Below are 72,089 nucleotides of genomic sequence, written 5' to 3'. Positions count from 1 at the left end.
TAGGTACCTCATCTACCCTTTTTTTAAGCACATTGAGGGACAGTGACTCACCCCCCTCCCTGGGCAGCCTGTTCCAGGCCCTGACAACTCTTTCAGTAAATTTTTTTTCTCTAATATCTAATCTGACCCTGCCCTGGCACAGCTTAGTGCCATTCTCCCTTGTCCCATCTCCTGTCACCTGGCTGAAGAGACCATCACCCACCTCTCTACAACCTCCCTTCAGATAGTTGTAGGTGGTGATAAAGTCTCCCTTATCACCAAGCACAACTCCTGGAGCCAGACTCCAACTCTCTCCTCAGAGAACGACTCAGCATCAAGTTTTTCACTGAGAGCAGAAAGGAATGCTTGAGATAGCCCTGAGACAGAGAGGCCTCAGGGGCACAAGCATCCCTGGGGCTGTGCTGATGATTAAAGGACCACACACACTTGTGTATGTGGCTGGACTGCACATCTCTCTTGCTGTCCACTCTAACTGTGGATGATTTGAAGTCCAGTGGGGTGGCAAGCAGCTCACAGATAAAGGCTGTTAGCAAGTGGGAAAGTCTTTCTTCTTTTTCTGGATCATTTCCATGAGTGCCTAAGATTATTGCAACCTATTGCATCAACACTGAGTCACTCAGTCTTCGCATATGTAAGTGCAACCCAGCCCCTTTGCAAAATTTTGTCATGCCACTGAATCAAATAAATGTACAAAGGAGAGGGGGAAAAAAAAAAAAGCACCCAACAATCTTACTTCCAGCTTCTCCAGTAACTTAGGGCTCAACTTGAATTTCAGCTACACAATCAGGCAGCAGCACTAGAAGTTACACCAGGGGTTTGGAAGCAAAGGGAAAGGAGACAGTAAAGCAAGCCCAGGAGACAGCCAAGAGGAAAACATCTTTAAAGCTCCCCTGAATCAGTGACACTTACCTGTTTGTTCTGTTTTATGCCGCTGGGTTTCTCTGAAATAGAGAAGAGTAATTATGAAGTGACCCACTTTCCTCCTGTTTAGCGTAAGGAGGAAACAGAGGGAAGGGGAAGAAGAGGAGGAGAGCAAGAGTTGCATCAGGATGATATCAAAGGGGAGAAATAAGGGGGGAAAAATCTACAACAAAACTTACAGAAGGTAGGAGGGCAAATTGTGATGACACAGTTTAAAGGAAGAGCAGGAACTAGACCTACTAGCAGTCAACACCTTCCCACACGCTCCAAGGAAAGGAAACAGCAAAGGAACAAACTCAGCACTCAGAGCACTTTGTTATGCTACAAACTCCTTCCTCCAGGACAAAGTCTGGGAAAAAGAAGCCCCAGAGCAAAAGAGGAGAACCTCTCCCATCAGCCCTTTTATCTGTATGAGGGAGGGACGGAGCAGCAGAAGGCATCCTGGTTGAATAGAGCAAATCAGGGCCAGGTGCTAAAAATTAAGGTCAAAAGATCTCAGCCAGTTTGCATTAGCTGAGGCTCCCTCACAGGTGAGGGGTGGGAGCCATCCTCAAAACCCAGGGAAACGGCCTCTCATTTATCCTTGTAAGACACAACAAGTGGCATCATATGTGCTGGTATTAGGGGAAATCACTTGACCTGCTGGCAACATCTGACAGGGCAGCTCTAGCCTTCATACTGGTCTGGGACAGCATCTTCAGAAGATCTTTGTCTGTTGCGGCTTTTGCCATTTGCTGTGACAGCTGATGGCCCTGAACTGATAACTCTGATAGGGAGCCAAAGAGCCATCTGTCTTCTAAATAGAAACTGCTGCCTGGGAAGAGAAGGGGTGTTCTGGTTTGCTTTGCATTTTTCTCTTTTTCTTCAGGATTGGTGAGGTTCCTGTTTCCCTCCTTAAGTCGTATTTCCTTCAATCCAGTACAACTTAAATACAGTTAGTGTTCCCACACCACCTCACACCCTTCAAAAATGGTGACACAAGTGGTGTAATAAATACGTGTATCATGTGTATTAATTATACCCATAAAGGAAGTGCTTACCCATTCCCTCATCTCCAGGCAGATGATGTCAAATCACAAGCCAGTTTGTTGAACTCATCAGAGCTCCATTGATTGTTTTCAAAGCCTGCCAACAGAGAGAATTGAACTTCTCAGCTCCCAAAGTCTGCTCACAGTTTTACATAGTCCATGCTTCCCATAAACCAGCAAGATCCCCCAAAAGCATAACCTCATTCTAATCATGGCTTAAACCAGCACATTAATTTGCACTCAGTTGAAGAGTGAGTATATAGAGTATATGGCCAAAATTCTATGGGGAACTGCAAATATATTACTTTGTGTGTTAATATATTAGTGTGTGTGCCACTGTATTTTGATGCTCACCGAAAAGTTAGGCAACAAAACCAGAGACTGCAGCACCAAACAAGGGTGGATTTTACAGTGCACTGTAAAAATTAACTGATTGGACATGAAAGAAGCTTTAAAAGGACAAATTTGAAGATGAATTTTTCAATCTGTTATCCCACATCTTTGTTGTTGCTGTTTCTACAGGCAGAAAATGCCTGCAATGCTCCTTCATGGAGCACAAGGCACCGACTGACTGCAGCTGGAAGCAGCTCAGAGGTCCCTGCTCCAGTCTCCTGCTCAGCCGCAATCAAAGCTCGGTCCTAGCTGAGTTTTGAGAGTCTGGCTCTGCAGCCTGAGGCAGTCTGAGCTGGGCTCCAAGGGCCTGTCTTCTCCCTCCTTTTCCCAGGCTTGAACCTAACTCCTGCTTGGCAACAGCTTTACCCAAACAGGCCTTACCCAGCCAGTGCCAGTAGTGCCTAGAAATGCAACCAAAGCAGCATTAGGTGCAGAAATGCCTGGTACCTTTAGCTCTGTTTAAGTTTGCCCAGCAGCCAGGAGGGGTTTTACTCATGGCTTGATATTCACAATTCCCTGTTCAGCCTGGACCCTGTTTCATGGGACTTCTGCCCCTTCTTCAACTCAGCTTTTAGACAAGCTTTTGAAATGGTTCCCAAGTTAAGGGCACATGCACAGGAGGAGAATTTAAATCTGATGATGGTTTATTTTACTAAAGCTGAGATTTTTTTTTTCAATAAAAATGGAGTTTAACCCTTCTCTGCTGTCTCTGTCACAGGCAGACAGACATACCTGTTTCTATATCCCCTCCCCCCCCTAAAATATAGACCAAATAGTACTATTCTTCCTTCCTTTGTGTCCTGTTCCTTTGTGACTTTCCCTGTGCCTAGAGGGTCTTGTGCAGAGCCTTCTTCTCATGGCCTAGAACTTGCATTGGCAAGGCTCCTGGAGCCCTCAGACCAGTCCCACCTCCATGCCAGATTGTAATAGCTAGGGATTTATGCTGTGACTACTTCTCCTTGGGTAATAGATGTTAAAATCTGGCTTTGCTGGAAATGACACAGTCAAACAGGACTGTGTAACCATGGGAAGGCACCCAGCCAAGGCAGGGGACGTGGGGTCAGCAGTGGAGACCCAGATTCACTGAATATTTCAGTCCTAGATGCTCTTTAAACAGCGGGAATCAGGTACCAAAACACCTTTGGGGCTCTGTCTCTGCGCATCTAGGAGAGCAATCAGGAAATCAGCAGGGACTCACCTCTGACAGTTTTAGTTAAAATTATATTTCAAATATCTCTATTTTTGAATGTAAGGCTCAGAGGAATCTTGGCTTGAATTGGCGTACCCTATCGTAGACAGGTCCTTAAAAACTGTATATCTAGAGATCCTGGGAATGCAGAGGAAAACAAACAAAAATAAAAGAAACTTGGGCCTATCTATTCTCTCCAATTTAATCAGAAGCAGCCTGGGGTGCAGAGATGCAAGTGCTGCTGATGGTCAAAACTCAGCAGTTACATAAACAGCGGTGAACGACACCAAATAATCAGGAGTTCAGCATAAAGGGCTCAATCCCCAAATTGTTCTGATTGCACAGCCCTTAACAGACTGGGGCATCCCATGGCTTCTAAGCCTGGGGAACCACAGAAATCAGAGGGGCTGCAAGATGCTCAGTGCCAAAGCAGATAGATTGTTTTTTTTTTCCCCTTTCTCAATTTTTGCTCTCTCTGCCCTAGTTCAATTTACTTCCCAGCCACACACTCGAGGCATAGATGAGCAGCACTTGGATAAACAAGGCATTCCCCTTCCTACTGGAAATAAGTAGATAAATGGATGGAAATAAATAAGCTGGAAATAAGTAAGTAAATAAATAAATAAATTCCCTCACCTATCTGAGGAAGGTGGAGGGAATTGAGGCAGTCTCTGTGTTACAACCAGCTCCAGGAAAGCCCAGGCATTAACATCCAGGACCTGGTGGCACTGCTCAGCATTTTGATGTTTGGTTCTCTTAGCTGCTTGTCAGCCCAGCTTTGCAGTGTGCAGGCGCCCGTGCTGGAGGCTGAAGGTGATTCTGTGAGCTGCCAGAAAGCTTCCACTGCCTGTGACCAGACCTCAAATCGTGGACAAAACGAGGGCTGTCGTTTCCTCCCTGCTTAACCTGCCGCAGGCTCTGCCTGCTCTGCCCTTCGCTGGCTCCTGTCCAGCAATGTGGGAACCCACATCATGCCCCTCACATAGAGGAAAGCATGTTCCCTGTCTCATTATTCATGGGCTGTGCCCACAGGTACTGGTTGTTCAGCTTGCTGAATATTTGCCTGAATAATTAGGAGGAAGCTGAATCATTCTTAGACCAAATTCCAGTTTTCTCTCTCCACCTACTTCATTTTTAGGCTTCGCTTCTCACAGCTCTCCTGTACACAGTGTGAAATGAGTGTTTAAATACTATCAGATAGAGTCAATAAACTCCCCATGTGTTGGTTTTTTTTTTTTTTTTCTATTTTTTTGGTGTTAAGCATCCTTAAATGAGGTTAGAGAATCAGCTAAAATTGCTTAGTGGCACTTATTGCGACAGAAATCCTAGTGCTGCGGTGCAAAAGGCTGCCCCCCTCTGCATCTCCCGGGAGAGAGGCATCCCTGTTCCTATACCATATCAAATATATCCTCTCCTTTATTCATTTGGAGAATAACTGTAGGAGAGGTGTCCCTACTAAGCTTAATGGGCAATGCTCATGATCTATTTAATGATCCCGCCCTATGTTGTTTTATTAAAATACATGATTTCTGCTGCAGCAGAGCTTGAAAATGAATCTTAAATTGAACCCAGTTTTCTTGCTGGCAACCTGCCTCTCATCCTCCTCCCACTCCCTCCTTCCTCTCTCTTCCCTTATCCCTCTTTCCCTAAGTTATGCTGCATTTTACTTTGCCTTCACTGCATTTTCCTCCCTGGCTTTTGATACAAGGAGCCAAATTCATCCCTGCTGGTATCCAATGGGCTGAAATTCTCCACAGAGGCGTTATTGGGCTGCATCCAAACCCAGCCAGCATTTTGCAGTGCCGGTGGCTTAGTCAAAACAACAGTTTAGAATTCCTCTTTTTGCTTCCCTTATCTACCGTTAATATGAATTATTAATAAGTACTAGTACTGCTCTCTTGCAAACCATGCTTCATTTCAAAACCACCTATCAGACAAGCTGTCTGAGTGGAAATTTGGTTTTAACTTTCCGTGCGTGCTGGGAACTTGCAGAGCTCAGTGCGTGCGCAGGGACAGCCTGGATTTCAGACCCAGGCTCACTCTGGGATCCTCTTGCCATCTGCAGTGCATACCGAACTGAAGCGCTGCCTGCGATTAACCCATCCATGAGCTGGCCAGGAAAGGTTTGTGTTTTTCCAGACTGCTGTTTCTGACACTAAATCTGCTTCCTCATCAGGCTGCCCATCCAGATCCCTCACCTGAAGGAAGAGGGGAGGGGGAGCTGGGGGGAACAACGATGGGTGTCTGCACAGTGTCAATCACAGTTAGGCTGTACTTAGAGCCCTTAAATCTGGCAGGTTCTCTCCTTCCCCATGGTTTTGGTGTGCACAGCTCATTAGACACTCTAATGCAGCAGGGAGCCCCTCTTGCCTGAGAATTCCTTTGTTGTATATTTAGAAAACTTTTGACTGCTTCCTTCCAAACGAGACTGAAGGACATATTTTCGTAGGAGAGGGTGAGAATCACAAAGCACGATCCACAGTCACGTTTTTCTGTGGGGAACTACAGAGCAGGGGAGGAGGAATCACCCGCAGTTCTCTCTCCCTCTCCCCCGCGCCTTCCCTCCCCTCTCTTTCCCTCCCCCACCCCCATACAATCATAACAGGAGATGAACGTGCTCCAAAATACAGCTGCATAGAGTCTTCCCTCTCTTCCGGTTTTCCCTTGCTGTGGCAAAAGGGGGAAAAGACTATGATGAGGATAGAATTAGCGCTAATGTGGGACTGATGTTTTGACTCTATGTCATCCACAGACTATTTAGAAGAGCCCGTACGCGTGGTGTCAGAGTTAAACATAGCCAGTGCTCGGTTAACTGCTGGCAGGAGAGGCTCAGACAGGGAAGAGGGAGGCATCGCAGCTCGTCTGTAGGTCTGGATGGTTCCATAAACGAAGGCATGAAGGCTTGCGGAATGAAAAGGAAGGGATGGCTGAGGTTATGAAAGAGAGCGTCTCACTTCAGATGCAACCCCCACCCTCCACGAAAGTCCCCGTTAAGAGATGCCTTTTACAAAAATACAACATTTTGTATGTACTGGAAGGATTTCACAGTAGAGACAGCTGCGTTTGCTCCAGCTTAGGTATGCTCTGAATGAGTATTTTAATTAATAAATAAGACAGACTCTTTCCTGGAACAGAGCTGCCGTTTTCCTACTCAGCAGCAGCGGGATGCGCTCACTGCTGTGAACACGCACGTACGTGCCCGGGCTTCTGTTTGCTTTTAATTTCTCTCTCTCTTTTCTGAACTCTGATCATCAGTCACAACACATGTCCTTAACCATGGTTTTCCTTGTGTTTGGCTGCCCTTAGTTGGGGGGAGGAGGGGGAGGGGAGGCGGGGAGGAGAAGGGGAGCAATCAGATTAACACACCCAGACCCCTGGCAGGATGTTCTGAAAAATAAAAAGAGGGAGAGAAGGAAGAATTCACGCATAAAAATAGAAGCCCACGTAGATTGGCCATATATGGAGTACCGGGGACTTCAGAGGGATACCCTCTTCGGACCACCCCTTTGGCGGAGGAAATCGCTCCCGCGGAGGCCCCTTCCCCCCTCCCCAGGCAGTTCACCCGCAGTCACGCTCAGCCCCCGGCCCCGGTCCGCCGGTTCTGCTCCCCACCGCCCGCTCCGCCCAGCGCCGAAGGAGGCCGCGGAGGAGCGGGTGCGGACCGGCGGCGGAGCCGCCTCGCCGGCGCTGCGCGATGCGCGGAACGGTGCAGCGGCGGCGGCGATGACTCAAACCCGCCCGGCCCGCTCTGCCCCCCGCCCGCTCCCGCCTCTCTCCCCCCCCCCCCCCCCCCCCGCCGGGGAGGGCTATTAAAAGCTGCTGACGTAGGAGCGGACGGCCATCTTTGATGAGGGCACGGCTCCCGGTCCATTGAAGAAGGAGACCCGGGGAGGTCAGCAGCGGCTGTCCTTGCCTCCCAGCTGCGGCACCGACCCACCGGCCCGGCGTAGCGCTCCATAAGCCCAGGTAAGGGTGGGAGACCACCGGGGAGACCGGCTGCGCAGGCTGGAGGGGGTGGTCTTAATGGGAAAAAAAGGATATATTTAAAAAGGGACCTGCTCGGCTTTTTGTCTCCAGCCTCGGGGCTGCTACAGGGATGGAGGAAGGCAGGGAGCGGGTGTCAGTTCTCCACCAGCCTCGTCGCCGGCTGGAGCCCGGGGAGGGATGTGGGCTCTGTCTCCCAGGCTCGCTTGCGGGTGGCAGGAGGCCGGAGGAGAAGGGGAACCAGCGCCATTCCCCCTCGGAGCGGGAAGAAGCGTTTTGCGGGAGCTCTGCCCTGCTCGGCCGGACCGGGGTGCTGCCGCCCGGGGCACTGCAGCGCTCTTCCCGCACCGCGCCGCGCCGCGCCGGGCTGCAGCGGCGCTTCAGCACCGCGGACAGTGCGTGTGTCAGCACCGCGGACAGCGGCCGGGCCCCTCCGTTCCGCGGGCAGCGCTCGGCAGCTCCGCGCGGCGGAGAGCCGGGGGTGGTGGTGGTGGTGGGTGTGTGTGGGGATGTCAACACCGCCTCGGTGTCCCCTGCGCGTCCGCGGATGCCGGCAGCGCGCAGGGCTGGCCGCGCCGCGGAGGCGGGCGTGCTGCAGCGCCCTGCGGCTCCGCGCCTCCCCCCGCTCCCCGGGCTGCCCTCCCCGGTGAGACCCCGCCATGGCTCACGGGAAGCGCCGTCCCTGATTGGAAAGCGGCGGTGCTCGTTCGCTGCAGGACAGGACCGCAGGCAGAAACAGTTGTGGTTGTACGGGGTCCCCCCGCCGCTCCGAATGCCAGGAGGGAGGAAATAAACCCCCCAAAACAACCCCCGCAAAACGCAAATAGCTTCAGCTCCTGGAATTAGTCGGCGTGTGTAGCACTTCGGCTCGCTCCCTGCCCTTCCGCGGGCGGAGGGGTGTTTGTGTAAGGGAAGCGGGGGGTTACGTAACGTCCAGCCCACGGGGTCCCTCCGGGGCGCGGCACTGCCAGCAGGAGACCCCCGGGGACCAGAAGTAAACCCCCGCGCTCGGCCCTCGGCGCCCACCCCTTCGCGCCGAGCAGCTCCACTGCCCCTCCGGCTCCGCGGGCTCCGGTGTGCCCGCGGGCTCCCCGTGCCCTCCGATGTGAGGGTTGAGCTCCATCCCGTACCCCGTCCGTCCCATCCCATCCCAACCCCCCCCCCCCCACACACACACACACCCCGCGGCCGCGCTGCGGAGCGGTGCGGAGTCCGCTGCCTTATGTAACGCGCCGCCCGGCCTGCCCCATCACGGCCGGGTTGGTGCGGGCGGCGGCAAAGCCGCACCGCACTGCCCGCCCCAGCTCCCCGGTCCTTCCCTGCGGCCCTCACCCCGTTATCCTTTCTCTGCCCGGCACCCGCGTCTCCCCAACCCCCCGGGTGCGGCTCTTTGCTGGACAAGTTGGTAACTTCGCTACTTTCTGCGGGGCAAATAAACAAGGGGAGGAGGGGGGAGGGGGAGGGGGGGGGGGGATCGTGCTGCGCGTCCAGACACTGCGCTGCGTAGCTGCGTCAAAAGGAGGGCCGCGGGATCTGCCAGATTTACGTGCTTGGCTTGAATAATTGCTGCTGGTTTCGTTCCCAGCTGAAAAAAGGGGGGGAGAAGGCGGGGGGGGGGGGGGGGGACACTGGTCTGCGGCGCAGCCAGGGGGTGGTGGAGCAGCCTCAACAACCCGTACCTGGCTGCTGCCAGCTCTGGACGCAGCATCCGCAAGGACGTGCCTGTCCCACAGCTCCAGCCCCGTCCTAGCTCTGGGCACAGAGCACCTCTCCCACCGACCATGGAAACACAAGGATGGTGTGGGGCAGCCAAGGGAAGGGACATGAGTGCTTTGGGGGAGTGCTTTCCTGGGCCCCCCCATCTCCCTGCACGTCCCTGCATTGTGAGCAAAGACTCCAGAGTAGGAACCAGCAGCAGTGGTTTTCCGTTGCTTCTGCGTAGCGCAGAAGGTGTCAGCCAGGAGGTGACTACTGAAGAGTTTGATCCCTAGGATGAGTGCCAAAAAGACAGCGGAAGTGACCAAACCAAAGGTGCAAGCAGGCCTGATTTGCAAAAAGAAGAGCTTGGGGGTGCCCCTGAAGTCAGGAGGAGTTGCGGAAACTCATCATGTTATGAAACAGAATGCAGCTAGAGAGCAACGCCCAAATAAACACAGACTAACTTTCTTTCTACAACTGATTAGAAAAGGAGGGTGGCATTGCCAAAGGCACTCAAGACCAGGCTCTGTGTCAGGGGGGCAAAGAAGGAAAGAACAGCCCCAGGCAGTACCGAACCCCCAAAGTGCATCTAACGTAACACAGCTCCAATTTGGAGACGTATTGCGCTGGAGGCGGGAGATGCTTTTCTGGTCAATGGACCAGACTCATTTCCCTCTGTATGCTTTTGGTACGTCGGGAAACAGCAAGATTAAGGCACATAAAGAGACCTAATGCTTGTACTACTTTAACTGAGCAAGTTAACAAAACAAAATACTTTCCTGTCAGTGTGAACACCTTGAGCAGTTTTTATGCCGGTGTGTGGTGAGGTTACAGCTTCTGTGTACGTAGCAACCCATGGGGAAAACGGGAGGGATATGGCACAGTGTAGGGTGCCCTGTGGTAATGATTCTTTTTCTCTCAGGAAGGCAGGGAAGCCAGGGAAGAGGAGAAACTGATTTACCTTTGCCTTGGCTTGTCACACAAGGATTTTTTTCCCTGAATGTCTGCTCATAATATAAGCACAATACTTTCATCTGTACATATTTATATGCACACACACAAGTATTCATTTCAGAGATTTCTAGGTAAAAGCACAACAAATGGAGACTGACTTTGCAGCCTTCCTTAGGATTTTTCTGCCTTTTTCTATCTGGAAGTTTAATCCTCCACTGCCATCGCAGTCACCTTTGGGCTGGGAGAGTGCCAAGCAATCTGTAACAATAGACTTGCTCAAGTGTTTTAGAGCGTCTAACAGAGAGAAGAATAATGCATTGCATGAGAGCTGCAGCGGGATGCAGATCTCAGGCAGATCACAATTACCTCTAGGAAGCTGGACTTTGGAGCGGGCTCCAGGGCTCACGTATCTGCTCTTGGGAGTGCTGGATATAGCTTGTCAAGGCCATCAGTTGTCAAAAGAATAGTTTATTTCTTTTTAGTTCATTATTTTTGAGCTGATATCTTTGCCCTTAGCTTCAATGAAACTCCAGACTTCCCTACTGACCTTGCAGATTTAGCTTGCTGCATCATATTGCAATGAGCGCTTCTCCAAAACAAGTTATGATCCTAGTCCTTGTCTATCACCCCACAAATACTTAGATGCACATTCCTAACAGCAAAACCTGCCTCTCATCAGATGGTAATTTCCAGTGTGCTGTCCCACATCCCACTAAATTTTCTAGGACTTTCCACCAAGCATGAAAATCAACTTCATAGGCTCAAAACTGTTTTTCTCCTGCTTTATGATGGCCCTATGGCTGATACTGTGAGACTCAAAAGTGGATTTGAATGGCCCAGAGAAAGTGTTTGGACTGCTTGCTCTGTTATTTTAGAAGGAAATGTAGCTTTGCCTTTACATCTCTGATTGAGTTGACTTGCTGTTTCCTCATCACTTGCCTCATCTTCACATGCACCTACAATCCTGATACTGCTAAAGAGCACCGTGATGAAAGAAACACAAACTTGGGCAAAGCATTAGGACCCTGAAGTGAAGGGAAATAAGACTTCTAGGTTTTGATTATTCCAAAGAGCCTAATCCAAAGTCAGTTGAAATCAAGGAATATGTAAAGATTGCCATTCCCAACAATGGGTGTGTATTGATCCACCCCACAGCCCGAGGGGAGACCCTGCACATCATTCAAAGAGAAAACTGAACAGGTTAGCTTTTTCAGAGGGAAGCAAGTGCTGCATATGTGTCCCCTCTGAATAATCCTGGAACCAGTCATCGAATTATAACCTTTTCCTTTCCTTTTTTTACTTTTTTAAATAATGAGACATATGGCATCTTATCTCACCCGCTGGAGAAAACCGAATTCTAATACAAGCCCAAGGAGGAAAAGAAGGAAATACCAAGTAATTTATCACAGCTTTTTCTGGCCTTTGAAAGCTGGAAGTGAATGCTGCGCAGCCTGTGTTCTGTCTGGCTAGTTAAAAGCGTTTTCTTAATTATTTTTTTTTAATGCTAATGATGCTCTGTTTTGCTTTAAAAATGGGATTTAACTTATTATCGGGCCATATCGTCAAACAGTGTGAATTAGGGTAGCTGAGTGCTGTGCTACACTACGGGCTAGTGAGCTCCTGAGCTCACCACTCATCTTTTAAAACACAAATGGGTATATTTGCTGAAGGAGCAGGGTTGGGGTTTTTTTTATACACAGAAGTAACATGAAATGCCACCCTCCCCAAGCCTTTTTTTTTTTTACCAGCCTGGTTTCATTGTCACTGATTCTCACAGACACGGTTCACCCAGTCAGCCTGCCTCAGAAATGGTGACAGCAAGCAATGATGAAGCAGCGGAGGAGGAATACTGCACAGTTATGGCTGTATTTCAGGTTGGGATTTGCTGCACTCTGCTGGTACATAACACCAGCAGAACTTTTTATACGGTGTAAACCCAGGAACACAGCGGAGTTTTTCCTAGAGGCACATGGGTGTGTGCCTAAAACACCAGGACTGTATAAATGGACGTGGGACAACATGAAACCCACGTTTCCCTGCAGCAGTCATTAGTTTTTCTTCCAGACTGGGAAGTAGCTGGAAGTTTTCCTGCATCTCAATAAATGCACTGGAAAACTATGCTTCTACCACCGAGTTTTTGAAGGCAATATTTTTAATATTTCATTACTCAGCCATACTACTGAGTAGAAATCTAAAAAGAAGGCAAAGTCAAGTCTCACCATAAACATACAACGAAGTCAAGTCTCACCATACACATTTCTAAAATGGCAAGAGGAGAATTGTTCTCAGGCGTTTTTTCTCTAATTACACTTTTCCTCATGCTTTTAATATGACAAAGTTATTGCACCAGAGTTTACAGATCGAATCCATGAGGAAAATGTGATTGTTATCACAGCCCGTGTCAGTGCTCACCATTAAAATGTATATCCCAGACATTACAGAAGGATGGTTCCTGTAGGTAACTTTTGAAATTAATGCAAGATTTGGTATTTCTTACTCAAAACCTAGCAATTAACAGGGAAGTGCACACACAAAGGCACCACAGAGCTCTTGGTGGGGCACGTTTGTAATTTTATATTGATCGCTTCCATCTCCCACATTTTCTCAGTAGCACATCCTTACTCAAAATCCCAGGCAGCAGATTTCCAAAGGCTTTCACAGTTGTTAGCCTGTCAGAGGGACTACAAGACAAGCATGGTGTGGGTTGAAAACTAAAGGCTCCTATCGCATCACAGCTACGGTGTTTATCATGATGCATTTATTATAATTACTCTCCACCAGAAGGAGAGGAATTCTGTTTCTGGGTTGCAATACCATTGTACTAGAGGAAGTAATTCAATTTTTAATTGGGTTTTTTTTTTTTTTTTCATATAAACCGGTTATTTGGAAGATGTGCCAACTCTTCCTTTGATTCCTTCCCCTCTCCTGGCAATTATAGCTTAGAGTGGAACAGTGCAGATGCCAGTTCATTGATCTGCCCTACAGAGGTAAATATATTTCCTCCAGCTACTCTAAAAAACGTCACAGAACAAAAGTGTACTTCTTCAGAAGAACCAATCTGTCAAAATAGTGTTACCATTCACTGATTACTTTTTTTTTAAAACAGGAACAGAAGTCTTCTGTGCATATTTAAGCCTCTTTTAAAAGATAAAAGGACTAAAATTAGCTTCACTGTGCTTTATATGCGAAGTTTCCTTTCTCCCTAACCAGGTTAGTATTTTTTGGCTCACATCCTTAGCCAGCTCACCGTTGCCCTCAGAAGGATGGAGACATTTAATTTCTGCAGACATCAGGGAATTGCTGGTTCATTCAGCCCAGCGCTGCTCCTGCCTAATACGCCTCTGCACCACGTATGCAGACACGGCCACACAGCTCCCCGAGCTTGGGGTTGCTTGTGCTGAGCAGCGCTGACCCCGTAGGTGACTGACATTGTTAGGAGAGAAATTTCTGCTCTCCGTTTTTTAGGCACAGACATCTCTTAGGAGTAATTTGTTCTCACAGAAAGCTGTAAGAAAGCTATTGCAATTTATTGGACTGGAGTTGTTCAGTAACAGTCAGTTTAGCTTCGGATATTGTGGTTTAGTGATTAAAGTACAGAGGCTGAGCCCAAAATATTTGGATTCAGGTGCAAGTATCACACACTAAATAAATGTAATCTCTGTCAAGTGCCTCAATTACCTCCATCTATAGAAGAAAGAATTGAGATGAAAACCACTTTTATTCTGCCTTCCTCTGCTTCAGATGCAAGACAAGCATCCCACAATTTTGGAAAGATATCTGAATGTTTATTATGGCATAGCAATCCTCACTGCCTGGGGTTGGTGGCCTAAAAATTGACACCCCTGAAATGTAACATCCTCCTGACATAGGTAATCATCATTTACTTAGCATTCAAGGGAGCTAAGTAAATGATGGTCCCTGTGCAACACAGGGGGAAATGGCCAGCCTCTTCTCAGTGGTCCGTCGGGACAGGACAAGGGGCAATGGGCTCAAGTTGGAGCACAGGAAGTTCCACACCAATATGCTGAAGAACTATTTCACAGTGACGGTGACAGAGCCCTGGGACAGGCTGCCCAGGGGGGTGTGGAGTCTCCTTCTCTGGAGATGCTCAAGACCCATTTGGATGCCTCCTTGTGTGACCTGTCCTAGGGAACCTGCTTTGGCAGGGGGGTTGGACCCGATGATCTCTGGAGGTCCCTTCCAACCCCTACAGTTCTGTGATTCTGTGCATGTTACACGTGACTGTCCCCTTCAGGCTTGTAGAAGTCTTGGCTGGAAGGTACCATAGAAACCCAGATTGTTGGTATTACATTAACCATAGCAAGAGAAGGAAGCAAACTCCAACCAGAAGGTAGATGAGGAACATTGACCCAGGCATATGTGGCCAGGCAAAACGCAAGATGAGGACTGTGTCAGGGCTGCATTAAGCTTTGTGGAAGAGTGGGACTGAGCCCACAGCACTGGCTCCAAACTGGTAACACGACAGCTGAATATACAACCTGGAAATGTTTTGGGAGTATTTGAGTATTCCAGCCACACATTTGCTTTTCCAGAGAGTATTCACCTAAGTGACACTCAAGTCTGTGAAAAGCTTTCAGGAAACAAACTAAAGTACGTGAACCCAATTAAATTGGAACTCACCGCTGACTCCTAAAAGCCGCTCTCCCCAGAGAAGCAATTGCTTTATTTGCTCAGCTGTATGGACACATATATTTGTTGCTTAGCTTTTTGAAGGATTTCCTACAGAGGGGTTTTTTTTTTGCCATTCAAAACATATTCTTGGGATACAGTACCTGATTTCACAATTCCTGAAAATATATGTCATTTATTACCCTGATAAGAGGAGGAAGAAACAGGAAGGCTGACAGCAGCGAAGGGTTTTGAGATGGCACTTGGTGACTTCACAAAGGGAATTATATGACGTAGCTGTTGGTGGTTGTGAGAGACTAGGCTCGAAAAGGCAGCAAGTCTCTTCAAGTTTGATTGTTCTAGGAGGTTTTTCTTATATAAAAAAAGAAAAGAGAGGGGAGAAAAAAAGAAAAGGCCTGAATGGCTCTCTGCTGTGGTGGAGGCCTGCCAGTTTAGTTCATTTTAGAGATGAGCACATCAAGAAAGAGACAGTGGAAAAAACCCTCGAGGCGCCAGGAATGCTCTAAGTGTAATTGAAAATGCTCTAGACCACTTTTGTAACACAACAGCAGGGCCATCTGCAGGCCTCACATTTTCAATATTAGCAAGGCATTTTTTAATCATTGCATCACTTAATTCTTTTTTCTTAATTAACCATTCTAAATTGTACAATGTAACTGCTCCTGGAGCAACTTTTAGGCTCTGAAGATCATTTTGTAAGCCTAGTAAACAAGAACTGGTGTGTATTTCTAACAGGTTGACAAAGAAGAATGTGAGAGCACTGCAGACATCACAAAAATGGTGTTAGCTACTGTAGCACTCCAAGCAGCGTGGTACCTAACAGCCCCATTCAGGACAGGGGTCTCAGTGTACATGTATGGACAGAGAAGGCATCACATGCCACCAGCTACCCAGATGGAAAGGGACAAACAGGGAAAGAGTAGGAAGACAGGAATACAGTGCGGGTGGAGATGAAGAGCTAACTCTTAGCTCCACGTTACATGAGCACCCTCAGCTATAAGGACCCCAGTGCTTCGCTCTCCTTAGAATGGTTCATTGAGTAAGAGATCAGAAGAGGTTACTTATCAGAGAGCTGAAGCCCCATAAAACAGAACATCCCACAGGCTGTAGGGCTTCTCTGTATTAACTACTTATCCAGCAGGACAATTATCCAGTCTTGATTTTTAAAAAATTGCCTGTGTGGAGAATGTGACAATATATGGGGTTTAATTGAACAGTGAAATCCAATAAATATTTTTCTTGTGGAAGAAACCATTTATCTGCAAAGTTATTAAACTGCTACTTGGATTGACGAGCAGCTCTGCTGTGATTTTCCCACGGTGACTCCTATTATTTTATGGAGTAACGCTTTCCCCTTTACCATTCATACTTTTGAGAGCACCATTCTTCCCCAGTCAGGATTCCACTGTATTTCTGTTCCTTCCTAGCCCCCGGAAAGCCTTTTTTTTGCCCTGATGAGATTATGCACAAAGGTTTTAAAAGATTTCCCAGACTGGCAGGTGAAGAGATAAGACACCGATCCAATGGTCAGGACATACTCTGTAATGCTGGAGATTCGACCTTCAAGCACAGAAGGTGGGAGCTGCTTACAGATTTCAGTTTCTTTACCTCCTTTTGTGGTCTAGGCTGTTTTTGTGGTGATAATTCCAAGAAATGTGTTGTACAATCAGCTGTTGTCCAGACAAAGAGCTCTTCCATTCATGCCTGCAGCCAGAAGCTATTTCTCAAAACAATATACTTCCTGAATAAATTCAGAGACCCTTCAAAATTTAAGCAAGCTTTTCACTATTGTCAAACACGGTAGGCTAAATCTTGGGCTCAGAAGAGTCACTTGTATCTTAACCAGACAATAATCCACTGTACCAATAAGGCTGAAGAAAGGGACGAGAGAATAAGAAAGCGATTATAATTAGGGGAATTTTAAATAAAATAAATAAAATAAATAAAAAGCCAAAATCAAACCAAAAAAAACCTCCACTCCCCTTACCTCTCAAAAGAAAAACCCTCAATAAAAGCCAGGGAGCCTAAAATCAGAGAAAGGACAGGATGGAATTTTTGTTTAATTCTCTTTTTTGCTGGGCTTTTACTATCAGCATGCCAATGACAATTAGCTAGACTCAAAAAGTAAACTTCAGTACTCAAGTTCTTGGCAGTAGCATCTTAAAAGTGCCCTGAAGTGTCACCTTATAAAACATCCTCACTCCCGGTCTCCAGCCTTAATCCCTTCAGAAGATGGGGCCTCTGTTCAATAATTGCACTTTAAAATGACAAGGGTGTGCAGAGGTGTGCCCTTACTCCTAATAGTGAAGAGTTTGGATTGGTTTATCTTCTATTTCTTTCACTAAGAGAAGAAAACCGATGGTAGCTGGTGGGCATGGGCCCAAAAGGACAGCTTTGCACATCGCTGCTGTAGCCTGGGAAGAGAAGCTCTCACCAGCAGGTAGCACGCTCCACGCTCACACTCCAGCATTTGCCTCTACCGTAGACTGTTCTGCTGGCTGTTCTCTTCAAGTGCCAATCTTTCTGGCACTGGACCTCTTAGCAAGAAAGCCAGGCAAACCCACCATAGCTGCTTAATAACTCTGAGTCTGACTGATTCTTGAGCCAAGCTCTCCACTCTGCCAGCTGCAGGCAAAGGTGGGGATGGGAAAGACCTGGTTGGTGGGTTTCCTCCTCTTCCTTCTCTGTCCTGCTGCCAGGCAGAGGGAGAGCAGAGCCTGGGGAAGGAAGCTGAAGGGCAGGGGTGGTATTCACATGCAGGCCTACAACCTGGCATGGCATTTCAGGGTAGCACAGAGACATCACAACACTGTTTTGTGCAGGCAATAGGTATTCTTCATCTGTTCAGCTATGCGACACTTAAGGGCTGCCACACATTAATGCCCTGCTAGAAAAGGGTGAAACTAAGAACCAACCAGGGTTTAGACACACTCAAGTCTTACAGATGCCTATACATATTCACACAGAACCATAGGGGTTGGAAGGGACCTCTAGAGATCAAGTCCAACCCTGCTGCTGAAGCAGGGTCCCTAGGGCAGGTCGCACAGGGGGGCGTCCAGATAGGTCTTGAACATCTCCAGAGAAGGAGACTCCACACCCCTCTGGGCAGCCTGTCCCAGGGCTCTGTCGCCCTCACTGAGAAAAAGTTCTTCAGCATATTGGTGTGGAACTTTCTGTGCTCCAACGTGAGGCCATCGCCCCTTGTCCAGACACCAAGACACCAGGATGGGAGTATTTGTGAGAACTTCAGGCACTGTTCCCCTGTAGTTAGTGTTTCAGAGACAAATAGCTGAGCAAACACTGGCTGCTCTCTACTCACTGCTGTATTTGAGACACACGCTCATTTTGCAGCACTTACATTGAAAATAAAACCAAACCAGTGTTTGTGGTATCACAAGGTAGAACCCAGACAAAACCACAGAATCACAAAATTATAGGGGTTGGAAGGGACCTCAAGAGGTCATCGAGTCTTTACTCTTAGCTAGAAAGCCTAAAAAAGGCACTGTTTTCAAGTGTGTTAGAAATAGAAGCCCGTGTTAGAAGAGACATGAAGTTATCAGTGCAAATTAATAGCGCCAGATGGGGGGTTAAATCCCTGCCTCACAGCTGAAGGCACGAGAGAGAATGAATGTGGTAGACCATAAAAAGGGCATCACCAGAAGTGATGAGATCCCACTGCGAGGTGGGATTTGTGAACACTGTGCTACTGCTTGTAAGCAGCTGCTCAGATGAATGGTTTTGTCGGCCAGAGAGGACAGAAAGGAAAAAAGTCACCCTCAGTTTGAAGATCATGTCTCATAGTTTCCTGCTTTGCTCAGGACAAGCTGTCCAGCAGCACAACCTACAATGAAATACCATAGGACTCTGTCTCCTGGACTGTCTCACAGCCACCAGGACAGAGGAGCTCACCAGAGCGGTCAGACAAACATGGATGTTGAGATGGAACAGCACTAACTGAGTTGGCTTTCAGAGCAAGGGGAGTTTCATCAGAAAATCTCCAGGTTTAAGGATGTTGTTACTGAAAAATGACAGTTCTTACATTCCAAAAGCAATTCTTTAATATAGGGAGTTCTCAAAACACTTCAGTTATGTTTCACTTGAGTAGGAAGAATATTTCTTCCTATCTTATCCCCGCTTTCAGGGGATGAAGAGAAAGTGAAGAACCACTTTTGCTAATTATGAATAGGGCAAGGAAAAAACTAGAAAGGATTATAGACAAATGTTCAAATACCAAGTCCTCAGCAAAAATGGGACATCCTAAAAAACCCAAGTACAAACATTTTTGCAGTCTTTTAGACAACCACTTGAACAAGGGATGTCCTGATGGGTAAAGGTCTATAGGTATGTGCCAGAAACACTTGTGCAGGCTTTTAGCAACAGGATGGCTAGAACCTGCCAAGGGAAGGTCCCACCAGCCAGAGATAGCCCATCTACTAGATGAACTTTGAGGTCCCTTCAAACTCAAACCATCTCCAGCTGACATAGAATGCCAGTAATAAGACATCTTCTAACAGAGCTGAAGTAACAGGAACAAAACAGAAGAAAACAGAAGAAAAGGAAGTGGTTTTGGTGGTAGGATGCTTCTTATTTATACCAAATACCTAGTCCCAGCTACTTTAGCTGGGGTAAATCAGTACAGCGCTGTTGCTATCAGAAGAGTAAACCTGGTTGGCACCTTGTGGAAATCCTAAGAACAACAACTGACTTAAAACACACTTTAAGAGGAAGAGGATAATCTCTTTTTTGGCAGTAATTAAGCACTTTTTAACTCCCTGGACACACAGAACAGACTATTCAAAAAAAACCACAGGCACATTCATCTAAAGTGCAAACACTTTGCATAGCTGCATTATGCAGAAGACAAGCTGTGGGGCAGCTCCTCCTTTGCAAGGGAGGTGCAGTGTGCAGTTGGAGTACACAGTGCAGGATAGAGCTGAACACCGTTCCTCAGGAAAACAGGGGCCACACTCGTGGTCTTCTGCACACCGCAAAGAAACAACAGCACAAGGGCTGCCTACACTTCAGAGTTAGTGATAAATTAATTCACTGACTGAGAAACTGGGCAGAAAACGACATATATACAAACTCACCATAGTTTATACAAGACAGGAACATCGCCAAGTCTATAAAACCCTTAATCAGTCAAGCATAATAGAAATTTGCTATGAATCACCGTACGTCTAAAGGAGAGCTTGGTTAAGTCCCCTCTCCATTATGGCAGAGCAGAACTGAGTCACCTCTTCTGAATCAGTTTTTTTTCAGTCCAGAGTAGGGGCAAGGCTGAGTAAAGTGGCTCATCAGCACCTCAGTAATCAGATGGCTGAGATACTTTCAAGGTATGACTCAGTGAAAGCAGTGCGGGAACAATTTGTAGCAGATCAATTATGCAGTGAAATCCCCATAATTTCTCCGTGTTTTGGGAAGGCTCACCACAGATTTATTTTTTTCTTGACTTCTCCTTTATCCAAAGTGATTTGATGAATCTTCTCAGAGAAAATAAATTCTGCAGGCTGCTCACTGCACCCATTTGAAGCCCCAACTGTGCTGCATTCCTTCCATTTTGTATGGAGGGCTTTCTGCTCCCTTACTGAGTGTGCAAGGGTTACAGATCACAGAATCACAAGGTTGGAAAAGACCTTTAAGGATCGTTAAGTCCAACCATTCCTGTCCTCTACTAAACCATATCCCTAAGTACCTCATCTACCCGTCTCCTAAACACATCCAGGGATGGTGACTCAACCCCCTCCCTGGGCAGCCTGTTCCAGGCCCTGACAACTCTTTCAGTGAAGAATTTTTCCTAACATCTAATCTGACCCTGTTCTGGTGCAGCTTAGTGCCATTTCCCCTTGTCCTATCTCCTGTCACCTGGCTGAAGAGACTATCACCCACCTCTCTACAACCTCCCTTCAGATAGTTAGTGAAAAGATCTCCCCTCAGCCTCCTCTTCTCCATGCTAAACATCCCCAGCTCCCTCAGCGACTCCTCATAGGATTTGCTCCCCAGTCCCTTCCCCAGCCTGGTTGCCCTTCTCTGGACACACTCAAGGACCTCAATGTCCTTCTTATGGTGAGGAGCACAGAACTAGACCCAGCACTTGAGGTACCCATATGTGGGTAGAGTGAAAAGCTCATGTTTCAAACCCAGAATTTGCTCTCTATGAATATTCTTAATTAAACATTTGAAAAAGTGAGGCTTTGGCAAGCATTAGTTCCAGTCATTTTGTCCACAAGATTTTAACAGAGACATGTGGAATAATATGAATTTGAGGCACCGGGAGGATGCTAATAAAAATGCAGCAGTGCAGCTGGATGTATGATGTTCACGTTTCCTCAGCTGAGCTATCATGTTCACCTCTGCAGAAATAGCGACTGTCACTAGCAGCGGTCACAAGAGATGCAGCCCCCAGAGAATCACATTGAGCGAAGAAGAATATCTAGGACAGTGATGTAGCTTGTCTGGATTATAATGTTGCTCATAGATGCTTTAGCATTGTTAAAAGGTCTCCTAAAGGAAGATGACAGGCTATTTGGGTCTGCCACGAGTAAAACAGAGAGCAATTGCTGGAAGGGTAATGTGGTGTGATGCAGTTACATGAAAAATTCTAAGTTGCTGGGAATGCTGGAACAGTGTTCAGCCTGAATTCTAGAAAATAATATATTGGAATGCAGGGAAGAGCCACAAAACCAGCTTTGAACCAGGGTGGTGTAAGGAGTTTTTGTTGCATGGGTGACAGTTTCCTTTTCAGGAACTCACACCCAATGGTCACTCTGAGATAGGACATCCTGGAAAAGATGCATGAGATCAAAAATGTGCCCATCTCAAGCCAGGATTATTTTGATTGGAGATAGAATCACATGATCTACTATTTAAAATTTCTTAACAAAAGTGCCAGGACCTGTCTCTCTTCAAAGGGAAAGATGAGTGCATGAGGACTTGTAAGGGTCAGCAGCAATCTGGCATTCTTTGGGCAAATTATACACACTGCAGGACTGCCAAATACAGATGGGCCAAAGGGAAATGTCCAGATGTAACTGCAGATGTCATAGGAAATTAAACCACTCACTGGTGCTTGCGATTCAAGAAGTTCCATTTCTAGGTCAGATGACAGCTTAGTTGGCGATTACTGCAAACATCTCTGACTTTTCTTGAAGTTTTCTGCCTAGAACTCATAAAAAATGAGCCCAAAGGACAAATACCATTGCTATGGGAAGCCCGCAGTAAAACCAGATGAAGAATTAACTTTATAGAGGTTAGCAATGAACTAGGGAAGTTGTTAAAGGACGAGGTTCTCTAACACTCGATAAAAAAAAGAGAAATTGAAGGAAAGAGAAGCACTTCTTGACATTGGGAAAACAAGAACTGCCAGTTTCATGCACCAAAAATGTAAATATTTGTTCTAGCAGATACAATTATTATTGTTTGTGATGAATTAGATTTTTGAGTAAACTACCAGTAAAGTTTATTCTTCTGTGCTGTTGCTGTGTCCCATTGAATGATACTCTGGGGTAGGTGCTAACTGTGGGTCACTGAGAGAGAAATTGTTTGCTTAATAAATCAGACCAGCAAAGAAAATAGAAACATTGTTTAATCAATACTGCTGAAATTAATTTATTTCAGAATTCAACAACCTGATTCCATATAAATGTCTCTGTTACTGCTTAAACTACTTAGTATTTCTCACATGAGAACATTTCAATATATATGGTAAAATCTGAAAGCTCAGAATGTGAAATATTGGGGGGAATTCAATATTTTAAAGAAGAAATGTTATCCATTTTCCACCTATCCCAATACAAACGGGAATGGTATTGGTATTTCCCTCCAGAAGTAACATAACCTACTGCATTTATTTAGTAGCTGGTATAGGTACAGAATGTGTGATAAGGTAATAGGATCCCGAGGCGGTGAAAACAGACCTTTGATTTGTCAGTGGAAAGAAAAGGAATCATTTTTGTCAAAGCTTTGAAAAAGATAAGAGTAATTTTTGGGGAAAAAAATTGCTTGTATTTTTTTTTTTCATTTTCTGCAAAGGTTCCATTTATGTAAGAAATTAGGAGGTTTAATCTTAGTAAACTTTATGATCATTATTTGATTAGTTAATAAAATCAGTATATTGGACATTTCTAATGAAATAGCAAACTTTTATTATTTTCTCCCCCTGTTTCTTTGCTTATCTGTGTGTCTGGTGGGACTCTAGTTCAAGTCCTGCCAGAGTCTATACTGCTGAATGACGTTTGTAGGGCTGTTTAGTCCAAAACCTCCTAACACATTTAGACTGATTATAGACCTCAGAGCCAAGAAATACTGGTAGACAATTGGAAATGGAGAGAGAAAGGGACAAAGTTTTAAAGCTGTGATTAGTGGCCTCTAAAGCAGGTTCCTGTCTCTTCTGGAAACAGCATTAAGCATAAAAGGTATGGCCTTGAAACTTATATTGTCTGGCATAGCAAATGCTGTGATGTATTTCAGAGAGAAGCATCTCTTTAAAAACCCAAATAACTGGAGAAATTATACTCTAATACTCCTATACTCCTGCCCTACTGAATTCTGTAGCTGTATCACAGCATCACTTGTGATTGATCACTCATGGTGCTTTCTGGGGACCTGCTCAAGTCTTAGGCTCTCATGGGACTGAATCACCCACCACGACAGCTGGCAAAGCTTAGCACAGTTCTCCTTTCCTTGGCTTTCCACAAGCTCTGTGCCTCTTTTGCTTGTGGGCATTGGGGTGCTTCAAAAGAGTAACAGGCTGGTAGGCATTGCTTTTACTGGATGGGGCTGCCAAGGGCTTGAGGATATATATCAGTCAGGGAAGATTCCCAAGGTGATTTTGGGGATACCTGAAAGGCTGATAATTTGTGATCTCCTTCTGTCTACCTTTTGAATAGATTGCCCTGACTCTGTGAATGGATAACTAGAGAGTCAGAGGAGAGGTACCCACTATCATTCCTGGGTCTCTGCAAGTGGTTGCTCACACCATCAGCTTGTTCACACCATCAGCTTCTGGGGATGTGCCCACAGGCCTTAACTGGGAGGCTGATCCCACTCCTTAGTGGTTTCAGTCTTTATGTCTGGAAGAGTTATATCAGTAAATCCTTGTGGTCAAACCTCTACTACATAGCAGAGTGTAAGTGACATGAGACTGTTTTGGGTTTTGTTTGGATTTGATAACTTCTTGGGCAGGAACCTCTATAGGCTCTGCTAATAATTCCAAGCTCAGGAGGCAGACTGCTTGGACAGCCCATCTTCATGTCTGACTGTTACTACATCTGCTAACCAAGGGCAAGAGTTAATCAGCAGTGGAATGAAGGAGCCTTCCCAGCAGCTCAAATGTGGCACATGCCTTACCTAGTCAAGCTTCACTAGCTCAATGACATTAATTTGTTCCTGACCTAATGCTCCCAGCGCTGCAGTTCAATATGTTTATTAATTCTAGGAACGAGCCTGCGCATGCATTTGGCTGTTGTACTGAGACACAATGAGGTGAAGATATGTGGCTTCTACTCTGTCATCTCTATCTGTGCTACAAAGCAGAGCATTTGCAGTGGCTGTATTGTGAGCTTGTACTAGTGCTTAGCTCAAAGCCCATTGAAATGTCCTGGAAATACAACAGCCTCATTAAGCTTTGGGGTAGATTTTTAATTCTTGCTCCTGTTTATAAGTCAGAGGAGGTTTGAAGCAGCAAGGCTTGCCAAAGAACTAGGATTCCTATGTCCCAAGAAGTGCTGCTAACCTTTCTCAAATATCTAGGAGGAATTTCCTAGTCAAAGACCTCAGCTTCTACCTGGGGACTGATGGGTTGGTCTATTTTTTTCTGTCTCAGGGAATTTCATTTATTCCTCAGAAGAAGATAGAGCAGGTTATTATGAAGACAGGTGACTGTCGTGAGCAGACTCCTATTGTGACATACCAGAGGAAGTGCCACCATTCAGTAGCAGAGAACTTTCTTTTACCAAAGAGGGATAATACTTGACATTGATAAATGGGGGAAATCTCTGCTGTAAGGAATTATTTTTAAATATGAATAAATGATTATCTTTTCATTATGAATGAATGTCAATAGTTAGATGAGGTAATCACAGAATTGTAGGGCTTGGAAAGGACCTCCAAAGATCATTGGGTCCAACCCCCCTGCCAAAGCAGGTTCCCTAGGACAGGTCACACAGGGAGGCATCCAGACAGGTCTTGAATATCTCCAGAGAAGGAGACTCCACACCCCCTGGGCAGCCTGTCCCAGGGCTCTGTCACCCTCACTGTGAAAAAGTTCTTCCACATGTTGGTGCGGAACTTCCTGTGCTCCAAATGGATCACTATAAGCTACTATGATATTAGCCTCATGAGGCAGAATTTACTACCACTGGGTTCATAAGGAAGACTTCATTGCTTCAGTCGAAGTGAAATATTATACAGTAGCCTCTTTCTTACCTTGGTCTGACAAGGAGAAGGATCTTTACAGTGTTTCATTAAAAGGAGAGTAACCTGTTCCAGGCTCTCTTCTCGCCAGAAAAGACAGATTTTAAATCCTTCCCTCAATGAAGCCAGTGATAGTTTAGCTCACCCAGCCCAAGGCACTTCATTGCTTTCCAGCAGCGAAGAAAAAGAGGCGTGCAGAGCCCATCCACACAAGCTGGAGGGGTTTTTTTCTTAAATATAGAATTAATCTAAAATTAATTTCCCACATTTGACAGTTTCAGCCACAGCTACAGTCATTTCCGTATGCCAGGACAAAGTTTTAAATCATGGCCTGCATTTTTTGGGGTGCCTGAAGTTCAGATGGAAGCTAAATTTGCTTCACAGACTGGGGCCAGCTGTCTACTGGGTTTTCGTGTTTTCTAGTGGGTTTTCATGTTGTCTACTGGTATTCACGGTGGTTTGTGTTCATCCAGGGCCTGTCTGAAATTTCAGACTGTGATCGCCCTCAATGTCTAACCAAACCTGATAACTTAATTAGTCTTTTTTGTGACTCTACTGTCCTGTGCTAATTAACCTGAATTCTAGGTAGCCTCATGGCCAGAAAGGGGGGATGTAGGGAAAAGGGAAGGAAATAAATAAGTTACCAGCTTGCTGTTGTGCCTCCCTTCACCTGGGGCTTGATGGAAAGTAGGATGGGGCACAAAACATCATTAACAGTTGCACAGCTCTGTCCACCCTGGGGAAAGGGGCTGCTGAACGTGACCCCTCTCCCTGCCCACCTCCTCTGCACCCTCAGCCCCAGGGATGCATGCTCAGGGCTCTCCCTGCCCAGCAAGGCTGCCTGGTTCCCCCAGGGCTCCAGCACCAGATCCTGGAGCGGACCGCACATGCTGCGGCAGCTGAGAGCAAATCCCCAAGGCAGAGGGCTTCATGGCATCAAATATTAAAATGCATACTGCAGCATGCCCTCCCTGCTTTACTGCTGCCCTCATTTAACACCCAAGTAACCTCCTTCTCAGCTTGCAACGTTGGAAGCAGCATTTGCAGCAGTCACTCCCTGCAGAGACTGCAGTGCCCTCTGGTTTGCGGGAACCAGCAGAGGGTAGGGAAGTGAACCCTTGGGAAAGAAGGATTTGTGGGTCTAGTTGCAAGTTGGAGGGCAGAGGGAAGACATCTCACTGCTGATGGGGCTGCTCCAGAGCAGAAGAGCCCAGCAAAGACAGGCAGATAGCGCAGAAAACATGGAGGCTCATGATGGGTTTGCAGTACATCCCTCTGAGGAGGAGGGCGCTCCCTTTTCTCTGGCATCCACCCAGTTCCAAGAGTGTAATAAACTCCCAAAATGGATTATATTTCTTTAAAAATAGAGTACGCCCCTCCCACAAGCTCTTTAAATAAATCCCTTGCTCCTATTTTCTTCAGCTCAAGGTCACCTGGAAGTGCAGCTCTTTCACTACCAGGTTGGTATTTCACTGGATGAGGGAGGAGACCAAAGAGCCTGAGGGCTGTGACCACACTGTGTCTTTGCCCATTGCACCCTGTATCTGGGCTAAGTCTGGAGCATTTCAGACAACGCTCTGGCTGTCAATCAGAGGCTCCATGCTTACAGGGGCTGAAATTCAGTTGCAAAGCTCTCTTAAGCCATTAAACAATGTATGTGACATAAATATTCCCTTTTTTTCCCCTCGACAATGTTGGTTGCTTGGGTCAGTTTTTATTCATTTGCTTGAACAAGGGGCTTTTAGTCTCCCAGATGGGTCCAGGCTACATGTCCTTGAGATGTGTTCTTTAGACGCACTTTCAAAGCTTAAGAGGGTAACTTCATTTCAATCTGTAGTCTTCAATTTACCCTTGGGTTAAGCGTGAAGGCAGCAGCTGCACTTCCAGATCTCTTACACTGCATGGATTTTCTGCTCTGTGTGTCAACGGGGTTTCATGAAGGAAGGAATCATCTCCCTCTTTTTATTCACTTACAGAGAAATAAGTGTCAGCACCATGAAAGCAGTTCACCCTGAAATATCTGAACTGAGCAACGTTGCTTACAGAAAACAAATTCTGTATCAGGCAAGAAATTGTTCCCATATTATTCTTAGGTCAAGAGTGAAGACTCGCTGGTTCTTCATCCAGGAATTTAGATTACATAAAATGCACAAGAAAACTATGATTGCTTTAGATTTAAATTGGATTACATTCAAGCAAAGTTCATGCTTCATCCTGCTGTCTTTACTTACAGGAGCAGGATCTATAAATATATAGTAAAGCATGTCAATATTTTTGATTGGAACTTATTTTCCTGATGAATGACTTCGTTAGCAAGTATTATTCTTGCCTTTGAAATAGCCCCATTTCTAAAAATCCTTAAACATACATTTGCAGAAGGGAAGGGAGAGCTCTCCAAAACTAAAGCCAGCTGAAGAAATAAAGGGGGTTTGCCTGATGTTTGAAGACCAACCCCAAAAAGGTGCCTGTCCAGTGGTGAGTCTCAGAGGAGAGACACATTTTCTGTTTCCTAAAGAGGTCCAGCAAAACCCTAGTGTGCACCATCAGCTTGAGACACCTAGCCTAGGACACTGTCTGCCTGGCCACTTAAAATCTAAAAGCACCTCGTAGGGTAGAACTTCCTTATTTTACAATTCTGGATCTCACTCCCTCCACAGTGTACCTACTCCTAACTCCTCATTTAGGGTCGTTAGCTGCCTACAATTGCCAAATGTACCTTTGGAAAAGATGCCTTCTGCCACCCCTCTTATTCAGGCATTCCCAGTGTCATAGACCGTGCTGGGCCAGATGTGCTCAGCGTTACGGGTTGTACTCCCCCCAGCTCTGTCTTTGCCCCGTGGTCCTTGTCATGCTGCAGCTCTGTAAGAAACGGTGCCTCTTGCTCCCGGGCTGCTTGGGGCTGAGTCTGGGTGAGTCATCTCTGTGATGCTCTGGAGGCAGCACTGCTGATGGTCGCCTGTCCTTGGGACAAGCTCTGCTCTCATTTAGAGGGCTGGAAAAGCAGACTGGCTCAGCTGAAAAACAGAACTTCTGGATTTATGCTCATGTGAGTGAATGCACGTGTGCCTAAATAAATGACAGTCCTATGAAGGTAGAGGTTGGAATGAAAATCTTGGGTTTCCTGTGCAAACCAAGTACTGTTAGAATGTTTAGAACAATCAGGTTGCCTGTCACTATTCATCTACTGCAAGGACTATTTTATTCCTTCATCTTGGCATGGCTCTTCATAAAGCCTCTGGTCTGAAAGGCCCGAAGTCACCCCATGTAGCTCTCAGTGTTGGCACGAAAAGGTTCAGGGATTTCAATGAAAAAAAAAAGAATTGGAGCTTTCATGGCCAGGCAGTGAGGCAAAATCCCTCTGCCTTCAGCTGTGTAGCATGCACACTGCTCCCCTGCTTAAAATCTGGAGCTGTAGGATATTGACAGTGAAACTGTGAAATATCCAAGCATAGCTCTGGGGCAATCCTCTATTTGCTGAATTCTGCAACTTCTTCATGAGCAGACTGTGATTGCTTTCAAAAGTCAGCTGTTAACTTGTTTTTCTGAGGTTATTCTTTATATTGCTTTTTGGTAGCATGTGAATTGCTCTTGTCCACAGCTCACTGCTGTGGTTTATTGGCCGGCAGCTGAGCGAGTGGATTAGTTTTGTTTCAACAGATAGTGGAGCCAAAGAAAGCTCTTGGCCATGCACACCTTCACACGTGAGCCTCACTCTACATGGCTCCAGGTATGCTTTTAGATGAATACAAGGCACTCTGGTTTTGTTTTGGGGTTTTTTTGAGTCCTGTTTGTTCCAGGAAAACCAGTCTCATGGTCCAACAGTGAATGTGCCCTCTTGTTGTACAAATACACCACAGACCTGTGCAGTAAATACATGGGGTTTCAGAGGGGATCCTTGACGTTGCAAAGGAGCTATCACATCAGCTTCCCTCTAGTCAGGCTGTTGGGGCCAGGAATCAGTCAGTTGCTGTTTCTTTTATTTCCATGATGAAATTTAATCCCACGTTTTATTGTTCATCGGAGCTCCGTAAATCTCATGTTATCCCATAGGACCCACCCAGCTCATGGCTTTCCTGAGCCTTTTCCCTACAGATTATATCATGGCCTATTTCAATACATCCATCTCTCCTAAAAAGAACATGAATTTTGGCAGGGAAAAGGGGGAGCTTTTGCAAAATATTTTAAGTTCTGACTTTCCAGGGCCATCATCTGTGGGGTGATGAGATTCAACCAGTAATGATACAACCATAAGACTGAGGGAAGGGGCAACATTCCCACAAGGGACTGGAAAACATTCTACTCCCAAACACAAATGGAAAGGGAAAGGTTAGAAATGAAACCAGAGCGTCTTACATGCCCTTGCAGGCTTTAATTCCTTCATAAACATGAGCAAACTGAATAAAAAGTACTAGCTAAATAAAAATCCCCATGCAGAGAGAAGGATTTTGATCCTCTGTTAAAACAGTTTGAGCGGAAAGGATTTTGCAGCCTCTCTGTTAATCTGCTGATCACGTGGCGGTTGAAAGCGATGCCCTTGAGGCACTATCTGGCCTGTTGTTGAATTGATTGGTCAACAAAAAAAGAAAGGAGGAAAAAAAATAGAATAGAAGTTGTGCTCTTGTATTAGTACAGCTAAATCCTCCCCTGCAAGTCTGGGTAATCTTCACTGGAGGAGTGTGCTGGTGTTGGGTTTTATTCATCAGGCTGTGAAGGCCAAAATGGACTTTGGAGGAAAGAGAGGTTTCTAAATCAGCCTTATGAGCCTGTAATAAATAATGAGGAGTTCTCATACCCAGCACCAGGGAAAGCCTGTGTGAGTGTGTGCCCTTGGCCCCTTCGAATTTGTATTACTGATTCCTGGGAAAGGAGTAAGAGCCAGGAATTAGCTGTAGGTGTGAATCAGAAAGCAGCAGTGGCCTTTGAAAGTGAGCAACTAAGTTTTGCGTGTCCGTGGGGTGCTATTAAGCATTCCTCTGGCTAACATAATTTGTTACTTAGCCTAGAAATGTCAGATGCTTTCACTATCTGACTTGTACAACTGCAAGCACATGGCAAGTGTACATTTTAAACAGCCATTCCCAATTTATTGGTTTTGGTATAAGCATTCACGAGCACTGAACAGTGGTGATGACGCTAGCATCTTGCCACTTAACCTCCCAGTCGTGCCCAGTGCAGGGAGCAGTCAGATCCTCCCCCTTTTCTGAATGGCATCAGCAACACTGCAGGCTTTTGGGAGTGGGTCTGGGCTGGTCAAGGGCCCAGTTTCACTTCAGGGGGATGAGCACAAGAATTTTTCATCATTGTGACTCTAGAAAAAAACCTTAAAATAATAAAATTTAGACCCATAAAAAGGTTTATTGGGTTAAAGTTGCATTCCCAGGCCTTTTTGCCACATAACTGCATTTTTAAAAGATACTCTGCCATGTCCTCATGTTGTGCCATCTGTGCTTTACATACTCACATGTCTATCTCTGTGACACCTACATAGAGAGAATGAGGGCAGTTAAAAGCTAAGCAGAGGCCTTTCTTTGTATCATGTGGCTGTAGCTTTTTCTTTTTGTTTCTTGAAAGGAAGTAAGTTTTTCAAAACTCATGGACTTTGTTCAACTTTAACTCCTACCTCCACAGTTTAAGTTCCCAGCAGAGACCGTGGAACAAAGTAGAGAAGAGTGGAGCAAGGGATAGCGTTGGGCTGCCCTGGATGTGAGCCCTGAGCCAGGAGGGTGGCTGCAGGTCAGCAAAACAGAAGAGATCTTTGGGGGCAACTCGGTGCTGCACCCTTGGAGAGGTCAACCTCTTTTTTTAGTATTTTTTTTGCCCTAGAGAAAACCCATTGGCAGGACTGGAGAGGTGCAGGTGCTCTCTTTCAGACATATTTTGGGTAACAGTGCCTTGATGTGATAGGGCTTTGAATCAAGGCTATAAACTCTTGTGCCTTTTCTACTTATGGCACTACATATCCATATGACAGTGTCCTCACCACAAATGGATGCATGAACAGGGGAAAAAACTCATTTGGCAAGCTCCCTTCCTTCTTGCTACCTGCTTCAAATGCTGTATGATATAATGAACAGGATGGGCAGACATATATATTTATATGTGGATAATGAAATTGTTTCATTAAAGATAAGGCACTGTTTCTTTAATTTAAAAAAGAAAAGCAATTGAATAATCAAAGATAACCAAGACTATCAAAGACAATGAGATCTTTTCTTTATCATCTTCTTTGCTTATCCCTCATTGCTGAAAGAAAGTCACCCTTCTTTGGGTAAAAATCCCATTCTACAAATAACATCATCATCCCAGTTTCATAACACTCATATACTGTCAGCTGCTGATTTGTCTCTGGAGACTTAGCTAAGGAAGATTTCTGCTAAAAATATATCAGTCCTTTGGCTGAAATGTGGCCACACTTTTACCATCAGGTAGAATGAAAGAAAAAGATGAATATTATAAACATCATGAATTGCTTTGCTTACCACAAGTACAAGTCAATAGGGGAAAGTTGTCCCTGTACTTTCCTAATATCCTTATGATTCCAGTGTATATTTTCCTCCCCTATTAAAACGTTTCTGATTAGCAATAACTGCATTAATTGCCCTTCATTCATTTCTGTTAAGGTTACAGCTGCATAAGACAGAATTTATACTACTGGCTCTCACTAGAAGATGGTGTCCCTTAGTGTCACACGTTTGTCTTGGTGCCCACACAAATGCACCAAAAGCCAGTGAAATTTACCCACAAAATACAGCAAAAATTAGCTCTGCTTTGTGACAGAGGCCTATGAAAATGTGGTCCCTTTCCTTCCTGTAAAACTCACAGGTTTCTTTTCTATCATCTATTTAGCCTGAAAAAAAATCTTTCTCCACATTTAGCCTAAAAAAGTCTTTTTTTCAGTTGCCTGTCTTCTTTCTTGGATCATTACAAGAAATTTGAGGATGATCTCTGCTGGCTTGCATTTTCTGCCAGTGATTTGATCTGCATGTAATCTAAGTGTGTGCAACTCATCTGACACAGTGGCCTTTTGCGCTGACTTTGCACAGGTAGAGGGAACTTAGAAAGGTTGGGGCGATGTGGAATGAGGCTTTTTGAACAACTACTCATGTTTAACAGTCTCTTGCAGAAACTCAATTCACTGGTTCTGTTGCCACTGCTCCTCTTGATTTATGAAGATAGAGAGAGAGAGAGCCTTCACCCACGGACGCAAACCAACAGCAGGCGGTTTGTTGCCACCACGCTGATGTCTAAGACATCCCCACTGGCAGGACCAAGAGCAAAAGAATGAGCAGACAAGGCTGTAACTGTAATTTTCTCATGCTGCATTACCTGATACGTAGCTGAAGTGCTCCTGACTCACAGACACTAACTGCAGCACTGGGGGGGTAGATAATAGGCACAGGCACAGTTCATCTTCCATATTACGGTGACTGCATGAGGTTGAATCAGATTGATCCAGCCTCTGTGGGAGTGATATGAGTGAACAGGCTGTTGCTCACTGCCCACTGATGTCCCAGGCTATGAACCACCCCTTTTCCTGGAGCTCACTGAAAGCAGGTGTCTCATACCACCTGCAAAACCTCAGCCCTTTGCAGTTGTGGTGCATGAGCAACTCTTAAACAGTGAGGAAAAGGAGCAGAAACTCTTTGCTGCAGATGGGTGCCAAACCCCTTTGGTGCTATGAGCCAAGGGTGGATGTTAAGCCCCACTCAGCTTCTGAAGAAATCTGTGCCTGCCTTTGCCCAGGCTCAGCTCATCAAGAGCACATTTTGGTTTGGGATGCTCAGCAGAGGTGATGACCAGCTTAAATCAGGAGATACAGATGAAGCTTGGATGTGTATACAGAGGCAGTGGGCTGTACTGGGAGCTCTGGGCACTCTTGAGAAGACTGTGCAGAGGGAGCAGTTTCTTTCTAAGGTCCTAGGAACAGCAAATGCAACAGGTCTCATGCAGCCGATTGTGAATGCCCTTTACACTCCCTTGAAAAATCTGCCATGCAGTTTTCTTATTCCTTTCTATCTCCTGATCCCTTAATAAATGCAATAATTCCATTTTGTATACATTTATATTTCTATTATTTCATTTTCTTTTCTATTCTATTCTATTCTATTCTATTCTATTCTATTCTATTCTAGTCTATCCTAGTCTATTCCATTCTATTCTAACCTGCCTATCTATCTATCTATCTATCTATCTATCTATCTATCTATCTGTCTATCTGTCTATCTATCTATCTACAGAAAGCTAGAACCCCAGGAAAATCTGGCACAAAAGCATTCAAGAGGCTGAGCACTCCTGTTTTGTTTGCACACAGACACCCCCTCCCACCACCCCCCGCAGTGCTGCCTGTTCCCCTCCACCACATCTCCAGAACCTACCAGCACTGGCAGCCCCACCCCCAAGCCCAACCCCACTAATGGCAGTGGTAAAAATTCCTCCAACTTGAAATGGGGCGTGACTTTCACCCCTAGCTTCTAAAATTGGCCATTAATCTGATTGAGTGGCTTAGAAGCAGTGTAAAGAAACCCAGGTTCAAATACAAGCAAAGAACAGCAAGGCTGACTGTCATTGCTGTGGTGATGGGGAGCAGTTTGAGGGAGACCTGAACGAATTCAGGGTATGAGTTTCCCTGAAAATCATGGCACCATCAGAAATCTCATCCTCCAGCTAAGCAGACACCTTCTGTTTTTCTCCCAGATTCTGACCACAGAATGTAAATAGCTTTGTCACGAGTCAAGACATTTTCTTTAATCCTCTCTACTAATGCCTGGATTTCTTGTCCTGAGCCACCAAGATCCAGCTACGCAAATGGCAAGTGAGGTTGTCGGATATTTTGGAGCAGGTATCTCCTGGAGGGATGGGGAAGCACTAAGCCCTTCAAGCAAAGCCTACATCCTCATTTAAAATACCCTGTGAAATGCCAGCCACCCTTTTTTCCGGAGAAAACTAATTCACTGGAACCAGCATGACCAACAGCTGCTTAGAAACAAACAGTCCATCTACCAAGAAAGGTCTAACACAGACCAACCTTTCATGTCCTAAGAAATGCAGAGGAAGGTTATGACTGCTGTTTATATATCTTGGAGAGAGAGAGACAGAAAGGAGAGAAATATCCCTGGATGTGTTTAACAGATGGGTAGATGAGGTACTCTGGGATATGGTTTAGCATAGGGCAGGAAGGGTTGGACTCGATGGTCTTAAAGGTCTTTTCCAACCTTGCGATTCTGTGATTCTGTGCTATTTAAGCTACAGGACACGACTGACACAGAAACAGGCTGATATTTTCTGGCTGTGAACTAATTTGTGCTAGAAGTGAAATGTTTTCTGGACACTGGAGAAGTGAGGGTCTGGACTCAGAACAAGTAGGAACATGATAAACTTAGGGAATTACAGGACACGGCTCGCTGAATCACGAATGAAGCTGTATGAGGCAGCTGCATGTAACAACAGGGAATTAGACTCACATCAGCCTTTCCAGTCCAGATCTCTGCTCAGTGCCCTCCGCACTGCTGGCAGCTCCCTCCAGATGAGATGCCCGCTCCTGCTCAGAGGAAAAGGGTTTCTACCTTCAGGCTCCACTGCTCTGGCTGGTTGCTCTCCTGGATGGACAGAACAAACATTTTTTTGCCCACAATGTTTTTCTTTTGCTGTTGGGGGGAGAAAAAAGAAAAAAAGAAAGCAGGAAAATGTGTGGGTATGGAGCAGTAGAAATGACTGCCAAGGCATAAAGGTTTATTTTCTAAAGTGGTTTTGCTAGCAGTAAGATGGGTAGAAAGTCAAGATGTTGTTGCTCTGAAGCGAAACTGTTACAAAATGGCTGCTCTGTGCTTTTATTTATTATTTTTTTATGGTGCAGGAGCCCGATAAAGCGACGCGCACACGTTGGAGCCTCATAAAACAGCGGTGCTGTCTGACAACTGACAGGACAACAATGACAGGCTTTGTATTGGGATGGGGTGGCTCCAGGCATGTCTTTTATGGCTGCCTGTTATTCCCCGAGATCTCAACAGCCGCTTTCCCCACCTGCCATTGCCCCTGGCTGCAGTGCCCAGGGGGACGGACGCGTAGGATGTATTGCTCATAACCTCCCTATTTGCTGAAACTGGAGGCACAGAGCGGTTGTATCAACACAGCTTGTCTGCTGCACTGCGACTGTGTGCACGCACAGTCACACTTGTTTACCCACCAATGATCAGGGGTTTGCCGGGGTAGAGGTGCCCACATTTACAAGAAGAAGTCCCCTGTAGCACACTTAACGTTGAGTAATTGCATTCACACTAAGGAATCACAGAACGGTCTGGGTTGGAAGGGACCCCAAGGATCAGAGAGTTCCAACCTCCCTGCCACAGGCAGGGACACCCACCTCCAGGCCTGGATCTACACAAGGTTGCCCAGGGCCCCATCCAACCTGGCCTTGAACACCTCCAGGGATGGGGCATCCACCACCTCTCTGGGCAGCCTCTTCCAGCACTTCACCACTCTCTCTGTAAAGAACTTCCCCCTAATATCTAATCTAAACCTTCCCTCCTTCAGCTTCAATCCATTCCCCCTTGTCCTGCCACTGTCTACCCTTTTAAAAAGTTGATTCCCCTCCTGTTTCTCTGCTCCCTTCAGGGACTGGAAGGCTGCAATGAGGTCTCCCCGCAGCCTTCTCTTCTCTAGGCTGAACAAGCCCAGCTCCCTCAGCCTCTCTTCATAGGGGAGGAGCTCCAGCCCTCTAATCACATTCGTGGCCTCCTCTGAACCCTCTCCAACAGTACCACATCATTCTTGCATTGGGGCCCCGCAGATCTGGACACAGGACTGCAGCTGGGGCCTCACAAGGGCAGAGTAGAGAGATGCAATCCCCTCCCTGTCCCTGCTGGCCACCCCTCTTCTGACGAATCATTTTATTGAGCTTTTTCTCATTATAGCCACACAAGACCATAGGAAAACTGCTTTCCTATATATTTTTCCAATGTATTCAGCAAATAGTTGGGATTCCTAATTTTGTCTAATTATACCTGAAGATCTTCATTTTGGCCTCTGACCAGGGAGTTGCTGTTCCAGTTAGGGTTCTGACACACAGATGCAGCATGAGATAGAACATCATGCTCACTAGCATTTATCCAAAAGCCCCTGTTGTCCTGTACCACATATATCCCCAAGCCAAGTACCAGTCCATGCCCTGAAACACCTGCAATTTAATAAGGGAAAAAAAAACAAACTCACAAGATAGGAAGGAAGAGAAGGATTTTATCATATCGTGTAGGTGGGAGACATATTCAGTTGTTAAACAAGGAGAGGCAGTCCCATCAGAGGGTATCCAAGACATCTGCATGACATGACAGATATGGCCAGCAGCAGGAAACCAAATACCTACAGCGTCTCACGTAGCTCGAGAGACCTATCTTCAGGCAAGGCAAGTCCTGGGAGTAAAATAAGTTGTCTAAGGAAATGTAGGAAGACTGACAAACTGGGTATCACCACCTTATGAATTCAGATTTGTAAGAGCTCAGTCAAAGTCACTCTCTGACAAGCCCTCACCAGTAGGCATCACTTTTTTTGCTGAATGCTACAGAAAAAAACAGAGTGAAATCAGTTACCACCACACTCCTTCAGCCTGATCTGTGGAGCTGGGCTCAAAGGCTTGCAAGCTGTGGGACAGGCTGTGCCAACATACCCTACAGAAACATGGAGGCAGCTTTTTGGGTCAAGTAGTAATCCAAACATAACAAAGGTGCTCCTCTGGAAATGAGGACTTTGCTGAAGATCTTGGGGATGAATTACATCCAGGCAACAGGCCGTGCTGTGGGATTGAGGCAAAAAGCAGGCTTTCCTCATGCTTTTATTGAAGAGATATTTAAAATTCAGATCTAAATAACAGATTTGAGCAATTTTTCATCGTTACCTTTTACGCAACAGCATAGAATCTTTAAATAAGATTTTTCATGACAAAATTAGTTGGTCTGTTCTCCAAGTGCTTTCAGATCAATTAAAACACAGTAAGAGCAAAAGCAGGGAACGCTTCTGCTACAGCCAGTATTAATTGTGGTGAGCTCTGGGTGAAATGGAGATGACAGTGGTCGAAACCCAGAAGAATTTAGAGCTTGTGAGGGCTGTTGCTGAGAGCCCATGATCTATAAAAACTGCATTCCCAGCTCCCTTAAATAATTTCTCACCAGCTGTTGCTTGTCGCACCGACTGTGGGCAGCACACCCCCCCCTTTCTTGGCTTTCTGTTATCATCTGCATTGGAACAGTAAATCCTCCACACAATTTCAGGGGGAATGTCCCAGTGTCTGCCACACATATAGGTATTGGTATCTAAGCATCCTTTTGCAGCAGGTTCTCACTTTGGATGACATTTCTTTCTCTACTGATGTTACAAGATGGCATCTGGTCTGGACTGAGCTTTGGGGCTAAAGCCAGTGTATTTCTTATACTCCACCCACAAAAAGCCCATCTGGGGATGGATGGTGAAAGTAGTGAAAGATATGGCCAACATTCCAGGCAGCTTCCTACTGGGTGGTGATAGCTGTTGGGAGGTGCAGCAAGAAAAAGGATGTGCACCTGACCGGAGGATCCTACACAGCCCCAGAACTGCTTTGTCCCTGGCCCCGTTGTGGATGAACACACCTTGTGCAGCACTTGGGAAACCAACCGAACAGCTGCCAGGTGACACTGGGGACCAAGGATGACTTCCTCCACCTGTAGCTGAACTGGATCTCCCCCTTTGACAGGGTGTGTTTCTCCTTCAACCAACCTCCGGATTAAAAATGAAAGGAGAACAGCTGCAACACAACATCCAGCTGTAAATGGCTCAACATCCATCCTGAGGTGCCTGATCCAAAAGCCTCTCTTTGGTTTTTCTGTGGCTCTACTAAGGCCACATGACTGCTGTAATGGTCTCTCAACCCTACAAGAAAGAAGCTTAAAGTGTGGTATTGACCAACTCTGTCTTTTTTAGTAGGCTACGCCAATGCAGTCATCCTCTGGCTACAAATATCCCCGGGAAGAATAGATATGTCCTTTAATAACAGGGAGAGGGCTTAAAAAAGAACATTTTATTGCAGCGTTGCCTTCGCCACGGTAAATTGCGGCATTTTCATTTGCCTGTATTTATTGCATTGAAGTGTTTATATCACTGCCAAGCAAATATTTGCTTTCAAAGGTCACTCATTGTATCTCTCTTCCTCTGGGGATATATGTAGGTCTCTCTTAGACTTCACTATAACTCCACAAGGATATATAACGTCCTCGCAGTGAGATTCTTTATTGCAACTGAGCTATTACTAAAATAGCAGATGCAGAATTCAGAGTATAATAGGGAATGTGCTTCCATTAGCCAGTCTCCCTTTGTGTTTTCTTTAACCCTTAGCCACTGTGCTTCTGTATGAGCACTGGCAGAACGTATAAGTCTGGCAGACGGAATTTGATGCAATTCCCCCAAGTTGCTGAAGTTACTGGCATTTTCTGGAAGACAGAGATCACAGCTTGGTACAGAGTTTTTTGTAGCTGCATTTGGACATTGGTCTCCTTTTAAGAGAGCACCATGTGTGTCTGTGTGGAAACCCAGAGGATTCCCTGTCCCTTTTCAGAAAGGGAAAATCCAAGGTCCATGTTAAATTTTGAGCTGGAACTTGTATATGTGATTATTGCAAGGATGGACACAAATTGACTCTGTGCAAGTGGCTGTAACTTCAGCAGTAACTTTATTTTTTAATCAAATTTTAAGATATGAAGAGTTTAACATACTAGATCACAAGTTTGGCTTTCCGATCTCTCATCTCTGCAGACAAAATAAAGCACAGAGAGCATTCTGGGCAGTTTATTTCCAGTTCCATTAGAGATTCCTCAGGCAATTTTAGGGTTTAGATGCTTGGTTCAAACCAGCCTGAATGAGAACAGAATGCAAAATACCAGATATTATGAAAATATACATTCCACAAAGAATTTATTGCCTATTTTTGGCCTGTTCCTGTTCTACTAAAACAAGAGCAAGTTTCAGTGGGCTCAGAACAGACTATACCTTCTGCATTTGAAACTCTGTCCTGTAATCAATGAGAGTGAATCCATTATGGTTTAATATTTCTTGGCTATTCCAGTAATCACTCATTTTCAGTGCTGTAGTACATCAGGAGGACTAGATATTGGTGTTCCTGGGAAATGCCATAGAGGGGACACTGCTAATTTGTACCATAGAGAAATAATTCCCTTTAAACATAAATCTGTTCTCTATCAGATTTTATTGATAACAGGGTTTGCTGTTGGAAAATTTGTGAAACTGGAATGGAATTTCAGCCTCAGTGGGTCTTTTCAAGGAAAATCCTCTCTCCCGTCTGTCCTATTCACAGAATCATAGAATTGCAGAATCACTAGGTTGGAAAAGACCTTTAAGATCATCAGGTCCAAACCCTCCTGTCCTATGCTAAACCATATCCCTAAGTACCTCATCTACCCATCTGTTAAACACACCCAGGGATGGTGACTCAACCCCCTCCCTGGGCAGCCTGTTCCAGGCCCTGACAACTCTTTCAGTGAAGATTTTTTTCCTAACATCTAAACTGACCCTGCCTTGGCATAGCCTAGTGCCACTTCTTCTTGTCCCATCTCCTGTCACCTGGCTGAAGAGACCATCACCCACCTCTCTACACCCTCTTGTCAGGTAGTTGTAGGTGGTGATAAGGTCTCCCCTCAGCCTCCTCTTCTCCAGGCTGAACACCCCCAGCTCCCTCAGCTGCTCCTCATATGATTTGCCCTCCACCCCCTTCCCCAGCCTGGTTGCCCTTCTGTGGACTCGCTTGAGGACCTCAATGTCCTTCTTATGGTGAGGAGTCCAGAACTGGACCCAGCACTCAAGGTGCAGCTTCATCAATGCCGAGTACAGGGGCACAGTCACCTCCCCAGACCTGCTGGCCACACTATTTCTGATACAGGCAAGGATGCCATTGGCTTTCCTGGCCACCTGGGCACACTGCTGGCTCACATTCAGTCAGCTGTCAGCCAGCACCCCCAGGTCCATCTCTGCCTGACAGCTCTCCAGCCAGTCTTCCCCACGCCTGTAGCGCTGCATGGGGTTAAAAATTCCACATTTTAACTTGCAAAATCTGCAAAAAAATTACAACGCATTCCCAGCCCCCTGTAACATATCTGTAGTTTATCATACCATGTGCAAACCAGTAACCTTTATTGATTCTTGGGCAGGGTTTTCTATTAAATAAAGTCGAATCAGCACTGCTGCAGGGCACTTTGGTTTATGACTAAAACTTGATGTAAAATGACTTGTCTGGAGGAACGCTTTTTGCTATTTCTCAATGCATTCTAAGTGCTTTACAAATATCAAACAATCTCAATAAACCTGTCAGGTTGGATCACTTGCTACAAAATGTCTCTCTGGTTACAAACTCTGACATTATTATAGGGGTTTTTTTGGAGCTTGATGCAAAATAGGATGTGTCTGTCACTATGGTGCCAACTGATGGTTCTAACTAAGCAAGAAGGATAACTGAAGAGAAATCACAAAGTTTCAACACTCTGTTTCCTTCTTGCACGACCCAACACCACTGTTGGCTCCAAAATGAAGAAAAGATTAAAAGTCAGGTTGGGATCTAGTTGAGAACTGAATTTTCTGTGTGATTTTTATTATCTGCAGTGGTGGACAAACAGACTTCTTGTTAGCTATTGTCAGTAGAAGCACTCCCCTCACCCTCGCTTGCTTGCTCGTCTGCAATCACTGAGCTCACATTGGATATGCTTAGAGGATGAATCAAATCCCCTGTTAGCATCCCATCCTCTCATTGATGCATCAGCTCCCACTTTACAACTAGTAAAAGCCTGCCAGATAGACATAAAGCGGGACCAGTGTCCTGCCCCTCACAACTAGATGTATATACCATTTATATCAGTCCCAAAGTCATGCCTAAGCCTCCCTGATTTTTGCTAAAGCTCAGTGCTGTTGTTCTGCCAGCACAGGAAATGAGGGATTCAGGCAGAGGAGAATATTTTAACTAAATATTCTATAACTAGATCCACAGACTTAATCCTGTTGCAGAGGCTGTGCCAGATATGTTTGAAAGCTGAGTTCTGCCTCAATCTGAGAAGGAAGAAAATTTGTGGAGCAGTGACCAGTTGTAGTGCCAGCGGGTGCCAAATGGGACAGGAGTTTGGAGAGTGGTTCTTTACCCAGATAACTTCTTTTTCTCCCAGCTGAGCATGCTGCATTTGCTGTTCAGAAGCAGCGCCTTCCTGGAGCTGCGTGATGTGCCAAAAATAAGGCAACGTGAGCGCAATGATGGGGGGGAAAGATTGGGATGGCCTTGAGAATGTCCCCACATTTCCACACGCCTTTCAAGAGAGGACCAATCCCTGGTTCATCTGTTCCTCCTAATCCTCAGAGTGCTCCATTTTTTGTGAAGCTTATTTCCTGCTGCTTGTGAGCATCCTTGAAGTGACTGATACCAGCGTGAATATTAGCTGTGAAATTAAGCTCTGCATTTGCATCAGCTGAGGCTGCAGATGAGTTGCTTAAACTTGTTCCTTCACACTGCTGTGACCACGCAGCTGGCAGAAGCGGGTGGGCTTCTTCTCCCGCATCTATTCGGGCTCCTAAACATCGTGTGACCCGTCACGAAATGTCAGTCTCCCTCTGACAAGGATGTGGCGATGCACTCAGTGATGAAAGTAAGATGCCGTGCCAGTAGCTGCAGGGCTGACTCTTTGAGATAGATTTCTTCCTGCTGCAGCTTCAAAGGAGGAAAAGCAACCACGAGTGAGGGCACAGCTAATGCGAAGGCATGAAGGTCACATAGTCCCTCTTAGATAAGAAAAACAGCAAATCCGTTGTTGAAGCTGCAGAGGAAATGCAAGGAGCTGTCTGCTTTCCTTATATGCTTCTTAGCAAACAGGGTGTGATCCAGGAAATCTCCCTGCCACTCAGCCCTACCTGGTGAGCCCATACCCCTCTTGTTGTGACAGTGAGCACTGTCAAAGTGAGGAATACAGTCATCTCCAACAGGCCATCACTTCTGTTTAAACACAGTTATTATTGTTAAAATTTTAGAGCCAAGCTCTGCCCTGGTTTATCTTGTTTCATAAAGGCTGCATGTATCGCAAAGACAGGGCAGAAAATAGCCCCTGGGATTTTGCCTTCTTAAAGCAGCTTTGCTGAAAAGGTCTGCTTCTGTCCTCTTTTTGTAGTTGAGCATGATGGCATGTGCTTTATGGCTGTTTATTTCAGTTGCCCACAACTTCCCCACCTCCTCTGCACCTGGGATTAGGTTTTCCTGCAATGAACAGATCCGATGTTCAGTGAGCGGTAATTTGCAGCGTGCCATGCTTGAATCAAGAGAAGAAATAAGCCGGTGTTGTTGTTATAAAGACCTGACAGATGGTAGGAGGACCCGCCTTTCTTAATCAAGTCATGCTCAGTAATCAGAGCTAGCTCAAATTTGTAACAAAAAAGAAACCCTACCCAAATGAGGATTAATGGGCTGCATCCTGGTCCCCGGTTAGGATGAGCTCAGTGGCATCGTTCTGTGTCAAGAGGGATAACCAGGTTCAGAATCTGACCCTCTGGGGGAAAAGTTAAAAGTACTGGTCAGGTCCTGTAGTCACTTCACCTGATACAACGATTCTCTCTCCCAGGTAGACACCATCACCCCATCTACCTATAAATTACAGAGTCTGAACTGGAGCACGGTGCACAAGTTCATCAGGCAATAAAAATCTGCAGAGTTTCACTGTATTTAATTGCATTGCAGATGTATTAGCTGCATCTGGCCTTCCAAGCGAGGCAGCTGAAATTAAGGACACGAGGGGCATAGGCTGGACCTTGACCTCCTTCACATTAAGACTTGTAATTTTAGAGAAGAATGAGTGGGTCTCAAGCTCATTTCTGGGAGCAAATAACACCTCCTGGATCTCCAGCTTTGATATGGGTAACGTTTGAAAGGTGAAGAATAAAGGAAGGATTTTCCTCAAAGAACACGGCAAGGATATATCGTTGTTCCTTCAAAGTGATTTAATTACCAGGAATAAAGAACCACCTTGAAAAGTCCCGTGTGCTGTCTTCTGTATAGGAACTGCTATCCAGAACAAAAGCCTTTGGGTGATGCCACTCCTGTAATAAAAGCACTTTTGTGGTACCGATATGTAAGCACAGTTCAGTGAGCCAGGGAGCCTAACCACACTGTGTCTTTTTCCCTTTTTCTCTGTCTTCCAGGCTTACAAGCAGCCGAGCACAAATCCCTGATCTGCAGCTTCCACAAACACCCCCACAGCTAAAATGGCGGAGGACGCTGATATGCGCAATGAGTTGGAAGAAATGCAGCGGCGTGCTGACCAGCTTGCCGATGAAGTGAGACCGATAGCTAAACCTGCAACTCGGGGTTGGGACTGGGCACAAGATGCGCACCCAGAAACAGGAGCTGAATCGGCAAAGGGTTTCTAGGGCTGATTCTGGTTTTGGGCAGCTTTATACTGAGAGCAGAATTGGAAATGATCCGGGGTGAAATGTAATGTCATGTTTAGTCTAGATTTATTGATCGTGAGTTTGGTTTAGGTATTCTAGTCTGCATCAGTTTGGCCTCAGAGCTAAACGCAGGAATCTAATATTTTCAGAGGATTCCTTCAGTTTGCCAAACCTACTAAATGCTAAAAGTCACCAATTAGGCCTCTGAAAAGTCCCAGCTGAAACCCACAGACTTTATTTTTAAAGAAGCAGAACACCAGCTGCTCCAAGCGGTACGGCTGCACCGCGCGGGCAAGAGGCGTGCAAGCCTTGGGGGCTGCAGCTGCCCTGAGATGCGGTGGGGAGCTGCTGCGTTAGCAAGCTAACAGAGAGCTGGAGATGAAGAGATCCCCAATACCCTGAGGATGGCCTGATTTTGAGGGAAGGCAAAAACAGACCGTCGGTGTGAGCCTGCCCACCAGTGCTGGGAACTGTATCTTAAGTGCTGTTTCCTCTGTTTGTGTTTTTTTTCCAGTCCCTTGAGAGCACCCGTCGAATGCTGCAGCTTGTTGAAGAGGTAAGGACCTGCATTCCACTTGCACTTCTCACTTACGTGAGCAAAAGTGATGGAGAGACCTATGCTGGAAGGGTTTGGTTGTTTTTAACTCACGTTGCTAGGTCGTGGCCATGGCTTTATGCACCCTCCTTCCCTCCTTATCCTCACCCTTTACCGGGGTCATTCAAGACACCGTGCCCTAGTTGCCAATGCAGACCAGGTGCTGAGGCACTGTTTTGCCCACACCTGAGTACCCATGGAGATAGGCTACACCGGATAAACCAAAGATGCAGCCTCTAAAGGTGACCCTGAGCCAGGGACAAGTGGCTGAGTTTGCTGCAGAGCTCCTGGAGCCTCGTGCCAGCACCGCTCTGATGTCCTTGCCATAATACTGCAAGTGGAGAAGGTGAGAAAGTCCCTTGGTCTGTTTGCCCTGTCATCTCTAAATGCCTCCCTCTCCATAAACACTTGCACCTATTTATAGAGCATCCATCACCACGGCATGTAAGTGCCACTTCTTCATGTATCTCTGAAACATTTATTAGGATTTCAAGGCTCATGCGATGTCCTCAATTGACAGGTCTGGAGAAGGAAGCGCTCTGTTTTTCCATGGTGCTGAGGAAGGGAACCCAGGCTCAGTCCTGCATGGCAGGGTCACTCTCAGAAGTCAGAAACCAATTCAGTCGGGCTTCATTTCACCCTTTTTGGCAACAAAGGGGTGTCAAAGTCAGAAACTCCCAAACGGTTCAGTTTAGAGTGTTCAGCCATCAGGTGGTGGAAAACTTTGCTCCTGCCTGACAGGATGTATTATTTTCAGACACTATGCGAGTCTTGGCTCTGTAGCTGGTGACATTTTTAATCAGGGTCATCAGCACTGACAGTCCCAGTACTCCTGACAACCAGAGTCTCCGGCAGAGACAACAGGAAGAAAATCACATCAGGTCCCGTGTTCAGGGATAAGTGTGAGCCCAGCCATGGGCTTCACGGCCTTGAAATCAATCACCACTCTGGAGATCAATGGAGTCCAGTGGAGACAAAATTAAATTTCCATGTACAGATAGACAGACAGATGGGTCACTGAGCATAGTCAGCATCTTTTCTTCTCCACAAACACTTCGGATCCGGGCGCCTTGCAGTGGAAACATGCTCTAGTCTCACAAACAATCTGTCCCTTTCTGCTGCTCAGTTCCCTGGACATGCCATTTCATCACTTGGTGTCAATTCTATGCTGGATGGAGCTCCTGCTGAAATAAATTCAGCGACATGGAAGAGAGTCTCACATGGCTACCTCCACAAATGCAAGGCAGGAGAGCCTGCTGCCCCAAAGTGCCTGTGATCTAAATAGACAAGGCAGATGATGAGTGGGAAGAGAGAGAGGCGCAGGAAAGGGAAGTGATTTGCTCAGGGCCAAGCCATCAGTAAATATCAGCCCTGTCTCTCCTAAGCCATATTTGTGTGACCTATGCACTGCTTGAGTCTTCCTAACATATTGAACCAGCATATTGTGAATGCCACTGGAATCTTAGTATTAAATCATGGCAAATGGCAAAGTGGGAGGAGAACTGGGGCTGCTGAATTTGCCAATTAATTTATGTAGGACTCCAGTGCTTCCTGGAAGCACTCGACATCTCTCCGGACCTGGCTTTTATTCAGATGCTACAATAACTTTCTATCCAAATAGAGAAGTTTCCAAAACTAGCCCTGGGAATTCTTCTACAATAAGCTGAGTGTTATTTTCACTAATGTGACTACAAAAGACCTTTAAAATTCTTCTGTGGCCCAAACAGTTCGTTGATGACTCTGATCCCATTTCCTAGGTTCTTTTAAAAGAATGCATCATTTAGGGAGTGAGAGGTTTTATACTGAAAAGACAAATGGTGAGTGTCTTCGGATTTGAAGTTGCACTGCTCCAACTTAATAGACCCCAAAAATCCAATTAGACTCCCTTACTTAGCAGAACCTGTCTAGTGGGTAAAGATGGAATATATTCTTTCTCGGTGAAAGAATGCTTTTTACTCTATTCTCTTGATGCAGCAAACCTGTTATACCTCACTCAGGAAGAAGATGCCTCAGTGTTTAAGCATTATTACTGTACATGTGTATGTATGGATTCCTGTCATGGCTGGCTCCTCTGCTAGATACTAGGAAAATACGGAATAGACTTGGCTCCCCTCTAGAGACAGAAGAGTGCTGTCTACCCAGGGAAGCCCTACAGGAGTACAAAGAATCTGTAATGCTGAAACGTAGGTCACAGCCTGAGGGGTAAAAACAACGTCCCCCAAAGGACTGTGCCCTCTTTGCCCAAGAAGACTAGGCTGAGTTTGGAGACTAAGCCCTGATGCCATTCCCAGGGAACGTCGGCAAGGAAAACCAAATCTGTTCCTGCTTCCTATTTTTAAACCCATCTTTGCAAGAAGCCGATTATGTCAGTCCAAGCATAACAGGGGAAGCAAGAAGCAGCGGTGAGCGGCTGTTGCGAAGCAGCCACTGCTTTTTACCCCAGGGCAGCGATGTACTGGGATGGCAGGTTGCAAAATTCCGTGTGCTCGGTGGTACCCAGTGTACTCATGCAACACAGCTCCCTTGACACTGCCCAATGCTCACTGGAGCTACTCAGAGCTATAAACACTTGCATTTTATGGTGCTGCTGTGCAATGGCTGGGGCAAAGCACCAAATAACTACAAACTGAGGCAGAAGATGTGAGGCTAAATATGCATTTTGCAGCTGACCTTATTGTCTTGTTCAAGCTTCGTACCTCTGAGCCATCCTATGGACATGCAGAATAACACATACAGGGGGAAAAGCCATGACGTTACTACTGTTTTCCAGTGGAACCACCACAGTCTTTAAAGAAAATTACTTGTAGGATGGGAAAAAAAAGATGGTTTCTAGCTATGACGCAGCAAGTGAAAAAATTTCAACAAGATCTGCAGAAAACCCAGCAAGAAAACATTTAACAACATGTACAAAAGTTCAGGTTTGTACATTTAAATCCAGACAGGACTATCTTTTCTTCTCATTAGAGTTAAAATCAAGTTTACTAGCATATCAAAGCTGAAATGGTAAATTCTACGTGTTTGGTAACCTCATGCTGCTGCTCTACACAGGACACTGAACACACCGTATGCCATTTTACTGACTGACTTCATTCATGATTGGAAGGCGAGTTTCCTGTGCCATTATTACCACAGGAAAATGTTCCTTAGTTTGTAGAATGAAAGAAAAGATATCCTACTAATTTAGAGCTTGGTTCAAAGCTTGTTAAATCTAACTTGAAAAACCCCTTTGGCACCATTAGCTATTGGAACTGTTCTGCTCAGGAAAGTGTTTTAACCTGTGTAATTCCATAGAAATATGGATCTAGCACAGGGAAAGGTGATTCCTAATTCTGGTCCCAGTTTTCCCTATTCAGGATTAGACCCCTTTGTTTCTGTAAACCGTCGAGGTAGCACTGGTGTCATCGCACTAGATGAAAACCAGGCACAGGGGATCCGAGTGGGGAGTCATAGATTCTTATTGGCTGAGGATCTGCATCAGAGGGTGAATTATCAGGCTGAGAAGTAACATGGTTCTTCAGTCAGGCACGGAGACGTTACAGCGTTAACAAGCTGACAGCAGACCTGGAGCAGGAGCTGAGGAAATGCATTAGTACGGATGACTAAAAAATGTTTCTTTGACCACATTTTTGTCTTTAGGGTGTTGACACTTCTCTTTAGTGTCTGGGGGAACTGCTAGCAATGTCAGCCTGCCCTGGTACATAATTGTCTGTATTAATTTATTCAAAACAATCTCTATAATCCATATTGATTAAAGAAAAAAAGCCTCTTCATTGAAGTGGAAGTTTGTGTGATCTTCAGATATCTGTTTTTCAGGGTACCTCCTGAAATGTGATTTTGAGAATTTGGATTCTCTATCTGACACATAATTCCCTTATACTTCTAGGAAAATCATCCCTCAGGCTAAACCAAAGTGGGAGTAGCTGCCTTTTGCAACAGGCATGGGTAGGACGCAACACACAGTGTTCCTGGAGAGATATTTGAGAAGATATCCCAGGTCTTTTCCTAGTTTTATTCCCACCTTGGGAATTTAAATGACATACAACACTAATAAAAAATGCTACAGCAATACATTTTCCCTCTGAAGTGCTGTGCAGATTTCCAGGGAATGTTTTCTTGCTGGGTGTCTCCAAGTGAGATCTTCATTAAAATAAAAAGTGTTAAAGAGCTGTTAGAGAAGATGGAGGACAGTGTCTATTGAAGCCTCCAACAGAGGTCCCAGCTATACTGTTGAGCTGGCATCACTGAAGCACTGACAGATGATATCTCTAAGAGCTGAATTAAGCCCAGAGTTTTATAACATGTATACTGGCCTTCTGATCAGCAGCTTAGCCTGTGGTCCAGTGGAGAACCTGGTGCTTCAGAGAAAGCATGTTGGACCCAAGCCGGTAGTCCTTGGTGGTTTGGTTTCATCTAAATACTAGAGCTTAGTGCTGCTGAGAGGTTGAAGGACATCAACTTCCATAAACTTTATGGGGTCTATATTCATGGTGCTGTTCCACCTAATATAATTAATTTTTAAGTCAAAAGTTATGGCCTCCTGCTCTGAGGAGTCTCCTTGTGTGCAAAATTGGGCAATCTTTGCAGTTTTTCATAGGTTTTTTTTTTTCAGTTGGCAAGACAAGGCAGTCTCCATGGAAATCAAAACCTAGGAGGAGATGTTGGTCGACCTACTCATTCGTAGAGTCGGGGCTGAGTATGTTTGAGGAAAGATTATATGTTTTACCATCTGCAGTATACCTGCTGTACGAATAAACAGAGGAACTCCAGAGCTGTCAGTTTAATACCTCAACAAAAGCAATTCATGCTGTGCCATTTTCTTCTAAAGGACAAGAGTCTGAGGTGTTTGCTGTACCAGCACAAAATCCAACAGTCTAAATGGTCCCCTGCAGGGCAATGAAGACAAGGAGAGTTAGAAGTATCTCTGGAGAGAGAAGGCTGTTAAAGATTTAAGAGATGGATCAAAATGGGATATGAATTGTGAACTCTGTAGGGTCCTTCAAAAGATGCATTTTAATTCTCTCTGGCCTGAGCTACCCCAAGCATCCCATTTTTTGAGAATCCTTATTTTGCTGCAAACTAAACAGAGGATTGCCTGTGCAACTGTTGGAGGGTCTTAAGAAATTCCTCTGTTGAACAGGATGAAAGGGAGGTTTTAATCCTGGGAGAAGGGTACCATTAGCACACATTTTCATAACAAGATGGACCTCACTGGTTTCACCCATTCATGGCTTCCCACATAGGACCTCACTGATGTTGGTGAGCGCTAGATGTGGGTGGGAACCCTTCCCGGGCCCTCAGGACCAGACAAATCAAAGCACAGTCCTTGTGACTGTGGGTTTTCTGGGAGCCTGTTATCAAGGGTTTATGATAGGTTGTAAACCATATTCTCCTGAGCTGGCAGTTCGCAAACAGAGCTTTCATCACCTCCTGTTACATGCTCTCTAAGCAACCAGCTCGAGTGTGTCTGCTGACACCTGCTCCCACTGAGACCAAGGTGAATTTCTGTGAGTTTTCATGCAGAAAACGCCAATTTTTGTCTGTGTCTGGGCCCCCCACACGCTTGTGTGGCACATTTCTTCCTCTATATTCCTTTAAATGAAGAGGTTTGAGGATTCCAGAGATGCCTCAGTCTGTTGTCATTGAGGGTCAGTTGCTGAATCTTTCTTTCCTGCTCAGACATCTGGATGATGAGTATATTTTTAGAATAGTTCTGTCTCACAGACATCTTTGTTTTTCAGCTATCTAAAAGATCAGTCACAATGGAAACCCTGAACTTTTAGGAAAGTCTGGATCTGTTTTAAACACACAAATGTGATTTATTTTTTTAAAATTGGCTATACAAGTTAATTTTTTTTTTGTGAAAAAGATGAAAAATAACACTTAATAGAAACTTGGAACAGAAGGAGATTGTCATTTGATGTCTGAATCACCTCTCATCCCTGTCAGTGAGCATCTTTTTATTAGCTTCAATATGCTTTGGATTAGACCTCAGATACAGACAAGTACATTCAATGCACAGCCCTTAATATTTTCACATTAGTATTAATGCTGTGGCAGGCTGCTCTTAAGGGATACAGCATTGCCTGGTAAAATTAAATGGCACTGATGGTCAGGTAAGTAAAAGAAAATTGCAGTTCTTCTTGCTCTGTGCAAGGATTTAACACAAAATGCAAACCATAAGGTCTAATTTCTGAGTTTGTGTCTCAGTATAGGTCTTAGGTCACTGGAAATATTACCTGCATAAAAGCAGTTTACTCAGATGGTAAAACCAGAAGGAAAATAAGGTCAGAGGGTGAAGGAGTGGTAAACATTTTTTCCAAGACCGATATTTAGAGGGGGTCCCATGTCAGTCTGCACAATATTTACTCAAACACAAGATGACTCAGGACCCAAGCAGTCTCTTTATATTTGGAGGTGTGGGGTTTTTTTAAATAAAACCAGATTTTTTTGGGGGGTATGACACCCCTGAGCATAGAAAGAGCAAAATAAAAAGCTACTGCACATCAAATGCTAAGCAAATCTGACTCCTGTCCTACAGAAAACTTGAGATCATTATTTTCCTTACTTGAAATAGGCAAATCTAAGATCCCCCTTGGAACCTAAGTTTCTAAGGGTTGCAAAAATAAAATCTGGCTGAGATTCAAGTAAATGCAGTATGAACTTGAAGGGAGAGAGAGCAGCAGATGCCTGTTGGGTAGCTGACCCAAGGGCAGCCGGACACAGCAGAACTTGGGGCTGAGGTGGGGGCAGGAGGCTTGTTCTCTCCCCCTGGCAACTCATGGGGGTATTTTTTAAAAAGCAGGAGCGAACCAGGCTGCAGACATCTGATGTTTTTCCCAGTTTCTACAGTGACACAGACATTAAAGACAAGAATGGGAGTGCAGAGAGAGGCGGACAAGAGCATACAGGAGGCATCTCGCATCCCTCTCAAACTGAGCAGGATCCTCTTGAAACAAAGCAGAGAAGCACCAGCTGCACCAGCCAGACAGCCCTGGAGTGCAGCAGAGAGTTAGGCTGGTGGCTGAGCCAAGGCAGGCAGCGTGCTGCAGGCCTGCCTGGGAACACCAGCAAGCATGGACCAGGCAGCTGATGGCTAGAAAGACGTCACTGCTCCCAGACTAAGAGATGAGTGATGGCAGGGGGCAGGGCAGCTGGGAGGAGGGGTAATACTGAGTCCTTAATTTGTCTCAAGGAGGGGGAGGATGGCCAGGAAAAAAGTAAAACATCGGTTACTCCGGGTTTCTGTTCCTTGGCTAAACTGCTGCAGCATGTGCCCAGGTAACTCCCATGGCAAGCTGTCAGGCTGCAGAGGACTGACTTCATCTGTTACCAAAACACAACAGTCAGGAGATTGCTCAGGTCATTAATTATTCACAGACTTTATCACTGCTCCAAGGAGAAGGGAGCTAGTTTCCCCTTCGTAATTAAAAAGGAGCTAATCTGATCTGTGATACAGCCTGGTATCACAGCACCCAGGAACCCAAGACGCCCGGTCGCATCTCAGAGCGATGGCAATGCGTGCAAAAACTGCATTTGGGAAAGGTGCCCCGCTGCCGGGTCAGGGGAGTGGGAGCTCTGAAACACCTGGCTTTGCTCAAGCCCTGCACCCAAACAAAGGCAATGATAAGACTCCCACCAACCTCCCTGGGAGCAGGGGTAGGATCAGCTTGTAGATGTTTTAAAAATCTTACCTTCGAGCTGGATCCAATTAAATTAAAATTTGGCTCAAACCCACATCTAATAGATCTCCAAGCTGAAAAAATATGGCTTAATCCTCTTAAATATTGGCCTGCTTTAAAAGGGATTTCCTAAGTAGGTAAGCGCTCTGACTTCTGTGTTGCACGGACTATGTACGAACCATTATGCCTCCTTCCCAAACATTTTTGTGTCAGATCTATTTTTCTCCTGTGTGGTGACCACAGACCTGCGATGTCAACACCCCCTTCCTCCCTTCTCATGCTTCGGAGAACTTGGAGATGAACCCTTCTTCTTTCTAGAAATTACTTATGTGCAAAGCGATTATTTTAATCTCAAGATCCAGGACTTTGTGTTTTCTGCAGTAGTTCAGGATCCCAGTGAATCCTGAAGGATTGATGGTATGATCAGAAGTATTCGGTTCCTTGTACAGTGTCCAGGCACGTAAGGTCTTTGGGCTGTGCCACCAGTCCATTGTGACCTTGTCATTCCTTTCACTGTTTTTCTCATGCCTTCCTATGTCCTGTACCTAGGGCCGAGTGTTCCCTCACTGATCTCTCTTTCTCTCTCTCTTTCTTCTCCCCCCCTCTCTCTCCTTACCTTGCTACCACTATTGGGATGTAGAGTAAAGATGCTGGTATCAGGACTTTGGTTATGTTGGATGAGCAAGGAGGTAAGTTCAGATTGCTTCAGTAAGGAAGTATAACCATTCTCAAAGTACTGTACTAACTGTGTGCAATCCTGAAAATGAGGGACACCAATATGTGTGGCTGTGCATGAGAACCCAGAAGCCTCTTTGCCTTTAGCTTCATTGTCTGACAGAGGAACGCACGGTAACTGCGTGAGAGCCTGTACTTCTTTTGATCTGCTTCCCATTAATGTCAGAGAGAGCTGCAGGCTGAACTTAGCCAAATTATCATTTTTTGCAGCAAGCTCTGGAGCTACACGATGAGAAGAGTTGCCTTCATCACTGTAAAATCCAACATTATTTACGCAGGTGCTATGGAATTTTCTCACTTGTTTTAGCCACCAGGCAGAGGCATGCAATGAATGCATCTCGAGAGAAGGCAAATCAGGTTTAGTCTGTGTAACACTCAGTTGCTTTTTGTAAAGAAATGCCAGTGAAAATAGCAGGAATTTAAACATTAAAAGCTATGACACGATCAGATCATTACAACTGGCCATATAGAAGCTTTCAAGCTCAGATGAGTCCCTGTCTGTGGCTGACAGTGACAAAACCAGAGCTAGATATATCCAGGACATTCCAGGAAATTACATTTTTGCTCTTGATAATATTACAAGAAGTAGGTAGCTTCTCCCCCCCGCCCCCCGCCCCAAAACTAATAAATCTTTATTTGCTGCAGACCCACAGCACCAGCAAAATGTGCCTCCAAAGACAAGAGGATAAATTTCTGCTCCTCTATATCAAATGAGCCCCACCCCCACCCATCCCCCCCCCCAAGTCCTTGTTATTATCTACTACGTGGCATGATACGAAACTGTATTAGGAAATGTTTTCTACAGAGGTAATGCTGTATTACTCATCAAGCCCAGACCACAGTTGTAAGCAACGGTACGGTGCTGTTGGGGAAAGGAACTGCAGAACCCAACAGTCCCTTCTCATCTTTAATGTCCCTGCCCCTTTGGTGCTAAAATGAATGAAAAGCAATAACAGGATATAAACAGAGAGTGTTTTCCTCTATTGGCTCTTATATGTAAGTCTCATTGCCCTCCCCTTTTAGGGAAAAGAATTTAACCTAATCAAATTTTGTTGCATCCATTTGTCTTGCCAATAAAAATATTACAGAGAATATTTTGCAGCCTTCAAATTATTTTTTTGAATAATAGCAGTGAAAAGAAATAATAGCAGTAAAAGGGCTATCACTGAATACAGAAACCCAGAAATTACTTTGGTTGAAGCACACATGGCACCTGTCTAAATAATATGTTTTGTTTCAGAAGTGAATTATACAGTTCAAATAAATTGCATATGTTGTCAAAGAAAGTCTGTAAATACCCAAGTGTGTCTTGCAATGTGATTCACAGGCAGACCAGCAGAAACTATAGTGATGTCTGTAACTTCCCTTGTGTTTAGCCTTGGGAAATGATGTTTCTGTTCTTTAACTGTTATTTTTCCACAGAGTTCAAGGTTTTTTAATTTTGTTTTTACCTCTGAATTTTATTTTCATTTTCTTTTTTTTTTTTACTTTGGAGTTTTACTGTTGCTAAACCCCTGTATACACAAGGTGTCCCATGGAATCTCTAGAGCCACGGAGCTGGGACTGGACCCACTGACCCCTTTGGAGTCCAGAGAACTCAGTATTAAACTCTCACTAGCAGTGACCCCTGAACTGTATATTGTATGGCCAGAGATGGTGTTAGTTGATGCTTAGAGGAAAGAATCAGACAATTTAACAGCCTCTTTAAATTGGTTATGGTCATGCCTTAAGTGGTTCAGAAAATTGAGCTTATACAGTATGGGTTGCTCAAGGAAAACAGCCTCACAATACTACAAACCCTGGGAATATTGTAACTGCTGTACTATGTTAAATACTTAATTAAGCTTTGTCCATTTTAGCCATATGCAGCTGTAAATAATTCCTGATTTATTTAATTATTATTATGTTAGTGATAAAGCACTTATTGTATTATTGAGCAGAATACACTGATGATGACTCTGAACCCTCTGTAATTAGTGCAATGTGTGCAACTCACGGATGTCTCAGCAGATTATCAGATTAAGGAAATAATTTGCTAACGCTGCCATGTGATCTCTTTTCAGCTGACTGCAGGAGTCACCTAAGATTATTAGGTGTTAAATAGACAAAAAACATGACATTGATCTTTCCAGTGGGCGGCAGGCAGAATATCTAATCTTTGCAGTTGCTTGAAGCTCTATTTCTAGGTTTCCTTACAAAAATTGCTTGCTTTGAAGTTAAACAGACCTTACAAGGAAAACTTCTTTGAGCTGATCTCAATCTAAATAACACAAAGCAAAGCTCATTTTCTGACATCAATAAGCAGAAGACTTTGGGATTGTAAAAGGAAATAAGTCAATGTAATTTCTACAATAAAGCCAGCCTTCCTAGCCCCTCTTGCCTGAGTGCATCAGACCAGAGTCTGTTATGACCCTACATGGAGCTTCACAAGAGATGCCATTACTCCTTTTTCACAGAGAGTGGGAGACCTCCTCCAGTGCCCTTTGAAGTCACTGGAAATCTGAGTGGGTTTTTGGAGTGGGCCTTTTGCAATACCAAGACTTTCCATTTTTTTGAGGCAGGCATTGTCATCCAAACAAGCTCAACACAGTTCTTGCTCTGGGGAGCTCACAGGAAGGAGCTAAGAGGTTAGATTTTCCTGGCTGAGATTTTTTTCTGTCAGTGAGGAAGCCTTTCCCAAATCCTATGTGCATCCATAATACTCACTTTTTTTTTTTTAAACCTGGCCTTGAGTCAAGCTCCCTTAATTATTTAAATATAGATATGTACATAATGCTTTAAATGAGACTATTTTCATTTTACACTAAAAATGTCATGCTGCAAAGGATTATTGAGCAGTGGTAATTGCTCTGCTTCATTAAATATGTCAGTGAAGCATGCTATCCTAGGAAAATGTTAACATTTGGATGCATGTTGGTTAAAAGCAGACTGTAGAAATGAAACCGATAGTACAGAGTGGAGACACAATGATAAACCTGAATCACTGACACAGGAGGGGTCCCAGAGTGGTAGTTCTCTTCCTTCAAAGGAAAATCCCATCACCCATCATCTGGGGGCATCAGCAGGCAGAGAGAAACTTGGACCTTCAAGGACTTCTTTTGTGTGATGATGTCCTTGTGCAGTTTATAACAAAACAGTTTTGTTCTTGCATTCAAAACGGGGAGAAACTTTTCCAATAAGAGCAGTAGCAGCACAGCCATTTTTCATCCAAGACAAGATAGGGGAATATCCATAGCTTTGATAAGCCCCAAAGAAAATGTCAATGCAATTGAAATTTCCTCCCTGCACCACAGCAGCAGCATATGCACAACCAGCAATGCCAGAGAAGGCGGAGAATAGCTTGATGTACCCAGCAGATTTGTATTCCAGATCAAGCTGTAGTATGGAGATAAAACTCTGGTGCAAATGGAGAGCCCTACAAGCCAAAGGGGTTTGATGCCAAGTGACAGTGCCCATGCAAGGTGGCCTCTACAGTTGCAAGTTTAGTTTAGGAGTTAGGGCTCACCTGTTTCTGTGGCACTGAAGAAACAACTGCAGTAAATATAAAGATGATTACCATTCCTTCCCATCAGAGAACAAAATTATGGCCCCTTGCACAGGTCCCTTCCCCAGCTTATTTTTTATTCAACAGCTGCCATGGAAATTGATAGGCAGTGAGGTGGCAAAAGCAGAGTTGCTGGAGGCACTCGAATGACACCTGTGAGCTAAGCTGATCACAGTTAGAAATGGCTTGCTAATTAGTGAATTAAAAAAAAAAAAAGGTGATTAGCAACTATTCCAGATTCTACAGAGAAAATTGCATCAATTGTGTTGAAAGTGCAGTGCAGGACAAAAGACAAACTCCCCATTAAAAGCAGGTTGTGCCTTGTCTACTGTTATTTTTTAGCACAACTACATGTGGGTTCATGAGTGCTCCCTGCCAGCTTTCTTCCATTCATACCTGCCCTCAGCAATGCCTTTCGGAGCAGAGCTAGGTAGGACTCAGGATTTCTGAAAAGGCTGTCCTAGAAATGTACTTTGCTCCAAAATGATTCTGCTTTATGGAAAGTAGGATCACCGAGTATCATTGGAAACAGTTCATCTGCTGACTCTCTCTCAATTTTAGCCCTCTTATAGGAAATCATGATTACAATGTGTTCTTGGACATGACTTTTTTCTTTTTTCTTTTAATTAAAGTTGTCCTTGGTGGAAATGAATCCATTGCACAATACTCCAGCTGAAGGAGCAAGTTTCCTTCTCCAAAAGCATTTAACTGACATTCAAGCCCAGGCTGCAGATCCTGGACACTGGTCAAGGAACATGCATTGTAAATTGCAGGGAGCAGCACCACACTTGCCCAGTCCTGATCCTGCATCCAGCACTGTGTTAAGGTGCTTTAGCAGCTATATTTCCTTAAGGGACCACAGGCAGAGCTGAGCGATGCCCTTGCTACAGCTTCCCTCTCCCAGCACCTTCCCCAGATTGAACACAAAGTGGGGACTTGCCAAGTTTTTATGGAAGATCCTGGCAAAGACCCACGGGCAAAGAACCACAACTCTACCATAAAACTGACAGGACTGGATTATGGTCTCTCAGTTGCCTATGGCTTCAATAGAGAAATAATTCTTAATAAGACATATCCCTGATGTAAATTCTGCTTACAGAAAATGCTGATTCTCTTATCTATCACATATGTTATATAAACATATTTATAGCTGTAATATATTCGCAGAATGCTACAACAAACTATCAAAATATGTTTTAAGTTTAACCTCTTTGAAGTGCTTCTCTAAATGGGAGATAAAGGGCATGATCCTTGTAGGTGTGATTTTGCGTAGGTTCATGGCAGTTTGTGCCAGCTGACTGTCTTCCCTAAAACCTTTAACATAATACGCAAAATAGGGAAGATCTATGAGAACAGACATTAAATTAACCTTTTGGTAACCACCCGATTTCTTACTGGCAGTGATTCATTGCAGGCCAGATTTTAATACCAGTTATACCAAAACAAATCCAGAGTGACCCCATTAAGTTAATTCCTCTATAATATTTATGCCTCAATAATCGTGGTTAGACTCATGAATCTATTTTCTTGCCTGTGGGGCCAGAACTTTGACAGGTATAAATTGGTGTTCCTCCATGAAACCAGCATAACTACACAGATTTAAACCAGTTAACGACCCAGCCCACAGAATTAACAACTAGCAAATAGTTTTAGAACCAGCAGCCAGCTGTCTAAACTTCTTGGCTACAAATATAACATGGGCTTTTTACACAGATGAAGTTTCCTTTAATGGAAGATAAATGAGTTGTGGGTGCCTTTTGTGTTCAGAGTAGCATAACCATCACACACAAAATCCTGAAGCAGGATAAATTAAGTCAAGTTCCTGGAGAGATCTATAATTTAAATGAAAGTCTTTGAGTTGTGTTAAATATATTCTTCCATTAGAGCTCATCTGTTCAGGCAGAATAGGAAACAGGGAAAGAAAGTTCAAAAGGTCCTACTACCTACCTAGCTTCAGAGAATGTGCATCTGAGCAAGGAAACATGCTTGGACTGAAAGCCACGAGTGGTACCAGATCTAGGGCTGGTCCCTGCAGTCTTACCTGGCATATTCTACTGGCCAGCCAAGGTTAGAGAAACACTAGCAGGAAAATCAGTGGAAAAAAAGGTCAGACCCTCTTGTCAAAACACAGGTGGGAAAAGCTGCCTTTTAACTGAGAGCCCTGAATCCCAGCCGGGCTCTGCACTGCAAACACAGCTCTCACAAGCAGGAGGTGGGAATCTGCAGCAGATATTTAGCAATTCCCGTCATGCTGCATGAACCAGCATAAAAGCCAGCTCACCCTCCCACAGCTGCTTCCCAGAGAAAGAGCAAGTGTTGCCCAACTACGCAGGAGCAGGCAGAGCTCTGAATTGGTGAGGAGCAGGGACACTGAGAGGAGCAGGGACACTGAGAGGAGTAGGGACACTGAGAGGAGTATCGCCTTCTACTGCATACTCACATTTCTGAAGGGATTGACAATCTGTGGCTACAAACATGAACCGAGGCTTCTGCTAAAGCCTCTCATCCAAAATGTAGAAGTACAGTGAGCATTAAAACAATCCAACCTTGTATTCCAGGTTCTCATTTCAGCAGTTTATCTGGCAGAACTTGTGCAACATCTCTCTCAAGTTTCCCTATTATTTTTCCATTCCTTTGCTCACATTATATATGCCCCTCTAGAGGATAGTGCTGGGTAACTCTGATCCTCTAAATTCATCCTAGGATTTGGGATCAATAGCTCCTGAGGTATCAGGAGTCACGTACATCCAGCTGAGAAGAATAACCAGCTGCTGAGAAACAGATACAGCTCACAGCACTGACATGGTACCTCTCCTTCTCAAAGCCCAGCCTCACACAAAAATTAAACAAAGAGCACAAGTTCAATATTCAAATTATTTTAGTTTGAATAATTTAGGCCAGGATTTTCAAGGCCCTCTAGGGGTGAGATGCCCATTTCCCATTAAAATTAATTAAATAAATTTTAATTATCCAAATCCCTCAGAAAGCTTTGAAAATCTAAACCTCAATTGTTTTTAGAAACCCAAGTAAGAAATTAGGCTCATTCATGTTCCCAAAGAAGTCAAGAGGAGTTTTGTACTGACGTCAATAGGCACATGATTTTTTTCCTAAAATACCTTTTTTTTTTTCTTTTTGGATAGGACTCAGTTAACATCAGTGATGACATTAAATTCCTCCTATAACCAGGGCTTTCTTAGTGCTTTTCCTCTCAGGTTTAATGCTGTATTTATATATATATTTTTATTCAATACAGGGAATAGGGATGTACTGACGTTTTGCTAGGATTGCTTTACTTTAGGTACACTTAAAATTCTAATGGGTTGAAATGCCACTCCAAGTAACTTTCTCATTCCATGTAATGCTTGTTTGGGTTTATGCTTCCTGAAATAAATGGTGAGCCTTTGCACCCATGTAAAATGCTGTCGCTACCACAGACTCCACCTAAGGCCCCATGTCCCATTGGATCCGTATCTCTTTACCTCAACAGAGGATCCATTCCTACAACTTTATATTGTGGCATTCTGTTCCTGTAGGCCATTTTCCCCAGCTTTAGCAGTGAAGAAATTTACACATAAAATTATTCTGAGGTACTTGAAGAAATTTACACATAAAATTATTCTGAGGTACTAAGTCCCTAAGAAGCTCCTACAGCCATAGGTGGAAATAAGCCAAGTCCTCTTTGATGCCAGTGGAGAGGCAGCATCTATGTATGGCTGGTTGATGGGTTCCATAACTTGACCCAGAGCAAAGCAGAGGTGACCCCACTGAAAACCTGAGTCTTCGCCCATGCTTGTTTTCATAAAATCCCCTGGGGACAGACACAATGCATGACACAGCCAGTGGTACTTTTCCACTGAACATCAAGCCCCTGAAGTGGTTGCAGTTGCTCTGCATTCACTGGTGTTAGTCCTGATTCGCAGGATCCATACCAGAAAGGAAAGCAGCCCTGAGGCTAGACCCTGATTAGAAATTAAAATCCAATGCCAGTCAAAGTGGCAGATCACAGTTTCCTCGGCTTGTGGCAAAAGCAGCACTTGGAGATGTCTCTTAACAAACTGCTCCATCCCTGGTGTGATTACTACCAGTTCTCCCACTCAGTTCCCCACTAATCAAAGCAAATACACTAACCAGTATCACCTAATTCCAAGGGATTTGTAAGTGTTTTCCACAGAAGGATACAGTTTCTCGTGTATTAACGTACATAAATGCAAAATAATAACGCTTTATCTTTCTTTCTCTTGGATGTCATTGGTGTCTTAGTAAGTGAATGTATTGTAATATGTTTCCAGACCTTAAACTTTATAACCCTTCCTTTCTACATCATTACATCTTGTTTAAATGAATATATTTCAAACATCCTCCTCCTTTGTTTTACTCTTTCCATATTAGTAAAAAAACCACCTTCAGCATCCAGTGCAGCACGTGACCTTTCAACAATGCATCAGCTCAGATTAATGCATTGTGATGTCATTATTAATTCAGTTCCACATGGTCATTTTTCATGTTCTGTTGAAGACAAAAGCAAACCAAACAAAAATACAATTCATTCCACACTGTCATCCCTTTGTCCTGACCAGAACAACTCGATCGTGTTGAAGAAGGCATGAACCATATCAACCAAGACATGAAGGAGGCCGAGAAAAATTTAAAAGATTTAGGGAAATGCTGTGGCCTTTTCATATGTCCTTGTAACAAGTAGGTACTGGGTACCGGCTCTGCTATGTGGTGTCCAGTTTTTTGTCACAGTGAATGTCTGAAGTTTTTTGTCTTTTTTTTCTTTGTCCTTTTCCATCTGCTTCATTCTGTGGGGATAAAATACTTGTGTTTAATCAGAACAACTGGAACGCATCGAAGAGGGAATGGACCAAATCAATAAGGACATGAAAGAAGCAGAAAAGAATTTGACGGACCTAGGAAAATTCTGTGGTCTTTGTGTCTGTCCATGTAACAAGTAGGTGCTGCCTGCCTCATCTCTTTGAGCACTTAAGGCTGATCCCAAAGGCCTTGTGAAGCTCATCCTTGCTAGGCACATGGACAGGATGAGCATGTGGCATGCAGAAAGAACGATTCTGGTTCAAATGCATTCATCTCATAGCATAGACAACTGACTGGGAATTACTGTAGATGCATTAAAATCAGGCATACTGCAGTGAAAGCTTCACTGTTGACACCTTTTAATGGTAAAAGTTTCAACATTTTACACAAAGTGTACTGAGTGGTTCCATTTTTCAGCAAAGGAAAACACTGGGGCTACCTTATTCCTGGAGACCCTAAATTTTTGAAACATATTTTCACAAACAAGTTTAACAAACTAAACAAAAAAGCTGAAAAAACCCCACCACAGAAGTGGTTGTAATAAACATTACTCAAAATCATGGATGAAAATCACACCTTTTTTTTCATTGTTCAACAGAAATAGTCCATGATGAGATCTTGAAAGATGCATGACATAATTGGAACCCAACTTGAAATGGTTTTCATCCTGCCATAGGCGAATTTGATGAAATCTGAACACGTCATGCCAAATTTCTCTTCTTTGGGTAGCACGTACACTAAGCAGAAATGTTGAAATGCATCGAATTTGCTTGCATGCCATCACACTTGAACGAAACCGTCCTCCAAGTAATGCAAAGCTTGTTTTAAATGCCAACTGAAAATGTGGTGTGCGGTTATGTGGGTGTAGGAAACTGGGGACAAAGTGGAAAGACCAGAAGTCCTTGAGGAACAGCAAGTGCAGCATGCAGTGAGTAGGCATACAAAGATGTTACAGTGCAAACACTGATAAATAGTTGGAGAGAGACTGTGTAGGCAACAAAGCGGAGTGCAGTGGTTCTGTAGTGTCATGCTGCCTTTCCGTGTGGCACAGATATGTTGTTCACAGCCAGAGCCTGATCCTGCTGTGATTATTGAGACTGAATGAGAGCGAGCTGTCATGGAGTTCAGTGGGTACTCTTCCAGAAATCAAGCTATAGGATTGGATTTCTGCTTTATCAATTGGCATTTATTTTGAAGTTAATTCCCTTAGGACACAATGTCCTTGGGACATGCTGCTTCACCTATAAAAAATAATCAGTTTTGCTCCTGTTTAACCAAGCCACGAATATTTTGGTGGAGTAAACATTTTGCCCAGTATGAGAGTACTTATTGCCTTGGTGTGCAGAATGAGAGGTGAGAAGAATGGAAAGAGCTACATACACTCACACACACACACACACACACACACACAAAGAATCTTTGCCAGTGCGACTGGCTGCAATTGGGATCAGCTCTGATCCAGGCTTTAACCCTGCTGTCCTGCACCAAAAGACCCAGTGCAGAAGAGCTGCAGGCACAAGAATATCCAGCAGAAACTTTACATCTCCCACACTCTAAAAGCTGTTGCAACTTAAAGAAGAACACAGTCTTGGCTTGCTCCTCCTGGAGAAACCTGGCACAATGCCTACATCAAAAGTTCACAACCAAAATACCAAAAAAAAATTCCTATGTATTTTACAGGAATCTTCATTTTTAGAGCAGCTTTAATATTCTGTACTGTAGTAAATGCTGCTCAGAACTGACAGCCAGACCTGTAGCATGGATGGGGTTAGCACCTGACATATAGCCTTAAAACATTTACTGCTTCACAATGATTGCAGTCTCATGAAATCAATAGTTGCAAGAACAGAAAGATAACTGCATGCATTGAGCTGAGGGATGTTCATTTTTAAAGGTGCCTCTTCCCTGCTTTAAGGCAATATTCTGACCTTTGCAGTCTGCAGGCAGATTTCATAAACTAGTGCTACTGACGGGTCAGTGTGTTTAGAAACAGAGTATGGATGAACAATGCTTCTAGAGACTGTTCCTTGAATCACCTGATACGAATAAGAAGATACTCTGAGAAATGGAGTGTAGGAGGGAGAGAAATCCATACAGTTCTGGGCATCACTATCACCGTGATCCTGTAATGCTCTTCTGGTTGGTGGTAGATTAACGGCATATATTTAAAAATTATTAATCATTTCACATGTAACTATACTCTGATAAACAGAGTAAATACAAATCTGTGAGCCTTACCAAAATGCAAGGCCTGACTGTACATTCTTAGGAGACCCAGAATGCCCATAGCATGAAACTTTGACCAGACTGCACTCAATTCACTGTGACCCAGACTCCACCTGTTGACTTCAATGAGAAGTCCACAAGAAAACAGAGAGCAAGCTCTGAGGGCATAAAATCACTCACTTCAAATACAGAGACTGTCTCTCTCTCTAAGTTGTACAGGTCTAAAGAACAGGCAAATGCCTGTAAATGTGTGTGAAGCAAAAGAACTGCTTTTTACACATTTCTAGAAATGCTAAAGCTGATGTATAGTTTTAGAGAATTAAGAATGAACAAGCCAACCATCTTGTCTTTAAGTCTTCAAAATTTTACTAGGAAATAAGCAACAAAACATAAGAAAAGGAAAGATTCTCTTTTCATCTATATTGTAATTCTAGATTGGAGCATCTAAAATAGTGTTGTCCTCAATAGATAACGAGCTGCTTCAGGAGGTATGGAGAGAACATAACACCAGAGATGGGTTTGTTGTGTCCTTTCCCAAATCCCCCAGAAGCATGTTTGCTTTTCCCCCAAAATCCAAGCCACAGGGCCATTTATATGACTGATTCAAGCCACGTGAAGACAGGGAAACCACAGGGATTGGCAGTTCACAACAGCTGTAGTGAAAACTGATCCATTTCCAGGCTAAATTCAAGACCTTATACATACAGACCCCAAAAACTCAACCTTGTCTGATGACCCCAATGACAGCAACCCTAAACATGCTGCACACCCTAATCTGCCACCAAAGGTATGCCCAAAGTTTAATTTTCTATCCAGGGCTGCTCAGTCAAAAATGGCTCTCTGAAAGCTAAACAACATAAACAACAACTAAAACACATTGCTAGGCTATTTTAAAGTCCCGTGGTTTAGAGCTCCTGAAGGCAGTGATGATCCATTTTTGCCTGTGTCTTGCTTATCGTGAAGGCTGTTACTGCTGATGCATTAAGAGTATGATGAACTATTGGGGCAACTGTGCTGAGTGAGAATGCTTCACTTCTTATTCATGCCTGTAGCTGGTGCATGAAGAAAAATGTAGACAAACTTCCCTTTCTGATGCTAGATTGCTCGTATCTTTTCTTTTCTCCTGCACTCATTTCACTTCTGCCTATTTTACTTTTTGTCTCTGTGGACAAAGGTTTGTACATCAACTGTCGATGTATGATTACTATTTTCAAGTACCGATATATTATTTGAAAAATCTAACTAACCCTATGGATTCTATAATGAAATCCTCCCCAGATCATCTTGGGAAAGGTTAGTGGCTTTAAATGCCTATTATGCCACATACATGTTAAAAACCATCAACAGAAGGCCAATCTTCTGCATAGTAAAATGTTAAAATCTAGCCAAATCCATTTTTTTCTCTAAGAGGGTGTGTTGCTGTGATGTGATGTACACACTATACTTGGCAGTTCTGTTTTTATGTCTGTCTGCCAGTACGTTCTCTGTGTTTGATGTCAAAATGTATGTGTCACTGAAATGAAATGATGTTTTCTACTTATCTGTATTTCTTCTCTTCTTTCTCTTTTTCTTCCCCCCCCCCCCTCTTTTTTCTTTTTTTTTTCTTCTTCTTTCTGGAAACTAAGTCAACATCCAAAAACCTGTGTGCAGTCTTGTAGATTTGACAATTGCAATTCACCCTTATTGGAAACAAAACCTCTGACCATCACAGATGTTGTGGCAGTAAAGAAATGAAAAACCAAAACCCTCCTTTTATTCAGGGTTATGATATATCGGTATACAATCAATGACCCTCTCTCTGAAAACTCATTTGCTTGATTCAGCTTTTAGCTTGGAGAAGTAAAGAGTTTTGCGTTTGTCCTTGTCCACTTGATGCTTTGTTACTCACAATGTTTTTTGCATAGGCTTAAATCAAGTGATGCTTACAAAAAAGCCTGGGGCAATAATCAGGATGGTGTTGTAGCCAGCCAGCCTGCACGTGTCGTAGATGAACGGGAGCAGATGGCCATCAGTGGTGGCTTTATCCGCAGGTGAGCCTTTTTATCCACTCTTTTCTCTCTATTCTCCTCGTCAATGATATATTTAGATTTCTTCCATATGGTCATGAGGTCTGTGATGCTCATTAACTCCTTCAGTGGTGCTGGGTAATAATGTGATAGAACTAGTGTTTTCCACTGAGTGGTGGGTGCTCAGATTTAGGCTGATGGTGATTAGGACAGGTACTAAAGGCTTACTGCACCCCCTGGCCCTGTGGGTGCTTGCTTGAGCCAGTTCAGAGGATGGTTGGTTTGCCAGAGATCCTGAAATTCAGGGTCTTAGCCCTGACAGCCAGAAGACTCAAATACATGTCCCTAAACCTTCCTCCTTGAACTGCAATAATAAAATAGAAATAATATCTATTTATTTACCTCACAGAAGCACTGTGAGGTTGCCAACTGTCACGGCCCGTCCGCACTGTCCTTTGCACTCCAGCTCCCTGGCGTAAACAATGCGCTTTTCCTGGGGGCCTTGTTATGGGTCTCATTAATGACAGTTGTCAAATGCCTCCGAAATTAAATGTCAGATAAATGTTAGTTTATTATTATTATGTCTCAAGATATGTAGAGCTTCTTATCCATCCTTGCCAGAAGATGTACCAAAGCAGCCAGCAGCCCTTCCTTTCTTTTCAAAAAGAAGGGAAAAAAAAGCCTCAGGCTCCCTGCCAAAGCACCGAGCCAAGCACAGAACTCAAAGCACACGTTTAACTAGCACACTGCTTCCCTGCTCACAACTACCCAGAAAACCCTCACTGAATGGGGAAGGATGCCCCATTCCTCAGCTGCTGTAAAGCCACAACCACCAAGAAACACCCGTGCTTTAATGGCAACCCCTGAGCAGTTGAAAAGCCAGTTTGAAACACACAGCCAGGCTAATGGCAACCAGACTGCAAACCTTCAGCAATACATAGGGATCCAGCAATAAGTACGCACTGATTACAGTGCTTATAGAGCATGTATTTAGATGACAATGCTATCAGCTGAATGGATAAAGGCATACCAGTAGGCAAAGCTTTGATCTCTGAAGATTAAGGACACTGGATTAATAAGTAATTATCTTTCCAAAAACTATTATCCACTTATTTTTTTGGCTGCTGTGATAAATGGAAATCAGTGTGATAGAAACAATGCTGTCATGCAATCTGGAGCGTGGGTTGGAGTTGCCATTTAAGTTTGCTGGGTCTGCCATTCACTTTTTTAATTTATTTTTTTTTAATTTCTGGATGGCAGCCCCACCAAAATGAAGGCTGGAGCATGATCAGAGAATAGCAGAGAAGGAAGTTATGCTACACCCTAACTGTTCTGCAAATAGCTTGCAGCACCCTTTTGGTACCTATGTGAACACAAAGTAGTGATTTTCGGAGTGGGGCCCATGGTTTTCCTAGTGTCAGTCACCACATGCCTCTCCTGGAGCACCGAACTGGGCCTCAGCTCCAGCACAAGTCTTTGCTTCTAAAAACCAAACAGCTGGAAAAGACAGTGCTAAATGAGAGACAGAGGATCTTTACTAAATCTATTAAATCTGAGAGATGGTGCTTCTGTCATTTACAAGAAATACATCTCGATTAAATAGGATGTTAGGGCAGGATTCTCAGAGCTGACGCAGCTCTTCCCCAAAATTTCATCGAGCCCCAAGCGTACAAGAACTAGACAGTATCCAGTTACTTACAGTTACCCCGAGTGTAATTCAAGGAGATAAGGTGGTATAGCTTCAATTCCACCACTCTCCAGCATTCCTCACATACTCTAATCACACTCAAGTCCAAACAGAGCACCCTTTCATCCTTTTTTGGAGAAGGCACAACACTAGCAGTGAAATACAGTGTGTGGTACAGACAATCTCAGACAGCAACGCTTCTCAGGACCAGCAGATATGAAAAGTATAAATAGAGCAATGATGAACCTAGACAACTAATCCAAAAAATAAGTGTGTAATCATTTCCAGGCTAGCTATTTATTGAACTCTTTTCTTCAAAGCCAAGCACAGCAGCATTCTCCTCAGGTGACAGGTGAAGGAGGAGGCAGGGGAGGTTTTGGGTGGATCAGAGTTTCAGGGGGTACCTCGCCGCTCCAAAGAGCTGTTTTTTCACTCCCAGGGTAACAAACGATGCCCGGGAAAATGAAATGGATGAGAACCTCGAGCAGGTCAGCGGCATCATTGGCAACTTACGTCACATGGCCCTGGATATGGGCAATGAGATCGACACACAGAATCGCCAGATTGACAGGATCATGGAGAAGGTAAGAGCTGATGTTTCCAAGAGGACCCAGAAAAGGGTTGTATTTTCCCTTCTGAAAGCACACATTCTGCATGCTGCAGTTTTTCTTCAGCTTGGTGAAGGACAAGGGACAGAAAGAGCTGCTAGAGCTCCTCTCTTCTCCCTACAAATCATTGTGCCACAGCAGAGCCTGCTGCTGTGGATCTTCAGTAACCTTTGGTGCAGGTCAGGTTGAACCCACTGTTGGGATTGTAAGACAACAACTGGTGAGGGGCCCCCTTAGCACAAAGCAAGGCTTCCTCTGCAACACTGTTGGGTAAGGAGAAATGCACTGAGCTGTGCAGAACCGCAGGGCTTGGCTCTGAATGCCCTGGCACTATCTGGCAAGTTTTAAGCTCTCCTGGATTTTCCTTGCCTTGGAAATTCCATGAAGAACAGAGAATTAGATCTCCTGTTTGGAGGACCAGTCCCAAAAAGAGGATAGGTATTTATTAAGTGAGGCTTTGCTCTATAGTAACAGTGCAGCCAGTCTTGTCATGCTGCCTGCTTATAACCACAAAGATCTACCCAGCTCCCACAGTGCGTGTGTGAAAATAAAAAAATTAAAATAACTGGGGTTCAGCATTGCTATTATCAAATCCCTATCTAAAAAGGCAGAGAGCACCGTTCCAGTGCCAGACCTGCATTGCAGATTTCTAAAGCAGACAGCAGCACCCTCCAAACCCGGCTGGGAACTCACTGCCATCCTCAGATCCCAAGATCTGCAAGCCATCTGCATTCATACTGGCAGAGCTCCAGGCACAGGCACAGCCAGGCTGAAGTGACATAAGAGGCTAGATCTTCATCTGGTATAAAATCAATACAACACTCGACTTCAGCTGAGATGTACACAACCTGAGGATCTAACACAAGGACTTATATGTGCTGCTTAGAGTTAATGCTGACCTTAAGTGGTAGAGCTTGTAACTCTTGAGCCTTCTTACACGTGCAAGCCTTCTCACACAAGCAGGATGCCTATGCCTATTTCTCATATTGATTAACTACATCAGAGCTGAGTGAAAAAAGTACAGAAAATACCACGCTGAGGATTAAATCAGGTACCTTTCCTGACTGGACTTTGATGCCAGAGCGAGCTCTGTGAAGTCTATGTTGTCTTAAAGGTGGGAAGTTCATCTCCCACAGTCAGTTGCATAACACAGTAGAGGACATGGCTTTGTGTCAGTCAAAATTTTTGGGTTTTAAAGCTGGCTATATTAGCCTGACTGTATTGGAACATGCACGGTATTACTGTGATGCCATCCTGCAGCATTTCATATTCCCGGGAAAAATTAAATATGAGCATGGTAGGGGAAGGATTTACTGCAGTTATTCATGTGGAAAGCACTAGAAAGCAGCACACCCGGCAAGAAGGGGCTGATAGATTATACAGTCTACATCATAGCTACCTTTAAATGTGTCTGGGACACACATTTTCTCGGAGCAAGTATGAGGACATGCACCACTACATGTCTTCAGCTCCTCTATTCATGATGCAGCACAGCAGACATGCCCCGTGGGTGGAAATCAGCTGTGTCCTATCCATGCCTGCAGGATACAATCACAAACTGCAGCAAGCCTACCAAGGCACCGCTCTCCTACCAGTTCATCCTTGCAAACATGTGGATTTTGGAAACATGGAAAAGGCCCTTTGTGCACATGAATCACGTGGGCTGAACCTCCAGGCACGCTGACAGCAGCTGGCTAAATGCAGGACTGGCCTTCCACATCTATGAGGTCTTCTTACAGAGTTAGGTTATCTTGTGTAGCAATAGAAAAACAACATTGCAAGCTAATAAGATTCATTAAATCCAGCCTCACAGGCAGGCCCCGTCAGGCAGAGCCCTTGGCTAAAGAACAAAGCGATGTGTTTCTTGGACTTGCAGTGTAGACAGAGGAGTCATCTTGAAAAGCAGCACAAAACTAAGACAGGCTTCAGTCTTAGTGAGAATCTGCCACATTTGTCAGAGTAAGGACACAGAGTAATGAGATACTAGAAAAAAGAAACACAATATATTAGGAAAACTCTCTATAAAAGACAGAAATGACCATTAGTTGGATAACACCGAAACCACAAATGTGTACACATCCATTTGCTATGAAATGTGGCAAGAGAGCATCATCCCTAGCTGATGGTGGGCAACACAGCTCTTTTCTTGATCGGCTGGAGCACTGTGCTTTAGAACAGCTACGATCATTAGAAAGACCCTTGGCTGGCACACTTTGAAGAAGCTGGGGTGCATCACAAAGGTAACCCAACTGCTCCTATGTTAAAATGGCTGTGTGTATTCAAACCAGAGCAGTCTCATAGTGCAGAGATGTAATCTGATCTATCTACAGTAATCAGGACAGCAATAAATAAAAGGTTTTACTATTCCCTCAGACCAGAGAGAAAGGGACAAAACCTAAAATGAGGATGTTATGAGTAGGTCAGTTGTCCAGACATCACCATCACCAGAAGACCCTGGCCCTAAACTGATCCATAAATAGAAGGCGGAAAGTAAAGCAGAAAGGACTCAAAGTATTTTGTTGTGACCAAGGTGGGAAGGTCTGGGCAAAGACTCACACTGACTTTGATGCAACATCATCCACCAGAGTCAGACCTTAGTATTCCTATTTAGGAACATCATGTTTCATCAATACTCAATCGATATTTATCTATCTCATGACAGAATTAACTGCTTCCAAAACCATTAACTTATTTTTAGGTAGTCCTTTGGCAAAATCACACAACACAATACCGTGGTAGACAAGGTCATACTCATGGCTAAAATAGCATGGCTTATAATGTTTAGTTATGCTCATTTACGCTTGTTGAGGATCTGGCACATGCTACTGTACTAAAAATACACATCTGCATAGCATTTGCCAAAACAATTATGGAAAAAAACCCCAATATATTTAAGAATGATTTACTGCACATCAATATAACCATTTTCAAAGGCTTTTTAAAAGTTGCTTCACCATTCTGTCTTTGCAAATCGGAGATTTAAAATTAACCTGCACAATTTGGATATGCCCCAGAGATGTGTGAACCATCACCAAAGCTAATAAACAACAGCCATCAAACCCCAAAAATGAGTTTGCTATTTGAGCTCCTGCTTTTAAAGCAGTAACACAATTCTTACCTTTCCCACAGGTCTGATTTCCAAAATTGAAAATATTTTCTCTCTAGTCCCTCTGCTAGCGTAAGTCAGCACAGCAACATGTGCTAGAATGGAGCTTTGCCAATTTTTGTCCACTAAAACAATGTTTTTGCCTCACAAAACTAGCTTCTGCAGAGCTACAGAAAGGGTCTTCCCACTCAAATAGAACTCCTAAACCTCCCAAGCAGTTATCATTTTATTAAAAGCATTTTATAAACAAGGCAAGTGTAAACCCCACAAAAGACCATGAAGTTAAAGTTTCAGCCCACAGCAGAATAAATTCCAGTTTGACTGCTTCAAATAACAGTAAAATTCCTGCCTTAATTGCTTTTTATGCTGCTCCCCAACAAGAGAGGTTATCCTGTCTTGCAACTACCATGGTGAACTCTGTTGAGAGAAAGGAATAACAGCATCACTCCTGACTATTCCCTTCCTTTCACATATGCAGGAAAGGGATCCAGACTGATGTGTTTACAACTAAATTTATCTCTGCCATCATTCCCTGTATCAGATGATCTGGCTTCCCTGCTCCAGCAATTCTCCAGCATACTGATCAAAATTTTAGTTTTGCCTGCCTGCCTGGTGATCTAAAATTAGGACACAGTCCAGATCCACTGAAGAGCACTAAAGCTCTTCACCATCCACGTGCACATCATCAGTTCTCATCCTGTTATCCATCTCTACCAATAGCGGTAGCCCCATCGATAGCACCAGCTACGGATCCTGCCCAGCAATTACAAGAGTTCAGTGAAGCAGAATAAAAACACAAGAAATCTACTCAAAGGCTACCTGGAGAGTCACAAAAGCAGTAAATCTGTAATTTCCTTTTGTGTCCCTAATAATAAAAAAACCCTATAAAACCAGCTATAAAAACAGCTGCCCAGAGCTTCCAAGCTTCTTCCCCCCCACACACCCTGCCCCCAGCCCCGACCCAGCCAAAACTAGAGAAGAGCCCACAAAGCCCTGTAGATGTTCTCTTCCTGCTCTATATTCATCTGTTTCTTATTTTTGTGTTTCCCTAGGCTGATTCCAACAAAACCAGGATTGATGAAGCCAACCAGCGTGCAACAAAGATGCTGGGCAGCGGTTAAATGCAGCAAAGTGCATTTCCTTTTAACGCTGTCCAACAGGGCAGCACCTTCATGCTTTTATCATGGTATTTACCTACTAGGTTTGCACACATGCACATATCAGCCCCATTGTAAATGTTGTCCTGTGTAGTTTGTCAGCTTTCCAAAAATGATACTTGTAATTATTTTTTTCTAGATATATTTCTTTCCAAAGGTTGTACATAGTGCTGATTTGATGGCTATAGCTCACTATGGTGTTTTTTGGGATTTTTCCTTTCCTTGGTTCTGTTTTGGATTCCTTTCCTTTCCCC

The 72,089-nt window shown here is 44.5% G+C and overlaps 1 protein-coding gene across 2 annotated transcripts; it reads left to right on the top strand.

Moving 5' to 3' along the window:
* Positions 1-43,491: 43,491 nt before the first annotated feature.
* Positions 43,492-71,799, top strand: SNAP25 (synaptosome associated protein 25; the record flags this gene model as incomplete). 2 transcript variants are annotated; one of them, XM_084262042.1, is made up of 7 exons in its annotated part: positions 43,492-43,563; positions 44,192-44,233; positions 52,592-52,640; positions 61,064-61,181; positions 65,176-65,301; positions 67,404-67,548; positions 71,731-71,799. In XM_084262042.1, the coding sequence occupies 7 exons, from the start codon at positions 43,492-43,494 to the stop codon at positions 71,797-71,799; spliced, it is 621 nt and encodes a 206-aa protein (XP_084118168.1). The 2 variants fall into 2 exon arrangements, with proteins under 2 accessions (XP_084118168.1, XP_084118169.1); XM_084262043.1 differs by lacking the exon at positions 61,064-61,181 and adding an exon at positions 60,808-60,925.
* Positions 71,800-72,089: the final 290 nt, after the last annotated feature.

This window comes from Gallinula chloropus (assembly GCF_964237585.1).
Source record: "Gallinula chloropus genome assembly, chromosome: 3".
NCBI classification, from domain to species: Eukaryota; Metazoa; Chordata; class Aves; order Gruiformes; family Rallidae; genus Gallinula; species Gallinula chloropus.
The sequence above is the reverse complement of the archived record's forward strand: the minus strand, read 5'-3'. Positions and strand labels throughout refer to the sequence as shown.